Source organism: Marmota flaviventris, chromosome 12 (genome assembly GCF_047511675.1).
Source record: "Marmota flaviventris isolate mMarFla1 chromosome 12, mMarFla1.hap1, whole genome shotgun sequence".
NCBI lineage: Eukaryota > Metazoa > Chordata > Mammalia > Rodentia > Sciuridae > Marmota > Marmota flaviventris.
The window spans coordinates 74,577,765-74,648,397 of NC_092509.1; the positions used below are offsets into that span (position 1 = coordinate 74,577,765).

At 44.2% G+C, this 70,633-nt stretch overlaps 2 protein-coding genes and 3 long non-coding RNA genes across 10 annotated transcripts in view; 4 read left to right on the forward strand and 1 right to left on the reverse strand.

Moving 5' to 3' along the window:
- Window positions 1-1,279: 1,279 nt before the first annotated feature.
- C12H1orf116 (chromosome 12 C1orf116 homolog) lies at window positions 1,280-13,106 on the forward strand. 3 transcript variants are annotated; one of them, XM_027934658.2, is made up of 4 exons: window positions 1,280-1,336; window positions 6,649-6,834; window positions 9,356-9,533; window positions 10,717-13,106. In XM_027934658.2, the coding sequence occupies exons 2-4, from the start codon at window positions 6,730-6,732 to the stop codon at window positions 12,240-12,242; spliced, it is 1,809 nt and encodes a 602-aa protein (XP_027790459.1). In that variant the 5' UTR covers window positions 1,280-1,336; window positions 6,649-6,729; the 3' UTR covers window positions 12,243-13,106. The 3 variants fall into 3 exon arrangements, with proteins under 3 accessions (XP_027790459.1, XP_027790458.1, XP_027790460.1); XM_027934657.2 differs by having other exon boundaries at window positions 1,296-1,461; XM_027934659.2 differs by lacking the exon at window positions 1,280-1,336 and adding an exon at window positions 4,342-4,421.
- On the reverse strand, window positions 5,658-32,137 carry LOC114092137 (uncharacterized). 2 transcript variants are annotated; one of them, XR_003582631.2, is made up of 6 exons: window positions 32,069-32,137; window positions 30,652-30,809; window positions 19,341-19,469; window positions 18,872-18,985; window positions 17,802-17,903; window positions 5,658-5,914 (listed from the first exon to the last, which is right to left on the reverse strand). It is a non-coding gene; the product is annotated as an uncharacterized lncRNA (long non-coding RNA). The 2 variants fall into 2 exon arrangements; XR_003582632.2 differs by lacking the exon at window positions 5,658-5,914 and having other exon boundaries at window positions 16,872-17,903.
- LOC114092138 (uncharacterized) lies at window positions 17,044-22,817 on the forward strand. Of its 3 annotated transcripts, none has more exons than XR_011703985.1 (3): window positions 17,044-17,132; window positions 20,980-21,094; window positions 22,650-22,817. It is a non-coding gene; the product is annotated as an uncharacterized lncRNA (long non-coding RNA). The 3 variants fall into 3 exon arrangements; XR_003582635.2 differs by lacking the exon at window positions 22,650-22,817 and adding an exon at window positions 22,059-22,292; XR_003582634.2 differs by lacking the exon at window positions 22,650-22,817 and having other exon boundaries at window positions 20,980-21,108.
- Window positions 32,138-35,677: 3,540 nt separating the features above from the next.
- Window positions 35,678-36,138, forward strand: LOC117794767 (uncharacterized). Its single transcript, XR_004618634.2, has 2 exons — window positions 35,678-35,842; window positions 35,962-36,138. It is a non-coding gene; the product is annotated as an uncharacterized lncRNA (long non-coding RNA).
- A 26,924-nt stretch (window positions 36,139-63,062) lies between these two features.
- Fcamr (Fc alpha and mu receptor) overlaps window positions 63,063-70,633 on the forward strand; it is an 8,512-nt gene continuing 941 nt past the window's right edge. The window contains exons 1-5 of the mRNA XM_071619772.1: window positions 63,063-63,188; window positions 64,544-64,687; window positions 67,086-67,424; window positions 68,564-69,277; window positions 69,322-70,006. Coding sequence (XP_071475873.1) covers window positions 63,155-63,188; window positions 64,544-64,687; window positions 67,086-67,424; window positions 68,564-69,277; window positions 69,322-70,006 — 1,916 coding nt within the window. The 5' untranslated portion in view covers window positions 63,063-63,154. The remainder of the gene's footprint in view (window positions 63,189-64,543; window positions 64,688-67,085; window positions 67,425-68,563; window positions 69,278-69,321; window positions 70,007-70,633) is intronic.

Below are 70,633 nucleotides of genomic sequence, written 5' to 3' on the forward strand. Positions count from 1 at the left end.
TTATGTTTACCACTTGGGTTTTCTCCAAAATAGAGACAGATTGGCACCATACTGATAAATAGCAACCCTGAGGTCATATTGCCTGAATTAAAATCCCTGCTCCAACACTTCTTAGCAACATGGCCTTGGGCAAGTTATTTAACCTCCCTGTGAAATCTACATAGTAATAAATAGTGCCTACCTTTTGAGGTTGAAACAAAAATTAAAAGAAATTATTCATGAGAATACTTTGCATGATATTTAGCATACAAGAGCTGACAATTATCATGTGCATCAATCTTAATTTTTCTTCCAGCCCTTGTAATGCTAGTAAGCAAAATACCTTAAAAACTGATGGGTATTTGAGATGACCTACACCTAGGAAAGATCAGCTCTGGGCAAAAACCACATCTGGGAGAGTGGCCTCCACACCTGGAGGAAGAGTTCCTCCTGAAAGCAGTGGATTCTCCTAGCTACTCTCTTCACCCTACAGGTGCCAAAAACCTGCCCATGAAGTGAGACAGGAGTTGCTAAACTGGTTAGTAGCTTAGTTTGTTTTTATTTAATATCCATTTCCATCTTCCGTGAGCAGCCCAAAGAAACCAGGGACCCAAATAACAGAGTTCCAGTTCTCTCCTCTTAAGCTGCCAGGACACTTTTTCATCAGCACAGGGACCTCAAGGGAGAAAAATGGTTCCATTTCCCCCAGAAAGAAAGGAGGCCAAGGGGGTTGTTGGCAAGTGTGGGGGCATTGGTGGCTCAACTACAGCATCCCTGCTCAGTGGACCTGGAGTTGCTAACTTTATGGGCTGCTAGGAAAAGGCTTGAGACAAAAGTGATCATGAGCAGTTCTGAAAGCTAGTAGCAAAACTAGTCATTAAGAGTTTTATCCTGAAGAATTCAGGGGAATACTTCTCCAGGTGAAAGTTGGGAGGAAGGACAGGAAACCAAGAGTTAAACAGGACCACAGAAAGCACACTGGCCAGGGGGACGGCCCGTGTTTCTTTATATCAAGATTAAAAGTTATAGTTCTTCAGCCTCCCTGCCAACTCTCTTTTCTCTACTTTCCTCCATGCTTAGCTCAAACTGACTCCAGCTCCTCCACCTTCCAGACCTCCCCCGCCCTTTTTTCTTTTTAATGACTCTTTACTGGCTCTAAATGTTAGGGGGATGGGAGGGAGCAAGGGACAGCAGGATGCGATTGGCTAAGTGAGACCAGCGCCGCCCTGATCAGTTCCCACCCACACCCTCCCTGGAGAAACAGCTGGAATGAGAAGTAGGGAGAGAAGCTAGGATTGGCTGAGAGTCAGCGGCTGGGTGTGGTGAGGCAGCAAGGATGAAGCATTTACCTGTGTAGGTAAGTCAGGAGGAGGTCAAAAGAAGAAAACAGTAGGAGGCAGGGAAGCAGTGTCTGTCTCCATCTCTGCCCTTTGAAATAAAAGGGTATCCTTTCCTCCCTTCAGCCCCCCCGACCCAGTGAAGGTGAGTGACTCACTAACCAACTTTGCTTATTCTGCAGCAAGAGGAGGGGTTTCAGGAGAAGTCAGAGCTACATGGTTTCTGGGAGAAGTGGGGTGCCTCTCCACACCCCAACTAAAGGATTCCTCCTGTGTTCAATTCTCTGAGTCCAGCCTGGGATCAGAGCAGGATAGTAGCTGAGATTTAAGTATTTAGACCAGGACCAGGAAAGCCTTTTCATTTATTTAGGTTGGGTAAGCATATTGTACAAATAAGAAAAGAAAATAGACTTGTTTTGGAAATTTCCATCTCTGAGCAATTGAGATTGAGGTGTGATTTTGAAAGAGAAAAGTTTGAGCAGAAGAAGTTTAAACGGGGTTCACTTGGGTGAGTAGAGTGCCTTGGTTTTCCATTGCATTTCTAACTGGAAACTCTCCCATGGCTTTACCAACTCAGTGTCTATCTGTATTTAAATAAAGGGTGCAGTGTGTATATGTTCGATCATAGAGGTTGATAATGGAGTTCTTGCTGGACAGGTGTGTAAGGTATGGACTGTGCTAGGTTGTTTGTAAGGACTCGTGATATCAGAAAAACCTTAAAATGTGCTACCAGTTCATCTTTGGAAAACCCACCAATAATCTAGCTACAGAGTAAAGTTTATTTGGGTTCAACTCATTACTTTTCCAACTTTTCCTATTAGTAGATATAGACACTGGCAAACGGAAAGCTACTGGGCTGTGCCGGGGCCGCGCCCACATTGATATTTCACGGCTGCATGTTGAGTCTGGTCAGAGTTCCAAGTGGGGCTCAGGCCAAGTGTGGCAAAGTCCATAAAGAGGAGAACTAGACTAGGGCAGTGGTTTTGCATTATGTTCCTTCAGGTGTCCCAGGTGGCCCTTGTGTGGCAGGGGTACCTGCTTAAGGAAGCTGGCTGTAGAAGAAGAGTCCGAGTAGCAAGTCAGCGTTCCATTTTCCACGTTAGGGGTTAACACTTTGGTCCCTAACTTTGCCTCTTTTCCTCCTGTGCAGTGGAAAGACCTCAGGGACAGGATCCCAGGGCCTGGTGCACACAGTACTCAAAGGGGTTTCAAGGGGTCAATGGAACTTTAGATGTTAGCTTCCCCCATACCACAGAAAGAGCCCACAACACCAGCTGCCTGAGGACTGCCTGTGATGGGGAACTTGTCAGCAGAGAAGGTCACCTGCTGTGTCTAATAAGGCCCTTCTGCACAAAGGGTATTTCTATCCATCTTTTCCCGTATATCACTGGTGAAAAAGAGATTCTAATGTTTCCTGGCACTCACAGAAACGTGTCCTCGTGCTTGTAGAGAGGGAGACAACACAGTGCAAATTTCAGTCTTCCTAGAATATTTCTTAGGAAGTTCTCCAGCCCAAGGCACATTTCTAGGTAGTCAGCAAAAACCTCTCTGACTACTGAGAAGAGAGGCTGAGCTCTTGGAGGATATGGGGTGGGGTTCATGGAAGGGGCTGATAAGCGGGGTTTGGGTCTGTTCAGAAAGTCTCTTCCAGTGAACTTAGACTGGGACTGGAGCCCTCTCTCTCCGCACAGGCTTCAGATGCCAGAGTGCCACATGCAGTTTATTTACTCTTGTCCAAGACTTGGCTAGTTTCAGTGGAGTGGTTAATATTTAATGTGCCTTCGGATGGGTGGCTCTGACTATAGGCTGTGCATATTTCCCAGCCCATTCCCCCCTCCTCTTAAGTCCCCCAAAGAGGTCAAGGGTGAAAAGACACTACACTCTCACCTTGACTGCTGTGCTTGTTTCTCAGGTTTCTTATCTGGCAGAAATACCTCCAGTTTCGATGGCTACCCTGATATAGCCCTCAAGTTTCAAGGTTATGGAGTTGGTAGAAGGAAATGCTGTATGTGGGTTGGGCAAAGCCAGTGAGGGGGGACGGAAAGATGGGAAGAATACTGCTCAAACTCTTTGGGTCAGAAAGCTCGGTATAGAGATGAGGTGTCAGCACCTGTGGGCTCACTCAGCTTGGTTTCAAGTTCACATCATCTCTGCAGAGATTGATTAATACGGTGCCCAATGACATGATCTTCCCTGGCATTTAGCGTCATTTCTTTGCACATCCCCCTGCCCACCCCCACCCCCTGAAGAATGTAGGTTTGGGTGAGTGCTCTCTGAACCTGGACAGTCATTAAAGGTGTGTGGCTGGGATGACTGAAGTTCATCTACATGATTTCTCACATGCCTGTTTCTTTGAGGTGCTAACTTCACGAAGAAACCCTCCCCGTACTGGAGATTAAACTCAGGGGCTGAGCTACATCCCCAACCTTTTAAAATATATTTTATTTTGAGACAGGGTCTCACTAAATTTCTCAGGGACTGGCTTTGACTTGCAATTCTCTTGCCTCAGCCTTCTGAGTCTCTAGGATTGCAGGAGTGTGCCACCACACCCATCTAGTGTCATTTCTTTACTCCGGAAATATGTATCTGCTGCTAGGTCAATAAACTGTCCTGGAAATATAGGTCTGAACCAGAAAATGCATAGGGTTTAAGATATGAAATAAATGAAGAGATGCCAATCCTGTCTTTAGTATTCAGTCAGGAGTGATCAATGACCCCTCTTTAGGTGCAAATCCTCTGGCAACTTGGCTGTCCCTGAGAGCCCTCTGGAGGGGCCCAGATCCATAGCTGTCTTGAATATGTAGCTCTGGGTTTTTTACCATTTTTCTTGGTAAGAGATAGTGGGAGGAGCCCCAGGTTTCACACCTGTGAAATGAAGAAAATGTCACCAACTGTCTCAGTTACCAGGTTATTCTGAAGGTCTAATGAGCACATCTGGGAGCACTTTGGAGTAGCGTGCCAAGTTCTTGCTGAGCAAGACTATTCCTACTCTTCAGGGTCTGCAGTGTGAGCGCGAAAGGCCTCCCTGGGAAGAAGGAAACCTGGTGACCCACTGCAAAGCCTGAAGCATACTTGGAAGATCAAGGGTAGCAATTTTCTCTGAAAGTAAGAGGCAGCATCTGCTCACTCATTCAGAGAGAAAATTACATTAATTATAGTGAATCACCTTAAATATTTATTGCCCCAATTTTACATATAAAAAAACTGAAGCCCCAAACCAGACCCTTGGATCAACACTGACTTCTTAAAAACAATGCTTTTGTCTTATTCTGTTTTATACCCCCGCTGCCTATTAGGTGCTCATAAATATTAATTTAACTTAAAACATTGCCCAAATTCCACTAAGCCATATATTCTCTGTGATATAAAATATTTAAGAATAATTTTACAGGAGTAGATTAGAAGCCAAGGAGAAACCTCCCAACAGTTCAACCCAACAGACACCAGGACACATGGCAAGCATTTTTTGAGTGCCTCCTATGTGCCTAAAGCGTATGAGAGATGGGTTCCCTTTGCTGTAACAGCCTCAACCCTGAAGAATGTAGGTATGGGTGAGTGCTCTCTGAACCTGGACAGTCATTAATGGTGTGTGGCTGGGATGACTGAACTTCATCCACATGATTTCTCACATGCCTTTTTCTTTGAGGTTCTAACCTCACAAAGAAACCCTAAAAGCCATCTCTACCATCTAAATGTTAATTTATCATTGGGTTTCCTGGGTGTCTCTGACTCTCTGTTCCCCTCCTTATCTTCTGAGAGAGACTGTGGACCTTTATGAACCCCAGGTGTCTGGCTCTTTGGGGATCTTCCCTCTTCTTTCTACAGTGTTCTGCCCCTCCCTCCCTTCCAAGAGTAGCTCCATGCAGCCTTATACTTGCCAGCTCTCACGGGTTAGAAGGCTGATTCACCCAACCCTGCCCAAACCTCACACTGGTACTGGAAGCTACTACTGGTAGAAGTCAAAGGGATATCTGCCTGGCTTCCAAATCCTGAGTCCTCACATCTCCTAGAGAATACATTTTTCTAAGGTGCTTTATCTAGTATCTTGGGAAAAGTAGACGAGGTCATTAAAATAGAGCATGGTTTTATGGGCAAAATATGGATCCCGAATTGGATAAACTTTATTGTAATTCTAAGTTCTCCCCCAACTTCTTGTTGGACCTTGAAACTGTTCTTTGATCACAATTGCTTTAGAATTTAATTTAACAAGACAGTCACCCTTGGCCTGCCCGATTCTATTTCCCACAAGCACTGACTTCAGTAGGAAAACAACACTGGGACCTTTAGTAGGAAAACAACACTGACTTCCTTTGATACTACTATTGTCACAATGAACTTGAATTTTTTTTCCCCTAAGGAGCTGAAGTCAAGATGAAGCTATATAGAACTTTTCTCTTGTTCCTCTGACAGCTAGGGAATTTTATTGGGAATATATACAATGATGGAGGAGGAGATGCACAGGAGGGAAATTAGGTTTGTGTCAATCACCGCAGGTGCCAAGCTCATTTCTCAGAGGCTAGAGAGATGATGATAGCCATCATAGCGGTGGCTGTAATGACGCTGATGAAGTTGACCTTGACAGCAGTTGACAGCAGGCCCTGCAATTCACAAAGTGTTTTACAGGGAGTTTTTCATTACATTATATTCTCAAAGTGACTAAAAAGCAAGTTCAATTAAGGGCCCTGTTGTTTGTTTTTTTTTTCTCTCAAGTCTATATTTAAGCAGAACCCTTCTTTTCCAAGTTCTTACTTCCCTTGTTTCACTTTAATTTGGTCCTAGATGTATCTTGCCTTTTTCTTATTACAAGAACAATAGTAGTTATTTATTTTGTTCATTAAGTGTTTGAGTATTTACTACCAACTAAACTGTGCTCTTCTCTCATTTAATCCTTATGTTATTCAATGAGGTATTACAAATGTTATTACAAAGAGTAATTTGCTTCAGGTAAAATAACTCTAAATAGCTCAATTGGAATTTGAACCCAGGCCCAACTACCTCCACAGCCCAATCTATTAAACCTTGTAGTATTTATTGTTTATATTAAAGACAATGTAGGTGAAGCTCCCTGGTTAGGAGGAAAATGGTAACTCAGAAGTGATAGAAGCTGCTTTCTGACTAGACTGCCTCTCTACCACCTAAGTCTGTCCCTGTGCATGTTTTTGAGCCAGGTCCCACGTCCTTCCATGCAGGCTGCGGGCGTGGAGGCACGCCCTCCAAGGCCCCCTTCCTGTTCTCTGCTTGCTTGACGTCTTCGCAGCCATGCTGCCCTGGGGCCTGGGCAGAGCCTCGCAGAAGCCTTGGCTCACAGTGGCTTTGATTCTTCTCTTTTCAGGCCCAGCTTGGGACATTCTTCGCTTCTCTTCGCTTCCCCTCTGGGAGTCCCTTTCACCATCCCTGCACCTTGCTTCGGGCGATGCCCGAGAGGGAGCTGTGGCCAGCAAGGCCTGGCTCGGAACCCGTGACCTGCATCCGCAGCTGCGACAGCATGATGAGCGCCACCTCCACCCGCTCGGGATCTGTATGTACTCTCGCGTCTGCTGGCTGGCCCGCTCTCTGCACCCCTGCTCCGCCCTGCCTGTCCTGCCCTGCCACCCTCCTTGCCACCGCACCTTCTCTTTCATCTTCCTTGTCAGCGAGTGAATCACCACATCGCTGGGTGCTTTCTGCCTGAGTCACCCTTGGTTCTATAGAGCACGGGGTGGGACAGCCTCAGAGAATGATAGGATCAATGAGAACCCCGTCTAGTCCCCAGCTTTCTTTAGGTTGAGGAGTTCAACTGCGGAGTTCCTAGCAGGCCTAGGAACCAAGGTCATGGTGGAAACTAGAACACAGATCCTTGCAGCACATGGGTTCATGAAGTTGTCTGCAACAAAGGGCATTACTTCAGTCTTCTAGGAAGATGGAAAAGAGTGGAGGGCTGGGCCTGTAGCTCAGAGGCAGGGCCTTTGCCTAGCATCTGTGGGGCCCTGGGTTCTATCCTCAGCACCACACAAAAATAAGCAAATAAAATGAGGGCATTCAGTCCATCTACAACTACAAAAAAGTTTTAAAAAATCTTAAAAAAAAAAAAAAAAAAAAAAAGAATGGAGTAATTGGGAGTCTTAATTTTTATAGCCAGAGCGATCTGGGTTCTCTAGTTATGTGACCTCAAGCAAATTACTTAATTTTCCTAAGCCCCAGTCTCCTCAGTTTTAAAATGGGAATAATATTAACACCTAACTCACTGGAGTCTTAGAGGAAGTAAATTAGCATTTAGCATTTAGCACTTGTCTCTGTGTAGAAAAGCCCATCTAGGAGAGACTGAGACACTTTGAAAATCACCGTTCAGCTATTTGTGAGTGGCATGTAACAAATTATAATTTGGGGAAGCATGAATTTAAATCTCAGTTGTAAGGCTTGTGTGAAAGTGTCCATCTGCCCTACATCCAAATGTAAGCATCCCTTTCTTGTTCATTGTCACATGCATAATAACCCAGAGAATTTAGATTGTATTGCTTCATATTTTATAGAGGTCTTTGAAAATGTAAAGATAATAAGTATCTCTACAGAATGCCAAGGATGTTTAATATAGTTAATGGGTTTTAATATGTAAAATGGAGCAGATAAAGCAACACAAAGACACACACACACACACACACACACACACAATGCAAACAACCTATGCAAGATTTTTTTGTGATCCCAGAGGATGGGGACAGGGAGATATCATCCTGTTCCTGATAGACTGAAGCCAGTATGAGTAGTTGTCACATTCCATTGGACACAGAATGTGTCAGGGATTCCAGGTTTTCAGAGTGAATCACCCACAAAGGAGAAATTAAGAGTTGTCTTATCCCGGCAAGGCTATTTTAGAAGAAAAAGACAGTAAAGAAGATCTTTGTTCCAGTAACTTCAAGGGCTATATTTGGGGCTTCCCTTGACATGCAGGCCCCAGATGGTCATCAGACAGATGACTTTAAGGGCAGAGGCAACTGGAAGGGTTATTTAATCATCCTGTCTTCCCTGCAGGTTATTTTTAGGGTAATCTTAAAATCTTCCTTGGCCATCTGAGGGGATCTGAGAATATACAACTCTGAGATGTCCCAAATTCCAGGAGGACAGATGGAGAGGCCAAGAAAAGTCTTAGGACATTTCCACTTGTCCTTTTGGTTTTTTCCTTTAACCTCCTTGTTTGAAGAGCAACTAGTTCATCAAACTTCCTGGTTTAGTACAGCATGGGTAGAACCATCAGAGATGGCATAGTATCATCCTCCAAATATCCCTATGTGCTTTCTCACAACATAAATGATCCATTTTATGTCTATTTAGTTGCTTTCCCTTCCTACCTAATCAACAAGTTTCTCCACCCTCCCTGATTAAGTTAATATTTGGTTAAGAAATGCATACTTATTTGAATATTAGCCAGAGCCAAATGCCATTAAGAAAGTAAACTTATAAGGGGGAAAGAATCCAACATGGAACATATTTCAAAGTCAAGTGTAAAGTATTTAGTAAGCTTATCTGTGGCTAGTCATGCCACTGTTCCCCTTGGCCTGGCAGCCAGTACTTGGCTGCATTTCCTGTTTGTCTTCATATTGTCCTTGACATACCAGATCAAGTATGCAGAAGTATTTTAAAAAGTTAAAAGTAATACCATTCGAGTTTCAGGTCAAATCATTTCATTGTGCATATAATCTAGAGTTAAATCAGAGAAACTGAAATACTTGACAAAGGTCACACAGAATTGAAATCAGAACTTGAACTGCTTCTGATCTGTGCCCAGAAGCATTCCACCCAGGACCAAGCAAAAGAAAGCACCCTTGCCATCAGCCTGCCCAGCCACCAGATCTGGGTGCTGCAGGGGCCCCAGCCTGGCAATGTCTATCCTCCCTGGTGCCTGAAAATGTAGGAAACAACTCCATTGAGTTTGCAGAGTTGCACCAGCCACCAGCAAGAGCATCTAGCTCCTCAGCCTTCTTTCCCCACAGCAGGGTGGTTCTCAGTCCCCACCAGTTTCTCCAGTGATAGCTCCCTCTCACACTCCCTCTCCCCTTCTGCAGAGTGACAGTAGCTACGACTTCCTGTCCGCAGAAGAGAAAGAGTGTCTGCTATTCCTGGAGGAGACCATTGGCTCATTGGACACTGAGGCCGACGGTGGACTCTCCACGGAGGAGTCTGAGCCAGCCACAACTCCCCGAGGTTTCCGGACACTGCCTGTCATACAGCCGGTTCCCCAGAGTAAGCCCATCCAATTGAGGGAGCACTTGTACCAACACCCAGAGAATCAGTGCCTCTTGGTCACTTCCCAGCTCCCCTGGCCTCTGTTCCCAGGCAGGAGGAACTCTGCACTTCTCACCACTCTCTTGGCCAGAATAAAGCCTTGTCCCTAGAGGGAAGGAGGGACTGCTGACAAGCCAGTCCTTTATGTCTTTCTGTGAAGTATCAGAGGCTGGGAGGGGAAGGGGTTTGGCTAGCTACTATCCTTTTGTGGCAAAATTCTAAAGAGATATGACCCCCAGGTGGAGGAGGGAATTCAGGGAAGGCTGGGTGGTTGGCTCTAGACAGACTGAGTCATTCCAGGGAGCTAATCTGGACGACCCAGAGGACAGGGCCATAGGAGATAAGAAGAGGGAAGGACTCCCCAGCTGCAGTTGGTGGTACCTAGAGGCCCTTCTTGAAGAGGGCGGCATTCAGGCTCAGTAGAAGAGGACAGGACAGGAAGGCACATAAGCATGGGTCATATGTCCCAGAGTTTAGGGACTTTACTCTCAATGACAGTCCCATTGGATTCAGGGTTACAATTATTTATTAATTTATTTATCGAATATTTATCGACAATGTGTTACACCCTCCCTGTAGATAGAGTAATAAATGGGCTGTGCCCCTTGCAGCACCTGAGGCACCTGCTGAGCTTGCAAGAAGGAAAGAGGTCATGTCACTCTGGTGCAGGACACTGTGCTATTATAGAATTGGCCAGGGGCTCATAGAAGGTGAAAGCAGAAGACAGACTGGTCAGATCAAGAGCAAATCACTTGTTCAAATATTTCCATTGGGCTCAGTTACCCAGGAGCCCCAAGATGACTAGAGAGAACCGATTCTAAATCCAACCTTGATTTTGATGCTTTTGAAGAAGGTTGGAGGAGCCTAAGTAAAGGATATGGAGCAATCAGGGGTCAGCCTCTCCCCAGCCATCATGAAAAAATAATCCTCAGTCAAAAGGAATCTGCCGTTATTGATCTATTAGACTAGATGATTTCCAGACAAGAGTGGTGCCCTTTAAAAGCAAAAAAAATAAAATAAAATAAAAAACGAAACCCATTCCTTGCTTAGTTGGAGAGCAGAGTTCAAGTATTTGTTTTCCCCTCTGTAGTAGGGTTCTCACCTCTTTCCACTCTCTACCTGTTCTCCCTGACCCTTGCAGGAAACTCAGAGAAGACAATCATTCAGCAAGGACCAGAGCCAAGGAAGGTGACTCATTCCTCCTCATTCCGTCCCCCTGAGCCTTACAGCTTGGGCTTCAAGTCTGGCTCCTACAGCCTCCCCAGAAATATCCACATTGGCGGAAACCAGAACCTCAGGAAAAGCACCACCCAGACTAATAGCCACTTCCCTGGAGAATCTGAGGGACTCATAGCTAAACCTGAGAAAAAGCAGGCCAGCCAGAGCAGGGAGCCTGGCCAGGCACAAGCTAATCCCCTGGGGACTGCCCTTGACCTGGACGTGGTACTCATCCCCCCACCTGCAGCTTTCCAGGACGCCCAGCCAGAGCAGGGTAGGAAACACAGCCTGCCCAAGGGGCCAGGAGAGCCTAGGCCCCAACTCCACCCACCATTCAGCCCCCTGGAGAGAGTGGAGGGGGATTCAGAGGCCATGTCCCACCCAGCCAGTGGGAAAGGTTCCACAGGGGCCTCAGGAAAGCCACAGCCTCCTCCTGCTGAGTTGTCTTGGAATGCCAGAGCTGAAGATGCTTCCCTCCCACCAGGGGCTGATCCAAATCCCAGAATGGCTCCCCTCACAGCCCCGAAGCCCCGGAAGCTGCCACCCAACATTGTTCTGAAGAGCAGCCGAAGCAGCTTCCACAGCGATCCCCAGAACAGGCTGTCCCGACACCATGAGGCTGGAGAATCTGGCCTGGTGTCCTCTTCACTGCAGGACCAAAGGAAAGCACGTAGAGAAGCACTGGAGAAGCTGGGGCTACCCCAGGACCCAGAGGAGCCCAGCCTCCCTTTGAGTAGGCCCACCAGCTCCATCAGACTCAAGGAGGCTCAGGGCCCCGATCCTTCTCCAGCCCCAGCTCCAGCTCCTATAGCTGCAATTGCTCCTGCTGCAGAGAAGATTCCAGCTCAGGGACCTTCCCCAATGAAGCCTCCAGCATCAGCTCTAGCTCAGGGGCCCTATCCAGGCAAGGTTTGGATTCCCACCCAGGAACCCTCTCTTGGGAAAGTTGCAGCTACCAAATCCACACCAATCCCTATCCCTAAGGCCCCAAAGGCAAATAGTGGCTTAACTCAGCCAAAGCCAGACTCAGGACTGACTCTCCAGGAAAGCAACATCCCTGGCCTGAGACAGATGAACTTCAAGTCCAACACTCTGGAGCGTTCGGGTGTGGGACTGAGCAGCTACCTCTCTGCTGAGAAAAACCCGAGTCCCAAAACCAGCACTTCCCTGGGAAAGGGTTCCTTCTTGGACAAGATCTCACCCAGTGTCTTGCGTAATTCTCGGCCCCGCCCTGCCTCCCTGGGCACTGGGAAGGACTTTGCAGGTATCCAGGTGGGCAAGCTGGCTGACCTGGATCAGGGCCAGAGCTCCAAGAGGCTGTCCTACCAAGGACAGAGCCGTGACAAGCTTCCTCGACCCCCTTGTGTCAGTGTCAAGATTTCCCCAAAGGGCGTCTCTGATGAACATAGGAGGGAGGCCTTGAAGAAGCTGGGGCTGCTGAAGGAGTAGGCCACCAGTGCCACCAAGATTAAACCAAGAGGAGAGACTGTGGGCTCCACTTAGGAGCCCTTGTGACCTCACGGCTTAGGGCTGGGGCAGCCATGGGCTCCTCTCACCGGTTCTGCGCTCTTGGAGGCGAATGGGAAGGAGAGACTTTTGTTCAAGCATGTGTTGAATTCAGAGTGGTTGTGCCATTGACCATCTCTACAGATCATTCTGAAGAAGAAATAGACAAGGGCGTGGGGCATGTGCATGTGTATTTGGGGGAGCTGTACATATCACTGACACTCTTTATGTAACACAAAAAGGCATTGTTCAGAGTTCTGCTCTTGTTGAAAATTTTCTTACAATGGAGAAGGGAGGCCAGAAAAGTCAAATGAGATGATGGATATGCAAGTGATCTGAAAGAAGAGTTAAGAAGGGGCTGGGGATATAGCTCAGTTGGCAGAGTGCTTGCCTCGCATGCACAAGGCCCTGGGTTCAATCCCAGCAGCACCACCACCCCCCAAAAAGAAGAGTTATAATCTACACATAAAGGTTCACATGAATGTGGGCCTCCTAGAATCCCTGCGGGAAATGAGACTGGTTCATACCTTGTTGGATCCCTCTCTCAGTTCAGGCCTTCTGGACAAGGCCTTGAGCCTAGAGAAGTTGGTTTGTTATCTCTTCACCCACTGCCTTCTTAGTGTCACCAGTCCCACTGGAGGACCCCTCCCTGTGACTAAACCTCTTAGTTCACTGATAGCAGGACAGCTCTTGTCAGTCTTGAAGGCAGGATAAGAGGCCACACACTCATACCTCTGCCTGCACTGGTGAGAGTTCTTGTCAGTGGGCTTGAGAAATTCGATAATAAACTGTGCTGTGGTTCCATGACTCTGGTATTACGATGCTTCCTGCTCTCTTGCTCTTTATCTCACTCTGCACATGACCGACTAGAGGGCTGGTCAATACTGAGGTGGAAGCCCCAGCCCAGAGGTTTTATAAATACCACAGAACTATTTCAGATCTATGTTATTGTAGATCATTTTCAAATGTCCACAGTTCCAAGGATAAGAAATCAGCACAACACATAGAAAATTGGAGCTGAGAGGAATCTTAAGAAGAACTCCTATCCAACCCTGCTGGGGAAGGGCAGAGACTCATTCATGGTCACTCTGCATTTGGTAAACAGCTGAGTCAAGGACCTGGGGCTCCTGATTCCCATTCTCTGCTGCCTCCCTTAACCATGCTCTTGTACTTCCACATACCACCTTAAAAGTCCATAATCACTGTCAAAGCCTGATCCCTAAGATCTTCAAGACCCTAGTGTCTTCTGAAGCAACCAGGACTAAATGTTCAGGATATTTAGTGTTGTAGTTTTTATTCCACCTTCAGAAAGTGGTTATATAATAGCTCATTCTTAACCAGAACACCTCTTCCTGCAGATTCTCTGACCAAGCCGTACAATTTGAGCAAATGCCAAAAGAGGGTAATATGAGCAGGTGGTGTGGACTTGTGAGTACAAGCTTGATTAGACATGGCTAGACATGACCCTCACTTCCCCTTAGGAAACACGTCTTATGCCTATGACTTGGTTGGAGTTCAGCATGACCAGGTGTGAGGGGTAGATAAAGGGACTGTTGTTGGAAAGGTGCCCTGCAGCTCTGCTGAACATTTCTGGCCCGTGTCCTCAAAGACCCATCACTGTCAAACTCAGAATTTCTGAACATGATGAGAAGGTTAGGGTAAGGATAACAGATGGCTCCGCCCTGCCCTGGTATGTGGGGTGTGGGTGTGGCAGTTTCTATGTACACTTCTCACACACACTCACACCCAAAAGCCTGGTGCCTCATTCCTAGCCCTGAGTGAGGACCCATTCTGTCACAGCTGATGGGGACTCCCACACTAGCCAAGCTATATCTTATTACAGACTCCCATAAGGAGAGAGAGCCACCTTCTAGAGAAATGATTGGACATACTGGATTATTTTGAGCTGCTTCGTGTGTAAGTTTCAAGACACGACCTGAGGAATGATAGCTTTCTTCCTTATTCATTAATTACCTTGATTAATAGGGAAACATGAGACTAGCCATCAACTGAGACTTGGTGGGAATCCAGAGCCCTGGCATCAACACAATGCTAACCCACACTGGTTGGTCAGGACTACTACCTGTTTAGTTTCCACCCCTGGGAAATGAAACTTCTCTCCCAGACAAATCAGAGTTACAAACAGCCTGTACTCTGCCCATCAGCATCCTCATCCTAGTGGTGAGCTGGCTTCCCCAGTTTCATAATCTGAAAGACTCTTTTACCTGGTTATTTAAGGATACCATGCTCCTTACGTCCTTGTCCTTCAAAAAGTATATTCTGTTTTAAGGAAAGTCTTTGGAATTCAGGAATAAAATAATAAATCTAAATGAAGTCATCTCATTTTGAAGAGGAAAAAGGAGACCCAGTGAGGATGGATCTACCTCCCTGAGGGTGATACTAGACCCACCTGAGGTGAGACCTGAGGTAATTGGGTCTGTTCTCTTATGCTCGTATAGGATTTCTCTTCACTCAGCTTGGACTGGTTTGGTGGAAGGTGAGAATGGGTTTTGTTATTTTTTTTCAAAGGATTTTGGGAGGAAATTTGTAAAGACCATCAATTTGATCTTAAAAGCCAAAGTGATAGCTCTTGACCTTGGATTTCTTGGATTTCTGCTTTGCAGCACTATAGTCTTGCTGCTATTAGGCACAAACTATTCACAGAATAAAGAAGTGATCACTCTTCAGCCTGGTGCAGTGAGATCTGTGTTTTCAGAGGTGTTATCAGCTCCTCCTCAGAGTCACCACTCCTGTGCTAATTTGGGAATTCTGCATTCTGACTCCAGGGTGGTGGCAAGGCTGACCTACAGGCCATCTTGCACTGAAGTTGGGACAGAGCCACTCACCTTTTACCTGCCTTCTTCCACAGAGGGAAGTGTGGTCTGGCAGAGTTCATCCTGTAATCTGGAGGGAGCAGGTGTGCAAACATTGCTGATTGTTTCATGGAAGGAAGGGCGGGTAAAAGATAGGAAAGTAGGTCCTAATTGATGTTCTAGGTTTAAGCTGGAGGAGAAGGTTGAAGAGTCTACAGAATGCACAAGTATGTGAGATGAACCCCTCTCTCTTTGGATCCCTGGTTGCCTATGTAGGCAAAGAAGGATAACACTATGCAAATATGAAACTACATCTCTTAGATTAGTGGAAGTGGAGACCAACGGGTGAGAAGGAGGAATCCTGAACGTATTTATCAGAAACTAAGAAGGAATACTCTTTTCCTCATGTGAATGACTATAAAGCGTACAACTCTAGACTCAAAGTCAACCTCCATCATGGGCCAATCAGGAGCCCTGGGAGTGATACTTTAACTTTTGAACTTCAGAATTCTCATCTGTGAAATGGACGAAATACCACTGTTCTTTAAAGATTGTTGGGATGGAAAGGTGATATAAAATATGTCAAGCTCAGTACTTGGCACTTGGCTCCATAATTATAGTACTATCTTCAGGGACTTAGTCTTTCCTTCTCAAAGGGAGCAAACAGAGAGAGGGTTGGAAGCCAAGTATACACCCAATTCTGCTCTGAGAAGAAATAGAAGAAAGCTTGCTGCCTATAAAAGTCCAAAGTAACAACTAGTCTTTGGCACACCCTGCAGGTGACTCAACTTCACCCACGCCACGTTTCCGGAATTTGAATCTGATGTTTGTATCTTGGTGAGGATGAGCCCACTGCTTCCGTTTCTGAATTCTCAAACCCAGTTTCCCCTCAATTGTGTCTCATGCTTCTTATGAGCATATAGTTTGGTTCTTCAAGTTTTCCCTAACTTCCTTTTTGCTACGTGGTTCATGGAGCTATATGCTCTTCTATAGTTATTTATTTTTAGGAAAGAGGGGGGAAAACTTACATAACAAGTGGGAACTTTTGCTAAAAGCAGAAAGAGATAGAAACTCTAAAAAAGGTTTCAAGATTCCTGGAGAAATTTTTTTTTAACAAAAAATAGGGTAGACATCTTTCTGGATGAGGCATTATTTATCAGGATGTCAAAGCCCATGGGATGGCCTCTCCACATCCTTCCTGGTGTGGTGACCCTGTGAATTGCTTGAGTCATCACTACCATCACTGACACTTAGCACACCAGTAAGGTAAAAAAATGGTGACAGTCTGATTCCAGGCTGTTACTCTCTCTTGCTCATTACCTAGTTGAATTGTTGTCCCTGTTCACCACTTGCTCCGGATCCTGAGTTCAAAATTGTATGAAACACAATGGTATCCAGGCAGAGCTGCAGACCAGGTGAACTCTAGTAGATGATTTCATGTCACTCATAAAATGGGGGGGCTTGGAATGGACTATCTCCTAGATCCATGACATCCCTGGAATGTATGTTTCATGAGTCTAAATAAGTCGATTAGGAAGATCAACACCCTGCCCAAAATAACCACAACCTAAGTCTAAGAAAGCTTAGGTTTTATAATGCAACTCAAGCCCCCACTTAAAGAGAAAAATGGATGGATGGATGGATGGATGGATGGATGGATGGATGGACTGATGGTGTTATGGTTTGGATATGAGACAAAAGCTCACATGTGAGACAGTGCAAGAAGGCTCAGAGGAGAAATGATTGGACTGTAAGAGTCTTAACCCAATCAGTGATTTAATCCCCTGATAGGAATTAACTGAGTGGTAACTGAAGTGGGTAGGGTGTGGCTGGAGGAGGTGGGAATTGGGGTGTGGCTTTGGGTATATATTTGTATGTGGCGAGTGGATGCTCTCTCCGCTTTCTGATTATCATGATGTGAGCTGCTTCCCTCTTCCACATTGTTCTGCCATGATGTTCAGCCTCACCTTGAACCTAGAGGAATGGACTCCACTGTCTATGGATTGAGACTTCTGAAACTGTGAGCCCTTAAATAAACTTTTCCTCCTCTACAATTGTTCTGGTTGGGTCTTTTGGTCACAGTGGCAAAATAGCTGACTAAAATGTATGTATGTATGGATGGATGGATGGATGGATGGATGGATGGACAGATAAAAGGAGACAGGAGAAAGACTGAGAACTTGGAGTAGCCAAGAGCATAGGCTTGGGAGGCAGGTTTCCAAGGTCTCTGTACCTTAGTTCCTTTCCCAGTTATTTCTTTGTTCTTCGTTTATATTCTTTTTCTGAATAGTTCAGGGAACTATATGCTGTTCAATGATTATGTTTATTATATTTTATTTCATTTTTTGGTACTGGCAATTGAACCCAGGGCCTTGTGCGTGCTAGAAAGGTGCTCTTCCACTGAGCTATGTCCCCAGCCCTTTTTATTTTATTTTGAGACAGGACCTCACTAAGTTGCTGAGGCTGGCTTCAAACTTGCAAACCTCCCTGAGAGCTGTAGTTACTACAGACCTATAGTGACATCTGACTATTTATTTTTTTAAATGGAGGAAAAATGAACTTAAATTATAACAGGATGAAACCCTATAAAGTAAGACAATATTAATACTTGTTTTAGTCAGTTTTGTCACTGTGACCAATTCATCTGACAAGAACAACTTAAAGGAGTAAAAGTGTATTTGGGGCTCACGGTTTCAGAGGTCTCAGTCCATAGACAGCCGACTCCATTCCTCCAGGCTCAAGGAGAGACAGAACAGTGAAGGAAGGGCCCAGTGAACGAAGGGTTCAGCTCCTGATAGGGTCAGGAAGGAGAGATAGAGAGGGAGAGATAGGTAGACAGATAGATAGATAGATAGATAGATAGATAGATGGATGAGAAGGGGTTATAGGGAAGATACACCCTTCCAAAGCATGCCCCCAATGACCTTCTTCCTCCAGCCATACCTCACCTGCCTAGGATTGCAACCCAGTCAGTCCATTCAAACTAGGATGAACTGATTAGGTTACAGCTCTCATAATCTAATCATTTCACCTCTGAATAGGCCTGCATTAACAGGAGCTTTGGGGGGAACACCTCATATCCTATATAAACACCCCATGCAGTTGTTCCAAGAATAGAAACAAAGTAGATAATCTATGTATAAAAACACTTAGCACACTGCTCAGTAATAATAGTTATTAATGTTGCTATCAACTACATATGTAATTTAGACTCCGACTCCCCACCCCCATATGAGGACTACATTAATCATAGCCTGCACCTAATTCCTCAAGCTGAAACAGTGGAGTGTTCCTCCAATTTGCAGACCCTCCTGCAGCCCACCTCCATCCAATTCTGTACTATCTACATCTGTGTGTGCTGCATTAGGACCTCCCCACAACAACCCCCTCACTATCCCTCCAGATTCAAAGCCCAGGCCTTTGACTGAGTCACTTGGGAAATGAAGTGACTTAACAGTAGTTTGTTGTTTTCTGAGTTTTTTACTGAAGGTTGGGATGGGGGATGCCAAGGGACCTGTCACAACGACATGGCTCCCCTACACTGCCCTTCCTTTCTTCTCTCTTTCCATGCCAACTTGTCCCACAACCAGGAAATCCTTCTCACCTTCACCCACACTTGAAACCCTTTATCATCTGAGCCTTGGCCCAAGAGACTTTTCCAAAAATTCCTCATACATGAATACAGTTGACTGAGTGGAAACAGCAGTACCTCCTCACTGTCATTCTTGAAAGGGGGCAGGGAGCTGTGACACAAATTACCTGTGGCGTCCACACCTCCTCCAGCTCCCATCATGCTCTTCCTGAATGGTTGGGCAGATTCTGAGAGGCCAGCTCCTTGGGTGTGGGAAGATCCTGTGCTTCTGACCCAGCTGCCTGGGAAGGAGCAACATCCAGTTGGTCCCCTGCCCTGCCAAGTGTCTGCTCTGTTCACTTCTGTCCAAGAAGAGGTCAGAATAGCTGCCCAGGTTTTGTCGCTGTTCTGCCTCATGGTGCTGGGACAGCCACCCGGGCTGTTGCACCCTCCTCTCCAGACCTAACGTCCAGAAGGCCAGAACAATGTTCTCTATTGGGGAAATTTCTCATCAAATCTTCCCTCTGTGCTCTATTCCTCAGCTGTCTGCTCGATGCACAAAAAGTGTCTCGTACCCTTAGTCCAAACACAGACCCCCGTGGGGGACCTGCATGGGTTCACCAAAGTAGTCAGTCCATCAAGTCATGTAAATGTTACCTCCGGACTTCTCCCAGTCTCTCTCTCTCTCCCAGATGATTGTTCTCTTCACATCACCTCAGCCTGCTTCCATTTCTCTCTCCACCCAGCAACCACAAGGATATTTGCATCTATAGTGCATTACCTTTCCTGTAAGAAAAGGGGATATGAGGAAAAAAATATGGGAGTAAACCAAAACCAAATGTGATCAGTTCCCTACAATGGGGGAGAAGGGAAGCAGTGGGAAGAAAGTGGGGGGTGGGGGTGGGCATAGAGAGAAGGGATCAGGGAGAACTACCTGTGTGTACCTTTTTATATGGTTCAAATCTGAAAGCCCTAGTAATGTTTTGCATACTCATTAAATAAGTAAATAAGCAAACAACTACCTGACATGTGCGTATAAGGAGAAGGGGAATCCAGAGACTAACAAATCAACCTGTGTTAAGAATGAATGTCATCAGCCGGACACCATTGGCATATGCCTGTAATCTCAGTGAATCTGGAGGCTGAAGCAGGAGGATCCCAAATTCAAGGCCAAACTCTGGCCAATCTAGCAAGACCCTATTTCAAAACAAAAACAAAAACAAAATAAGGACTGTGGATATAGCTCAATGCTAGAGCACTCCTGGGTTTAATCCTCAGTACTACAAAAAAGAATTAAAAAAAGAAAATAGTGAATGACATCATCATACCAAAGGGGGTGGGAAAGAAAAGAGCAAATTTAAGTAATTTGGAGGGGGAAAAAACATATTTTAAATACATGCTTTAAAAAAAAGACATTCTATTTCATGAGTGTTTCCACATGTACAGTTCAACAATTCTAAAACCACATTATGAGTATTACAAGAATAAGTAAGCAACTCTGTTATGGACAAAGAGAACTAGATTTATTACTCTAGGGGAAGAGAGTTATAAATTCAAAAGTGGAGACTGGACTGAACCCTCTAATACTGAATTGGAATCAGAGACATCTATATGAACTCAATGGTTAGTTAGGTAATAGACAGTTAGATGATTGATAGATAAACATGGACAAAGATACTGGTGTGTATGTATATCTGTACTTTTCTTTCCTAGCTCTGTCCTCTTTCTGAGAGAGTCTGGGGGTAACGAAACCCCAGAAGGAATGAGCATACCTGGTACACAGGCCTTGATTTTCAATAGCATTTTCTACAAAAAGAAACTAGAAGTCTTTGGAGAATTACGTGGCCAGCCCAGAAAAAGACAAGATAGGCCTGAAATATCTTGTGATACCTAAAAGTAAGAAAATACTCAAAAAATAATGACAACATTTCAAAAGGACATAAAAACCAACACAAAGTTCTCTTGGTCAAATAAGGGAGAAGCTGATCAATGAGATAACTGGCAGTTATGGATTATACTCCTTGGAATGAAAATAAATATTCATAGTTCCATACTGATGTAAATAAATAATTGAATAAATAACTAAATCAGGGAGAAGCAATAGTTATTCTGTACAAAACAATTCCAATAAAGGCAGAATGAATGACAGAGATAGAAGGATCACAGTTTGGCAAGCATCACAGTAATAATCATTGCAGGCAAGATTATGAATGGACATTGAAATGAACAGAAGAAAATATGATATGTTGGCATCGTCTCAAAATCTCTCTCTCTACAAAATTCTTATTTATTACAGAGGGAAAAATGGAACTTTTGTAATGAAACAAACCTGGCAGACACAGTTGGACCAAGTGACCAAAGTTAACATCGCCAATTACAACCCATATGGACATCATGTACCTCCTATTATAGTGTGTAAAATTGCTTCAGTGAATTTCTTTCCAAAACTGCACAGCCTGACCTTAAATATGAGGAAACAACAGATAAACACTAAGAGTTGGTTCTTTAAAAAATGGGGGTCTTAAAAGATAAAGAAAGCCTTGAGGAATAATCACACATTGGAGAGGACAGTTAAATGCAAAGTAGCATCCTGGGTTGGATCTTGCACCAGAAAAGGACATTCCAATTTAATTTTGATAAGTGTGACATGCAAGAATTTGGGAAAGATGGGTAAAGATTATGTGGGAACTCTTTGTACTATTTTGGCAACATTCAGTAAGTTCCAAAATTATTGCAAAATGAAAAGATTATTTTTTCCCCAAATCTGAATTCCCCACTGTTCTAAGGATATAGACAGGGAAAAAAAATTTTTTTCAGTGCTGGGTATAAAACCCAGTGCCTTGTGCATGCCAGTGAGCTGCACCAGCTGCAGACCAAAATATTAAGCATGGACTCCAACATTTCTAGATTCTGACAAAGGCAGCCCTAGTTCATCACTGTAGTATTCCACCTCTCCCCATCTGTGCAGTAGTTACTGCTTCAGTTCATAGAATTAATCTCTTCTCCAAAGAGCATTTGTGATAATTATGTCATTCACATGTGTTTTTCCATAAGCTACACTCCAGGGTTTTGGAGACCAGGTCTCATTGTATGCCACACACATTGCACAGTGCTCAGCATGCAGCAAGCACTCAATGAACACTTGTTGAATGAATGAGCGACTTAATGGGGTGCAGTGTGCCACAAATGTCCATCGTTTTTATAGCTCAAACAGAAGTTTTAAGCTATAGAAAGGACACTTCCTATTCACTGAGTCTCAGGTACACCTTTAAATTTTTTTTTTCATATGCCCAACTCATATTGGGACCTGCCTGTGGTCTTCTTGGTAGTTAGGTTTGGTAGAGCAAATGTACCAACAGCATTGTCTCTATCCAGGACCTGGGATTGTGTAAAGTAAGCTCCTCACAGGAGGTGGAGGACCTCCTTGCCCCAACTCTGCAGGACCACACTTTAGTGTCTTCAGAGGTAGAAGAGAACAGTTTAAGACATCTTAAGGAGGAAAAGAAAGAGAAGTTCTTGGAGAAGTCTGAACTCCAATTTCACAACCAAGTCTGATATCTCTCACAATGAAAAATAAACAATAAACAAACCAAACAAAAAAACTTAAAACCTTTCTTAACCCCATTTTCTTGAGAGCATGGTTGTTCAATAGATCTTTCTGCAAAGATAAGAACATGCTGAATCTGCTCTGCCCAGGTAAGTAGCCACTAGTTACCGGTAGCTATCAAGCCTTTGAAATGTGGCCAGTGTGATGAAGGAACTGAATTTTTAACTTTGCTTCATTTTGGTTCATTTAAGTTGTGGCTGGTGGTTGTGGTGCTGGACAATCCTGCTCTAGAGCTCTGGCCGTCTCTCTGTTCCTCTTCTGAAAATGTTCCTTGAAATAGTCACAACTTCTCCTTTCTCACCTCAACCTTATTTTTCCTCCTTCTTTGAAACATGCATCTATTCCCTCCATTCCCCCAGACTACGCTTTCAAAATCATCCGTGATGCCTATGCTAACAGATCCAATCGTCCTCTTTGCCCTCAGCAGTGTTTGACACAGTGGACAACTCCCCATTTTTGAGATGCTGACTCCTCTTGGCTCCTGGGTATTTGTGTGCTCCTTGTTCGTCTCATTTGCCAGCTTCTCCTCTTGGGCCCTGGGACTCCCTCCTGTGCCCCCTTCTCCCACCTGTCCCTCAAAGCACAATAAAGTTGTCCCAGCTTTGGGACTCCGCCTTGACTATTCCTTCTACTGAAATTCCCTTCCCATCATCTTTACCTAGTTAGCTCCTTCTCATCCTTCAAGTCTCAGACCTTCAGAGAGACCTTTCTGCATGCTCAATCTAAGGGAAATTCCACTTTTTCTTCACAGCATAAACCTTGAATTCTCTGCATGCACTCACCACTATCTAATCTCTTCTTGTTTATTGGTTTGCTTGTTTTATTTACTTTCTCTTTCCCTCAATCAAACTGCAAACTTCATGAGCGTAAGGACTTTGTCCATCTTGTGGAAGAGTTCTTGCACATAGCAAGCACTCAGCAAATATTTGCTTAATAAATATATGAAAGGACTCTTATGAAATACAGGAGAGAGATGTTTTGAAAGCTAAGGGGGAAAGGGCTTTGCAGAAGAGGACAGAGGGACATGATCAACAGTTTCAAATACTGAAGGCACATCAAATATGATGACTTAAATATATCCATGGAATTTGGGAATTAAGGGGTCACTAGTAATCTCAGTAAAAGCAATCTCAGTGGAGGATTAAATGTGGAAACCTAACTTTAGCAGACTGTGGAGTCGATAGTAGCGGAGACAGTGAGTATAACTTTAAACTTAGCTAGAAAGGGACCAAACAAGTAAAGGATATTGACAAAAGATAACTAAGGGCCCAGGAGGGGTTTTTATCATTTGCTTTAGGATGGAATAAGATTTGAGCATGATCATATGCTAGGAGCCAAGTGAACAAAAATGAATTCTTGGGAAAAGGGTCAGCACCTTCTCCTTGAGGCCAGGAGAGAAGAGGAAACATGTGGTAGGGGTTGGGGACAACCTTTTGGGTGGAGGGTGCTTCCTCTTAATGGATCGCATTTTTCTCTTAATTTGGAGACTGAGAGCAAGGGAGGTAGGGTCAGGGTGTGGAGCTTGATAAGATAAAAGGTTTAGAATAGTCATGGTGGTTAGGGATAAGAAATAGTTAATTTGGAACGATGACCGCCCCCCCCCCAGCAAAAAATGGATGTTGATACTGAAGTCCCAAATGAGATCAGAGGCCACCTGTATGTTTTTCAGGATTTAGAAGATACAAGCAAAGGAAGGTCAGGTGCATTCATGTCTAAGGGAGTCCTTGTTATCTCCATCTCTGGTACTTTGACTGAGGCCCCCTCACTCAACATTTATAGCTACCAAATCGTAACATCCCCAGAAGAAAAAAATTGTTCCCAGAAATTCCCTCATTTTCTATATAACTAATAGAAATCCACAGCTCTTTCAGCCCTCCTTGCTCATTTCCAGAACCTTTCAGCATCCTGACAGTACCTGAAGGAGATGTCAGTACTTGAAGGATACTCAAAGACAAGTTTTAGATGTACCCTCAAAGCACTGAGGAGTGTCCTATGCTGATGGGGTAGAAAAGCCATGCTGTGGAAAGGGTCTGGGGTCAGGAAGTGCTATCCCTGCCTCCAGTGTCACCCCAGGCCCTTGCCATGGGGTTGGAGGCTGTGGACATACGTTTCAACTGGGGCAGGAGGTGGAAGGAGTACCAAGAGAAATGCTGAGGATGTGACGAAGTTGCTAGTAGTCATGGCGGGGTGTGGAGGAAGGAGCTGCTTGGAGTGCGGGGCGTGGAGGGCCTCCCTCTGGGCTAGCTCCTTTCTAGGTGAAATCAGTGCCAAATGACTCTGAGCCTGCGCAGGAGAACACAGGCTGGGAGTTGGGGATGTGGGGCGGGGCGGTGGGGAGAAGAGAGTATTAACTCAGTTCAAAAACCCTTTGCCCTTACCAGAATAGGCAATACCATTAAGGCTTGGAGCAATCCAACGAAGCTTGTTTTGTACCAGCTGCTGTAGTCAAGACAAACTTGAAGGTTTGGATGTTGGTCTAGTGCTGATTATGTCCAGTCCCAAGAGAGAGAGAGGGAGAGAGGGAGAGAACTCCTTCCCAGCGCTGGGAGACCCCCCACCCCAATACCTTCTTTAGGCACTCTCCCTTTTTTTTTTTTTTTTCCTGATTTAGTATCTCCTCCACACAGGCCTTTCAAACACTATCCTTAGGAGAGGTGTGGCTAGAATCAGTGTTTGACAAACATTTAAAGAACAGGGTGTGTTGTACTCTGACTTTGAGTAGAATGAACAGAGCTCCTGAGCAAATGGGGGAGACACAGATATGTCCTTGGAAAGTAACCTGACCCGGAGACGGGAGCCCACATGGGAAAAGTGCCCCGGGAAGCTGAGGAGGGCGAATGAGAACAATCCAGGGTGCTTAGTCCAGGGTGCTTAGTCGCTGGAGGGATGAGGGATGGAGTGTTGATGGGGCTGAGCAAAGGAAGGTCAACTCCCTTTTGAAGAATAAAGAGATCAACTTGAGTAGCAAGGGAAAAGATTTCTTTAATTGGCTTCATTCTAGAAGAGAAGAAGCAAGAGATGTAAAAACTCCTCATGCCTTAGACAGGAAGCCCTGAGCAAACGCATCCTATGGGTCTGTCCTTAGAGGTGGACCCCCTTTCTTCTTTCTGCACCAATGCATTCAGAGGGCACAAACTGAAACTGGAGGCTCTTTGAGGCCTCCCACCTCTGGAAGGGTCTGGGCAGGAAGGAACAACAAGCGAATGTTTAACTCAGGAGACAAAAGGCCCTTTGACAGGACCCTGACCTTGGCACACTCTTCCTGTCTTGCATATGAGCTTGGATTCCATTCAGGGAAAGCAAGGGCAGGTAGCTGTGGTGAGGAAGGGACCCCTTATCCTGTTGAAAGAATGTGGTTGGAGAATGAGGGTGTTATTTAGATTTTCACCTCTTATCAGGATTTCTGTTAATGCCCTCAGATAAAGTCCTTTCAAACCCAGCAGTTTTGTACATGACTCTGAAAGAGGTGGGGCTGGGGCCAGGTGAGCTAGTGAAGAGAAAATAAGGACTTGCATGGACACTGGAGATCCAAACACATATGTAGGATCAAGAGCTTGCCTCAATTAGAGTTCCTGAGCCCATGATCTAGATAATTCTAGAATAGCAATTTTACAAGATTCCCAATTTTCTCTGAATAATCAGTTCCATGGTGGGCTTTAGTTCTTAAGCTAAAAGGTAGGAGAGAGGCTGAGCAGCTCACAGGAAAATGGTAGTGCTAGGAAAGATCAACTGGCTTGCTTGAGAGGTGGGGCACAGTATGCTGAGAATGAGGGGAGGAGACCTCCATGCAGGGTCTGGGGAGAGCTGGCAAGGGGCACAGCAATGAGGGGGCCAGCCCCAGTGTGGAGCCTGCAGGGTACACCTCACACTATTCAACAATCACCCTCCCTGAGGGCTCTGGAACCCTTCTGAAAGCTTCAGAGCGAGCTTCCCTTCCTTTTCGCTCCTGTTGTATGCACCTGCCCACCTAGGATATTCTTGGGTTAGACAGAACCCTGTCTCCAGGAGAGATCCACCTCCTCATAGGGAAGTCAGCAGGGCCAATTCTGGGCCCTTAACAGCAATGCTGCACCCAGAGTGTCATTAGAGCCCATGTGGAAGAAAATCCTCCAGAGCACAGTTAGCATACACCTATATTCCCTTCCAACTCAGTGAAGGAGAGATGTGCTACAGGACTTCAGCAGGAAATGGTCAGCCAAAAGTCACTTTGATTTAGGAACAGGTGTTCAAAAATGGTCTTTGGAAGGGGGAGAGAGTATGCTTGCCAATTAGCAGTCATTTGGGTGCCTTGGAGTTTACCAACAGGGGTGGAGAGGAAGCCTTAGAGCTAAAGTCGTGTATATCCGAGCAAGAACCGCTGGAAACAAAAGCATGCAAGGGCTGGAGTGGGAAATTCAAAGTGGAGTCATATAGGAACACATGGACTCGCCCCTTTCTTGGCTCTTTGGTGTTGGGACTTGCATGGCTCCCCTCCACTCTGGATGCAAAGAATCAAGGACTCTGGCCCTTGGGAATGAAGGAAGAAGAGGGTCAATGAGACCTGATACCTGGGGCAGGGAGAAGAAAATGAAGCATCAGCTGAGGAGGAGGAAGGGTTCCTTTTAGCCCTCTCCCTGACTGAAGAGGGAAGGGAGTAGGAGAGTGAGTGAACAGAGGGGTGAAGGGAATAAACAGGGGCTCCACAAGGCTGGGCCAGAAGAGGGTTCTACTCTGGCTCAACCATGCTTTCAGCAGGATTTGAGGCTGGCAGGTAACTTCGTGTCCCCTATCCCGTAGGGCTGCATGTGAAGAAGGGACATGGCAGGTGCTCACAAGAGACTGCAGCCTGATGAGGAGACAAGATACAGGGGAGTGGGCAGATTGGGTTGGTGCCATGTGCCAGGGTTCTTGCCCATCTCAGAAAGAAGATGACAGCCTTGTGTTGCTGAGGAGAGGAAAGGCCTCGCAGAAGGCCAAGAGACCACTTGGCTCTTAAAGTTGTGCCCAGTTCCAGTCCTCTGGGCTACTGTCAGCCATTGGACCAGAGGGACAGTGGTAAACACAGGAGGCATAGGGAAAGAAAGACCCCAGGCCAGCAAGGTGAGCAATCCCAGATCCTCACTTGACTCCTCTACTGGTCTGCTGGGGTGCCACCATCCCCCCATGCCTGCCTCCACCTATCCTGCCCTCCATGGGGATCAGAGCAGGTATAAAGTACCTGTTTCTTCCTTGGTTTAGCTGAGCCAAGGCTGGAATTATTTCTAGAGAGTTTTTGTAGAAAATTATAAGAATGCAAAATCAAAGACAGGAGTCATGAAACAGAAAGTCTTTGAAGCTCAAATTCCTTATCCAAGTCCAGCCAGAGATTGGCTTGGCTGGCAGGAGTCCCAGTTAGTACTTCTGCAGCTTTGTCATAGAAAACCAGGAAACTGCGTTCATTATTCTTTGATTCTCCTTTCCTCCAGCTTCCAGCATGGTGCTAGACACCTTATAGCTTAGTAAGTGCATGTTGGATGATCATGTACCTGTGCATATTCAATTCCTAGTATATGAGAGGGAGTAGTGATTTTACTCATAAGCACTTGTCCAAACCCTGGTTATCCCAGGGATGGTCCAGATTTTTCACCATCTCCTTCCAATTCTCACCCTTAGGGAGCAGAGAACATCCCAAACAAATTGAGCGAAACACAGCTGAGCTGAGTGATGGGAAAGAGTCAAGGGTGTTTAGAATGCTCGTGTGTGTGTGTGTGTGTGTGTGTGTGTGTGTGTGTGTACCCGCGCGCATGCTGGGGATTGAACCCAGGGGCACTTGTACACTGAGCCACATCCCCAGCCTTATTTTTATTTTTAACTTTGAGACAGGATCTCACTAAATTGCTTAGGGCCTCACTAAATTGCTGAGGCTGGCTTTGAACTAGCAATCTTCATGTCTCAGTCTCCAAGAGCTGCTGATAGGTATGTGCCACCATGCCGGGCTGTTTCATTTTTACTAAATTAAAACTGTCCTCTCTGGGCCATGGTGGTGTCCCTTTAGACCTTCCTCTGGCCTCTTCTGTGCATTCTGCTATTCGGTCTCTCCACCAACCCTCAGTGCTTCAACTTCTCTGCCTCTTCTCTCTCTGTTTCTTTGAATCATGGGCCTGATCCTTTTCCTGGGACCCTTTCCACAGTGGCCACTCTGGCTCTGGTCTCCAGGGGACTGACAGTCCCACCAAAGTGTCAAGGCTGAGCAGCTGTGCACAAGTAAGGCAGTGAGCTAAAGGTATAAAACTGGGAGCAGTGGTACACATCTGTAATCCCAGTGACTCAGGAGGCTGAGGCAGGAGGATTGCAAGACCAGCCTAGGTAACTTAAAGAAACCCTGTCTTAAAAATTAAAAAAATAAGTAAATAAATAAAAGTGCTGCAGATGTAGCTCAGTGGTAAAGCACCCTGAGCTACATGAACCCTGGTTTCAATCCCCAATATTGACCCCCACAAAATATATGAAAGACCCCAGCAAGCATGTCTGTAGGGAGAGATATCCCCCAAGGACACTTCTGCCTTAGGCTACTGGAGTGGATCTGGTACATGCTAATATGCTGTGGTCATTTTGTTTTGTAAGAATCGTAAACCCACTTGAGCAAGACCCTGGCACTTAAAATTTCTTTAGAAGCTTTAGCACAAATAAATGAAAATACTCAGCCCCACTAATGAATTTTTTGTGTGTGAAAAGTAAATTATAACATATAAGATACATCACATTTTAAAGTTAACTCACAAGGAAAGCGGTTTTGTTTCTTTTTTCTTCTTTTTACAATGGAATCTGATGAGCCACACCCATAATTTGGGACATAACCATGCCACAGATAGTGAATTCAGTGAAGGAGGGAAATGGGCTGAGGAAATTGTGAAGGGAGCATATTAATACGTCTTGATTTTTGGATGTAGGCAATTCACTTTTTGCCAAAAAAAACACAGTAGATTTATTTGACTTCCTCTTTTGATATCCAGTGAAGAGGAAAAGTTAAAGGAAGGGTGTTTTAAAGATTGGATTAAGAATTGCTCTGCATGGTGACGTAAATTGAGTACATGCTTGGCCTGGAAGTTAATAAATGAGCAAGGAATGAACTGGAAATGATAAAATCAGAGAGAGAGGAATGGTTAATGAATATCACGAGTGCAGTTGCTCAGCCAGAGTGTCCTATGATCCTGGCTGAAGAAAGACCCCCACCAGCTCTGCTCCTCCATCAGACTGGTCAACCTACCCACCATCATCCTGCTCTCTGATGACAACCATCTTTTCCCCAGCCCAGCATTTATCCATAATCAAACATGACCAGTCATAGTCTCAAAATGCAGAAGATGAGATTTAAAATTTTATTTTTACAGATGAGGAAGCTGATGCCCCCCAAATTAAATGACTGACCCAAAATCCCAAAGTGGTACTTCCAGGACTAGCACCCCACTTGCCTGACTCCATCTAGACCATTCCCTGGCTCTTACTGCATCTCCTGAGACTTTGCTTTAGATTCAGCACTCCATGTGGCTCCACACCAGACACTTCTCCTGGGATTGCCCATTTACTGTTGCCTACCTTGTTAGAGGTCTTGTTAGAGTGGTGCCCACTTCGGCATGCCCACCAGACCCCAGAGATGGGCACACTCAGCTTAGCTCCAAATACTCTCTTTCTTTACTCAAAACCACTATGCTCAGACCTCTATGCTGCTTCAATCACCTCCTAACTAAGCTCCCTTTTGGATACACCTGGTAATATTGGGAAAACTTGCTGGAGTTGGAGGTAAAACACGTAAGCATTAGTTCTGGTTCCTGTCTGGGTAAGTAACCCTGAGCAAATAACTTCATTTCTTTAAACTCCAGATTTTTAGGTGCTAAACGGGAATAATAATACATGCAATTTGATGTTGATAAGAAGAATGAATGAGGTATCTTTTAGAAAGGCCTGTTACATAGACAGCAATGATTGCTTTTTTCCTTATCTTACCATTCTTCTTCCCTCTTCTCTCTGCCCTGCCTTTCTCTCTTCTTTCCTCTTTCCTAGGGTTCATCGTGCACCATACGCCCAGACTGATCTTCCCTGAACAATTACTCTCACACTAGAATGCTCCCTTGATTGCAAATCTCAAATGCTTCTCCATTGCCAAATCCAGTGGCTTCTCTGTGTGCCACGCAGGGCCCTCAGCTCCTGCAGCACCTCTGTGCTTCCTCTCCTGCTATTCAGGAACATGCTTGGTCTGGTGGTGGGACACCCACTAACACTGATTCCCCCTTTCTGCTCTCTGCTCTCCTCTTCCTGCAATGCTTTTTCCCACCTCTGCATCCCCAGAGGCTTCCCTGACCATTATGTGGTTTTTTTCCTTCTCTGATTTCCAGGTTCACTTACTGTTCATATCAATTTCCTTGGCATGAAATCAGAGGCCACCATGTCTTCAGGTTGTTTCCTTTGTGTCCATCTTTTTCTTGTCAACTCTTCTGTCTATTCCTTGAAGGCAGACCAAGCTCTCTTACCTCTCTGAGTTCCCACCAGGCCAGCAGAGGTGACTGGAACACAGGATGAGATTGGAACCCATGACTTCAGGTCTAAATCCTTGACCCAACACCTAGGAGCTATATGACTCGTGTTTCTCAGCTGTAAAAGCAATCACTTAACTTCTTCATTAGAAGGTTGCTTTTGTTCATTGAATAAATACTTATTGAGTACTACTAAATGTCAGGCCTGTGCTTTACGACACACATGAGCTCATCTGATCCTACTAATCCCGACGTGATGATTTTGTCCTGGAATGCCAAACTCTAGCATGAAGTTTGAGGAAACTAAACTAAACAAATTAAAAACTTATATGAAGCTGCACCATGCTGGACACATAGAGGTGCCTTGGCTGAATCTGAGTATTCGGTCTTCAATAAATACTTTCTAAATTGAATCTGACTGACTCACTCATATACAGTAATGAAAATATTATAGTGAGTAGAACTACAATATGCTTGTCCTCCAGGAGAGAGTTCAGTCCAGCAAATGGATGTGGTAGATGCTAAATAAATAGCAATCATTTTTAATCATATTGCAATTAATTACAATCAAGGGAAAGTAAGGAATATTATGAGCATCTATCAGGAGACCTAGTCTGGGGTACCGTGTCAGGATAGGCAGCTCTGAAAAAGACCTAAAGAAGCTGAATAATACAGTGGGGAAAGAGAGGGGAAGCTTCGGGGAGTGGGGTGTAAAAGTCCAAGGTGAGAAAGCACAGGGACTTTTCAGGAACTTGGGCTCAACTTGGCCTGCAGTGGGGGAGGCGAGGTGGGGCTGAAAGTGGGCTGCACCTACAACATTGCTGGCCATGCTGAGGAAGCTGAAGTTGATGCACAGTGTGTGTGGGGGGGGGCACTGGGGACCTTAGGCCAAAGAAGTGACAAGATCAGGTTTGTATTTCTAGAAGCTCACTCTGGCTACTGTTGAAAGAACAGCTGAAAGAGCAAGGGTGGACTCAGGAGAAGAGGATGGAGTTAAAGAAAACTGGTATCTGGAACTCCCCCAGTGAAGACCCCACAGCGCCCACGGCCTGAAAGCTGACTTCAGGGGCCTGCGCTCAGCACAGTGCAAGTGCCCTCCATCCTGAGTTCCCCTCCTCCCAGCTCAAGGCTGTCCCAACCCACTGCCTCCCGTCCTACCCACACTCTTCCTTCTAGTGGGACAGTGAGGGGTGGGGGAGCAACCTCCACCCCATTCTGAAGTGCAGGCTAAGCCACAAACTGGTTTGAACCTGTCTGTTCAGGGATGGTTCCAAGGCAAAAAGACTCACCCGGCCTGGCTCAGAGTGGCCTCTCCACATTCTTGCCCATAATCACCCTTAGGAGGCCAGAGCAGAGGCAGGGCCCTCCTCCACCCTTCCAGCCCAGACAGCTGGCAGCAGCCCAACCTCTGCTTACCTCACTGTGCTCAAGCATGGCTACATTCTCTGGTTTGGGCTGGGTAGCTTCTGGAGGAGAGATTAATAGGTAGGTTAAAGCTACAGATGTGGAAATAGGAACCAGTTTCCAGTTCCTCTAGTTCCACCCACGAAGACCCAAGGGTCTAAACTCTGGGCACATCCGCAGCTCAAACACCCCAGAGTCCAATGGCTCCTCAACATTCACCACAATATTCTTTGCTGGTGTGAGGAACAGCAGTGGCTCTCTGTCGGGGTCAAGAGACTTGGGGACACCTTGACTCAGTCACCTCCATGGGCAAACACACAACTTCTCTGGGCTTTGGTTTGTTCAACTGCGAACTGCTATTGTGTGCGCCTCAGGGGAGAGAAGACAAGGTGAACATTCTTAGAAAAGCCAAAAATAAATACCAACTGATAAGGGTATTTGTAACAATGTTCATTGAATAAAATAGCAAACATCTTGCTAAATTGCTGAGGCAGGCCTCAAACTTGCAATCCTCCTGCGTCAGCCTTCGAAGTTGCTGGGATTACAGATGTGTGCCATCCAAGCCTGGCAACTTATCTTTATTTTAAATGTAAAACCTAACTTCTAATTGAAAATGACAGATTTGATAAATACATTTCTCCTCTCCCTTAATAGACCCCTCTAAGTTTAATGATGTGATGATAGCTTATGTCCATAGTCACTTATCCAGGGATGTGATAGCACTGAGAACCCTCAATTAGAGTTCAGAAAAACAGTCTCCAACAAGCAGGACCCCAGTTTCCCACCCCCATTTTGTCTTCCTGCCCCCAACCCCAAAGTAGTAGAGGCTGGGACAGAAGCTCAGCTCCTCTGGAAGTTAAGCTGCACTCAGTTAGGGACTTTGCGCTGCTCCTAAGGACTCTGCCACCCTCTTTCTCAGCTGAGACACACTTGTTCTGAAGCTCCACGTCAGTAAAAGAGCAGGTGTTTCAAAGGGAAGTGGGTAGAGGTGATTAGCAGGTCAAAAATGGCAGTTGCAACTGCCCCAATTAACACTAAAACCACTGCCTAAAATGAAGAAGATTCCTAGAAGGATTCAGCGCTCAGAGTCCAGGTGAAAGGAGAGTACAAAAGTATATGTGCCTTCTGGGTCCCATGATCTCTTGTTCAAGGCCTCCTCTCTGCCCAGGATTCTCATTGAAATATTCCACCTTGTAAGAAAAGTCGTAGGAAGAAGAAGAAGAAGGAGAAGGAGAAGGAGAAGGAGAAGAAGAATCTAACAAAGACCACCAGCACAAACCTGTTGTGTGACAAATTTGGATTAATTGACTCAGTGAGGGAGGGCACTCTAGAGGAACAGTGGAATGGCGTTAATAGGAGAAAGGAGGCACAGTGTAGGGCATGCCTGTAATCCCAGTGACTTGGGAGGCTGAGACAGGAGGATCTCAAGTTCAAGTCTGGCCTCAGAAAATTAGTGAGACCTTGTCTCAAAATAAATAAATAGGGTTGGGGTAAATCACCCCTGGGTTAAATTTGAAGAAGGAGGAGGAGGAAGAGGTGGCAAAACATCTTTTGTAAGCCTTGGGTTCCTGCTGTAGGGTTTTAAGAAGAGTCTTCAGAAAAGTTGGGGTCAATGCTGAGTTGGTGGCTGTTTCTGACACAGAGTTAGGACATGTGAATCATTGGATGCTCTTATGGAGGAGGGCAATTGGGCAGTTGGCTATCCCCACTGATAGGAACATTTAAGCAAAATAGGTCTGGGAGCATCATTGGGAAGAAGTAGGAGACATTCAGAGAGGAAGCATTCATAGCGGCTGCCTGACTTTGGAGAAAAAAAAATCATTCCTGTTAAATACAGTTGGTTTTATCCGTGTCTATCCTTCTCCTGAGGAAGAGCAAGGCTGCTTTTAAATTTTCATTCTGAGTTAATGTTTGCTCTTCAGTTTGGTCTAGGTTTTGTACTCTTTCACCCACCACCATTGCTGAGAAGATCTTCAGGTTGGATGGCTCTTTCTTCCCAATATATATTCCACTCAATGCTTACGGACATAGCTCCTAGATTCAGACTGACTGCATTCACATCCTGATTCCACGAAGTGCTTATCTTTGAGATCTCAGGCAGGTTATTTACCATTCTGTGTCTCAATTTCTTTATCTATAAAATAGAAAAATATAAGAGCACTTGTCTCAGAGGGTTGTTGTGAAGATTAACAAAATAATACATGCAATGGTCTTAGAACAGTGACTAACCCTCAGTTAATATTCAATAAACATTAGTTCTTGTTCTTATTACTTTTATTTATGTATGCATGTATTTATTTATTGTTTGGTACTGGGATGCTTTACCACTGAACTACATCTTCAGTCCTTTTTTATTTTTTAATTTTGAGACAGGGTCTCCTAAATTGCTGAGGGTCTTGCTAAGTTGCTGAGGCTGGCCTCAAACTTGCAATCCTACTGTGCCAGCCTTCGAAGTTGCTGGGATTACAAGTGTGTGCCATACAAGACTGTACATCCAATGTAACTTAACTTCTAATTGAAAGTGACAGATTTGCTGAACACATTTCTCCTCTCCCTTAATAGATCCCTCTAAGTATTAATGAAGGATTAAAATGTACTAACTCCAGAAATAAAGAATCCAGTGGAAACGTTGTCAGCAGTTTGAAGATGTCAACAAATATGTGGAAGAAAGGAAGCAGATGGAGGGGTGACAACTGATGAAAAATGGGAGCCAAAAAAAAAAGAAATTTATAAAAAAGGGATTTTATTTTTAGAAGTTAGAAAATGTAAACAAATGAGCATGTATATATACAGATAGAGAGCTAGGTTCTCTTTATGTACATAGAGGTAACCACTTTACCCCAAAGATGGTATTAATTGCTCCCTCGCTTTTCTTTATATTCATTCACACATGCAGCTGTCCCTCAGCAATGAAATGCATCATTTGTCTTTTTCTATTTTTGAGTTTTATACAAATGAAATCACACTTCACGTATTCTTCTGTGGCGTTTGTTATCAACATTACACTTATTTTCAAATAACAGTTTTATTAAGATAGAATTCACACAGCACAATGGTTTTTCGTATATTTGCAAAGCTGTGCAACCATCACCAGCATTTAATACCAGAACATTCTCATTACCCAAACAGAAGCACTTTCACCACACTCCTTTATGTCATTCCCCAATCTCTGCTTATCCTCATCCCTGGCAACCACTAATCTACTTTCTGTGTCTTTGGACTTGCCTCTTCTTCATAAAAATGGAATCATATGATACAGAGCCTTTCCTATGTTTCACTTAACATGTTTTCAAGGTCCATCCATATTGACCATGTATCAGAACTTTATTCATTTTTATGGCTGACTAATATTTTGTTGTATGGATATGCTACATATTTGTTTATTCATTCTTCTGCTATTGAACATTTGCATTATTTTCACTTTTGAATAATACTTCTTTGGATATTCATGTGCAGTTTCTTGCATATGTATGTTTTGATCCTCTTGAAGAATACCCAGGAGTGGAATTGCCAAGCCATATGATAACTCTACATTTAACTTTTTGTGAACCTGTGGACATGTTTTCCAAAGTGGCTGCACAACTTACATTTCCAGTCAGCAACACAGGAGGCTGCCAGCAGTGTTTTTATATCCATTCATGTTGATGCCTGTGACCAAGGTAAGTCCATTTTATTCACATATCCCACTTTTCAAATACATCCTACCATTGATGGGCATTTGGGTTAGTTCCAGTTTTTGCTGTTATCCATGATGCTTCTATGAACATTTCTTCTGCAGGCATCTGCTATATGTGATCAAGAGCTCCTTCAGAGGACAGTCAGCCCTCCACATCTGAAGATGTCTACATCTGCAGATTCAACCAAATACAGATTGAATTTTTTAAATCCAGAAAACCAATTTGCCCCCACCAAACACTATACTAAATTCATGCAAATAAAGTGATACATAAATGCATTCTGCCAGAGCCTCCTGCCACCTCCCAGATGCTCAATCTCCAGCACCTATGGATAATTGTTTGCCTGTATCTACTTCATGTACTCTGTGTCAGGCCTATGATAGTTGGGTCTTTACTAAACATGCACAGATTTTTTCCCCTTATTATTCTCTAAGCAATACTATAGCAAGTATATTCATAGCATGTACATTTTATTCTGTATTGTAAGTAATTTACACAGGATTTAAAGTACATAGGAGGATGTGTGTGGGAAATATGTAATTTTATAAATCTAAAAGTGTGCCATTTTAAATAAGAGACTTTGGGCATCCATTTTGGATACTTAGGGAGGATAGAATATGCCCAGAGGTAGAATTGCTGTATCATAAGGTATGCACATGTTCAATCTTATTAGATAATGCTAAATTGTTTTCCAAAGTCTCGTTCTAATAACCACTTCTATCCTCAGCGTTTAAGAGTTCTTGCTTTTCTACATCATCTCCAAGTATAGACATTATCATATTTTTAAAAACCTTGCCTAATTCAATGAGCATGCAATATTCTCTCGTTGTGGGTTTTAACCTGGCATTTGAACTGTTTACTCATACCATTGAGCCTCTTTTCCCATGTTTCTGGTCCATTTGGCAAACCATACCCAACATAAAATAAAAAGGGCTGAGGATGTGGCTCAGTAGTAAAGTACAGGAAAGAAAGGAAAAGAAAGAAAGAAAGAAAGGAAGGAAGGAAGGAAGGAAGGAAGGAAGGAAGGAAGGAAGGAAGGAAGGAAGGAAGGAAGGAAAAGAAAGAAAGAAAGAGTAAGAGAGGGAGGGAGGAAGGAAGGAAAGAAGGAAGAAAGGAAGGAAGGAAGGGTAAGAGGGGGAGGGAGGGAGGGAAGGAGAGTAAGGGATGGAGGGAAAGAGGGTAAGAGAGGGAGGGAGGGAGAGAGGAAGGGAAGAAGGAAGGAAGAAAGGAAATAAGAAAGGAAAGAAGGGAGGGAGGGAGGGAGGGAAAAAGGCATGTTTTTGTTATTGATTTTTAAACTTAATTATTTTATGACCAGATAATAAGTTCTGCTTGACCTTCATTCCTTAAAGTGTATAAAAATTTGATTTATGTCTTACAACGGTGGTCAATTCTTGAAAAATGTTTGTGTATTAAAACAAAAAAAAGTTTTCTTTTGTTGAATGTAGTTGTTAATATATATCCACTAGCTCAATCCTTTTATTTGTTTTATTCATAAAGGTAGTTTTAGAAATGCATAGACTGAGCTGGTGGGACAAACCTATAATCCCAGCAGCTGAGGAGGCTAAGGTGGGGATCATGAGTTCAAAGCCAGCCTCAAAAAACTTAGGGAGGCCCTAACAATTTAGCAAGACACTGCTTCAAAATAAAATATTGTGACTCAGTGGTTAAGTGCCCCAAGTACCAAAAAAAAAATAAAATAAAATAAATAATAAAAGAAAGAAAAAGAAATACACATACTGGAGAAATTTACTATTAAGCCTCCATTGGTTAATGACTCATTAATGTGTTTCAGCAAATATAGGAGAAAGGCAACGCAGAGGAGAACAGTGGCCAGGGAACAGTGTCTACATCACTCAGGGAAATGGTGACACCCGCCCCCCAACCCCCACCGCGTTTGGCACCTATGCAGCAGGTCTCATGAATAAACAATCCCTTCAGATGGGGACATTCCAGGGCTCCAGGCCAGAAAATGCCAGGATTCCAACCACCTAACACCATCCTTAAGACTTTGGGAAAATAAGATCCAAGGTGATTCACTGTCTGCTGATCTGTCAAAGTCAGGGTTCATTAGAGTTGGGGGCCTTGAGTTTATTGGGGGCATCCAGAGCACATGACTCAGGCTGCTTGGGTTTGCCCCTGTCGAGAGATTTTTATGGACTCTGAGGAACCTGGCTATAGCCACTTGGTCTCTATCAAGAGCAGAGATCACAAAGACAGGTGCTGTCCTCTCTAACCTTGTCAAGAATGGTCTCTAATGTTAACCCAGCTGAGGTTTACAGAAAGAGCCATTGGAATGATGGGAGAAAATATTCCAACTTATATTATCTCATTCTTTTTATTTCTTTGTGTGTGCATTATAATGTACATAATAAATTAGTAAAGTAGGAAATGTATATATATGTATGTGTATATGTATAAACAAACATAATGGGCATGCATATGCAGATATTTTTAACAGATGAAGTTATAATTATGAATACTTCAGACCCCTGATAAACACGAGCTATGCAGGGAGAGACACTTGGATAGCCTCCCAAAGTCAGAACAATACGATAGCCATGTCACTGCTCAGTGACTGTGTGACAGATGCTATGCAAGATGTTTTTAATTGATTATTTCAGTGAATCATCAAAACAACCTTTCAAGTAAATATTATTTTTTTCATTGAATAGGTGAGAAAACTGACGCTAAGAGAAATTCAGCAACTTGTTCAAAGTCCTACAAAGGTGACAGACCCAGAATTTCAACCCAAATTATAAGTTGCCACAGTTCGTGTTCTTTTCCATTAGCCAAATGTTCCCTTTGCTAATTGCAAAACTGCCATTTGTTAAGGGTTGAATTGTGTATCCCTAAAATTAATATAGTGAAGTCCTAACACCCAGTACCTTGGAATGTGACCTTATTTGGAAATAGGGTTGTTTCAGTTGTAGTTAGTTAAAATGAGGTCATACTGGAGTAGGACCCTGTCCCATATGACTGGTGCCCTTATAAGAAGAACTCCCATTGAAGAGACAGATATACCCACAGGGAGAATGACATTTGAAGATGGAACTCAGCTGACACAAGCCAAGATACTACCAGAAGCCAGAGGGAAAACCTAGAACATATCCTCCCCTGGTACCATAAGAGGAAACAGGGTCTTGCTTACACCTTGATTTTGGACTTGTACTCTCCATAACTGTAACAATATATTTCTTTCTTTCTTTTTCTTTTCTTTCTTTTTTTTTTTTTTTTTTTTTGGTACCAGAGATTGAATCCAGGGATCAAGAGGTGCTTAACCACTGAGCCACATCTCCAGCCCTTTTTATTTTTTTATTTTGAGACAGGGTTGCTTAGGGCCTTGCCAAATTGCTGAGGCTGGCTTTGAACTTGTAATCCTCCTACCTCAGCCTCCCAAGTCGCTGGGATTTCCATTTTTTAAACTGCCCAACTGGGGATACTTTATTATGTTAACCTCAGCAAAATAACAGACCAGTTATTACTGTACTTGTAGATGAGATTAAACTGAAATGGGTTTTAACTTCTTATCACTGTATTTTTAACTACATGTGTCTTGTTAGATTTTCTTAGTCTTCTTTCCACACGCCCTAAGTATATTAGTAATTCTTCTTAAATACTCACAAAATGAAGGTTAGTGTTAGTGAGATTAAATAAGTGATTAGAAGTGAACTATTTTATTCATCAAATTTTATAAAACAATCCGAAACTATAAAATGGGGTAGCTAACAGCCATTTCTCCAGAATCTGGAGATGTGGGACCATGTGTCTTCTAACGCTTAGAAAAACCTCCCTTCCAGGGCCCAGAAGCAAACTCCACAGCTAACATTGTACGTTGGCTCAAGAGGGAGTGAGAAATCTTGCTCATCACTATTCAGTACATTGGATAAGAAGATAATGTTGTTATGTAGAGAAATCCCAATTTCTGTTTAAACATGGTAGATTAGATACAATATTTTATCTCTACTTTGTGTCAAAGCCCCTTTGAACTGATAAAGTTCTGTTTTTATTTTTAAAGGAAAAATCGACAAGAACAAAGGAAACAGAAAAAGAGATCAGGGCAGACAAGAGATGGTGGAAAATGCTGGAAGATGAAAAGCAAGTGGGAGGGGGATACTGACCCAGAGGGCAGAGAACAAGGAAGCCCAGACCTGCAAAGAGAGAAAGCCTGTGGGAAGCCAGCTTTTGTGCTGCTGAAGCACATGGGATGTGTGCTACTCAGAAGATGGAGGTGAGGAGTACACCTAAAATTAAGACCACCAGTTACAAGTCTGTGTAGAGAAAGAATTTCCCCTCTTTCACCTCAGGAGGAAAAGGTCTTCTACTGACCAAAATTTGTGAGAGATGAACTCTAATCTCAAAACTCAGAAACGTCAGCCACATCTCATAACTGGAGATTAACAGGTGTTTTCCATTGAATGGTGCACCCTCCAGCCTCTATCTCCACCTGTTCTAAAAATGCTAGTTCAGAGGTGCATCCCCCTCCACCACTGCCAGAGAGGCAAATGGAAAATTCTCTGGGGAAACAATCACTCAAGAAAAAAATGACTGCTGCTAGTAAGTTTGGGTGTTTCCTCCAATGAAATGGCTGGTGGCTACCTTAAAAAAAAATGGTGAAGCCCCAGATAGGTACAGTCCTATCATCAGTGGATAGGTGCCTCAGTGTTAAATATGAGCACACACTAGGAGTACTACACATTTGAGGAAATTCTCTAAAATGAAAGCCAGGCAGCAAAATGAGCAATCAGGAAGAAGGAATTCAGAGGAAGTGATGCAGAAAACAGAAGAAAACAAACAAATTTAAAAAATACATACCATTGACAAGCTCAGATATTGTAACCCTGAATCAAACATATAATGTTACATATTTAAAAGGAAGATTTAGAGAACACCAGAAAGTACTAATAAAATACAGTCTAATAGAAGAAATTTGTAAAGATGTACTATGTGATGTATAATATTACAATGTGTATAAAAATGAAGTTATGGGAATATCTCCTTATTTGACTCTGATGTTTCTGCCTCCCTTTTCCATCTTATAAGGACCCTTGTGACGCTGAGGCATCCAGATGATCCAGGGTAATACTCCCAACCTGAGATCCTTGTCTTAATGGCATCTGGAAAGTTCTTTTTGCCAGGTAAAGAAATATACTCACAGGTTCTAGGGATAGGGTGCTGTTGTAGTTTGGGTGTGAGATGTCCCCCAGCAACTCATGTGTGAGACAATGCCAGAAGGTTCAGAGAAGAAATGATTGGGTTACAAGAGCCTTAACCTAATCAGTGAAATAATCACCTAATAAGATTAATTCAGTGGTAACTGAATGTGGGTAGGGTGTGGCTAGAGGAGGTAGGGCATTGGGGCTATGGTTTTGAGGTGTATATTTTATACCTGATAAGTGAAGCCTCTCTCTCTGCTTTCTGATTATCACGTGAGCTGATTCCCTCTAATACACCCTTCCGCCATGATGTTCAGCCTCACCTGAAGCCCCAAGGAATGGAGCCTGCTGTGTATGGACTGAGACTTCTGAAACTATGAGCTCCCAAGTAAACTTTTACTCCTCTACAATTGTTCTAGTTGGGTATTTTAGTCACAGTAGTGAAGAAGCTGACTAAAACAGCGCCAGACATTTCTTTTGCAAGTGAGACCATTATTCTGCCTATGACAGAAATCCTTTGGGGTGAGATTTTCAATGACTCCAATCTGTTTCTCCCTCCTGAATGGGCCACCTCTACCTCTGATCCACAGGAAACTCATATGTTCAGCCTGGGTAGAGCCTGAGGTCCAGGCCTTGGCAGGGCTACACTAACATTCCTGGGCTTGCTCCACTCCCAGGGCAGCTGACCAGCCTGCCTCACCTCTGCTGACTCCAGGGGCAGGAGTCAGACATTGTCTAACTGCAGGGAACACACACAGTCCATATGGTCAATGGAAGCCCGTCCCACCAGACTTGAGGCAAGGGGTAAGCACCACCCACTCCTGTGGAGGTCTAGGGAGGTCAGTTGCTGCACAGTTCTGTACAAGAAAATCTGGTCCCATCTTCCCCACAGAACTAGAGCAGCCTCAACAGGAGGTCGTCTCACTGGTTCTCCTCATGGAATTTTCCAGATCTTCATCTCCTCTCACTCTGAAAGCATTTCTTATATCTTGGTGATCCAGTGGAAACAGCCAACTTAGTCTCTGTTATAAATATAAAAAATGGGGCTAGGGATATGTAGCTCAGTTGGTAGAGTGCTTGCCTCACATGCCCAAGGTCCTGGGTTCAATCCTCAGCATCCCCCCCCCCCAAAAAAAAAAAAAAAAGCTAGGGAGGCTGAGACAGGAGGATCATGAGTTCCAAGCCAGCCTCGGCAACAGTGAGGCACTAAACAACTCAGTGAGACCCTGTCTCTAAATAAAATACATAATAGGGCTGGGGGTGTGGCTCAAAGGTCGAGAGCCCCTCAGTCAATCCCTAGTATAAAAAAGAAAAAAATAGAAAATTTGCAGAAAACCTTGAAAGGCAAGTCATAGAAGAATAAATAGAATTCAAATGAAAAGAAGATGCCATCTTCACCAATGAAATTTGAAAGTTCCACGGTTTGAGAATATCCTATGAGGGTCTGCACAGAACTTTTCTATACTGCAGAGGAAAGTATGAATTTGGGGGATGGCAGCTTTTTAATATGCATAAAAGCCTTTAAAATATATACCCAGGCAGTCATTGGAAGGTGTATAAACATGAATAAAAATATTTACAGAATGATAATTTATATTAACAAAAGTGGCTTATTAACCAAGAAGGGACAAGTTAAATAATTTCTAGTTCCTGGATATGGTGTGTGTGATGCTTTGTAACTACCTGAAGTTATGTTAAAGAAGATCATTGAAATCAATAAATAAAGCTTGATGTGTTGGCAAATGAAACATATGGGTAAAAAAAACTGCTTTCATATTGGTCTAATTTTGTGGAAAGATATGTAACCGGACAAACCTTGAGGTGTTCTAATTAGTGTCTCTAAGTGATGGGGTTAGGAATAAATGTTACTTTTTTTTTCTTTTACTTTCAAGTATTTTTAAATATAACTGTGAAACTGTATTATACTTTTTATAATAAAATCTATTATACTTTTTATGTATTATACTTTTTATAATAAAATCTATGATGATAGTTTGCTCCTATCTCTGCACAGCTGTCTTTGGGAACTGGTTTTGACGTAGTGGGGCTGGTTGAGAGTGGTACTAGGGAGCTCTCTCCTTTAAAAGGCCAGCAGGAAAGTTGCCCAACAAGGACAGAGAGAGAAGAAATTCCAGGTTAAGACAAGTAAAGGCAGGGTGAGCAGCCGGATGGGACAGGTCTTGCAGCTAGTGCTCTATTAATAGAAGACATGCCTGACCCTTAGGGGGCCCCAGGCAGCAAACTTTGGCTCTGTTCCCACATAGACTAGGAGACAGGAGAGGATATTTTGTTCAAGATGCAGAGGACTGGTTAGGGAGAGAGAAATTGTATGAAATAATAACAAAGGTAGGCACTAATCCATTTAAATAATATAATACTGGCTGGATTAGAAATGTGGTAAGAGTGGTACAGGGTACATAATCTGAGTTCTGAGAGTTTGTTGAGAAACAGGTAGGATGAAAAACATGAATGAATAGATTGGTTCTAACCAAAAACCACCCCAAGGTGTGCCTCATGGTTATTAAGGCACCTTAGGTTGTTATTATGTGTTTGAGGAAGGAAGTCAGGAAGGAAAGAAGAGGGGGAAAGGCATGGTCTGAGTTAGTGGTTTTGAAAGTGTGGACCCCTAGACCCACAGCACTGCATCACCTGGGAACTCATTACAGATGCAAATTCTCAGGCTCCTCCCCAGATCTACTGGCTGGGGTGGGGCCAGCAATCTATATTTTAACAAACTCTCTAAGAGATTCTGGTGTAGCTAAAGTTTGAGAACCACTGAGCCAAGCAAAAGGCAAAGAAGAAGCTGGCATGAGTTGGTTCTGGGTAAGTAAACTGGATTTACTGGAAGGAAGAAGCCATATTGAAACTGAGCATCGAGACCAGATCTCCTACCTGACTCCCTATTTACCTCATCTGACTCTTATCTTCCACAGTAATCAAGTGAAGTATGTTTTCTTTCATTAAGAAAAGTTTGGTGGTCAGTAATAGGTTCTTGGGCAGCTACCTGCTCTATCCTGTCCATTGCATAATATGTTAGGAACGGCACATGGGAAAACCAATCAGTAACAAGAAAAGCCTGAGGAAATAATGATCTTTGTTCTTGAGAGTTGCAGAACTGAAAAAGTATCTCTTGATTAAGCAACAAGGTCAGACGTGCAATCATTTGACCACAAGCCTCTACCTGTTGAGGAGGGTATAAATAGTCCTAAAAAAAAAAAAAATCAGCTAAAAAGCTGATGGCTCTTTAGGATGGAAATCCCTGCCCTCTTCCTATCATCATAACTCATCATCATAATGAAGTGATTTCTCTTTTTCTACTACTGCCTTGCCTCTCAGTTAATTGCACCTCATATGGTACAGACTGAGCCTGTGCAAAATATAAGCATCAGGGATTGATGGAGCCCTGGTGGGAAATCAGGGGTCAGGGAGGCTCTATATTATTGGAGGCAAAATTGATTCTTTTCTCACAAACAACATGACTCATATTTACATATAGCTAACATAAATGAAATGTGCTTAAGAAAAAGAAAATCACACTCTTTTGACTAACACATCAATTAGCTTTATATTCTCCCTATTCTGTGATTTTATCCATATGCATAGAAAATGCTCACACATTTATAATGAAGTTTAATGGGTTTTGTTTGTTTGTTTTAGCATTTTGTAGTAGACTAACCTTTTGATACCTTAATCAGTGAGTTTACATTTTGATTTTGATTTGTGCTGTTGTATATTATATCCTAGTGAAACCAGATTTTCTGCTGTTATGATTATAGTAAGTCAATCAGCTTCACAACAGGCTATGCCTTCTAGTGTCACCACATAGCAGCAAACTGTCATCATATCTTTTCCAGGTTCTTGTGCAAACTCGAAAGAATGAAATTCACAGACAACGGAGAGTGAATGTGAAAGAGTAAGTTTATCCAAGTGAAAAGAAATGGCTCTCGCCAAGCAAGAGGGATCCTGATGAAGGGTTGCCACTTAAATGTACTAATCTAGAAGTTTTTATGGCTGCTGGGTAGGGATGTTGTTCAATATTTAGGCTGACCAGGTATTGGAAAAACTGCTAAGGTTATCGGTAAGGCCTGCAATGTTCTGATTGCTTGTGTTCTTTTAGTTGGTAAGTTTGGAATTTTCTGTAGCCTTCACTCAGATCCATCCTGTTTTCCCTTTTTCCAAATCTCTTGGACAAAGGAAGCTTTTCCCACCTCTCTAGGACAAAGGAATCAGCTAGAATGTTTGGAATGTTTCTACAGACCAATTCATTTCTATGGTATAGCCTGTACTTTTCTTCTTACTTAGAGAAGACTTTTTGGGGCCCATCGCTTTATTTATCAGCCTATGTTTTACTATTGATCATCCTGCCTATTCACTGGCTCTTCCTACACAGGCTCTAAAGGGTTGTTATAGCAGAATGAATTTATCAAATAATGGGCCATGAATTTTAATAGTTGAAGTTCGGGTCAAAGACAAATCCATTAGAAAGTACATGAATAGTCAGACCCAGTCTTCTTTACCCCAAAGACTTGATAAAGTGTGCGGAGCTAGGGCAGGGCTGCAGAGAATCAGAAGGAAGCTGGGTGTCCTGTGTCTGCTCCACCCATATTCCCAGATCCTTGTGGATGAGACTGGAACCACCTTCATGGAAGGAGCTTAGGGAAGTGGCAAGTGTCACTAGCGTCATGTGGGAGCACAGAAACTACAGGACCAACTAGGATAGGCAGACCCAAGACAACCTCTCAGAGCTCCTGTGGCCCCAGTGGTTTCATGATACAAAGTAGCAAAGACAGAGGCTGTCTTGCAAATTTTTTTTTGTACTGGAGATCAAACCCAAGGGTGGGGGCTGGGATTGTGGCTCAGCGGTAAAATGCTCGCCTAGCACCGGCGGGACCGGGGTTCCATCCTCAGCACCACATAAAAATAAAGACATTGTGGGCTGGGGATGTGGCTCAAGCGCCCGGCGCTCGCCTGGCATGCGCGGGGTGCTGGGTTCGATCCTCAGCACCACATACAAATAAAATAAAGATGGTGTGTCCACCAAAAACTAAAAAATAAATATTAAAAAAAATTCTCTCTCTCTCTCTTAAAAAAATAAAGGCATTGTGTTGTGTCCATCTACACCTAAAAAAAAATAAATATTTAAAAAAACCCAAGGGTGCTATACCACTGAGCTATATCCTTAGTCCCCAGTCCTTTTTTATGTTTATTTGGAGACAGGATCTCACTAAGGTGCTTAGGGCCTCACTAAGTTGCTGATGCTGACCTAGAGCTGGTGATCTTCCTGTTTCTGCAAGGATCTTCAAGTCACTGGGCCTGCACATCTTTTGTATTAGAAAACCGAAGACAACCCAGTCCTACCTGAATCAATAACCAAAACAGAAGTCAATGGACATCCTGCGATGCCAGCTAGAGCACACAAGCCCAGGGAAAAGCAAGCAAGTGGGGGCAAAGGAGGTGGCAATAGGATAGAATTGCTGATATTACCCAGAGTGAGCATAATATGGACAGCAATGGGCATAATATTGGGCATAAAGGGTACTTGAAAAGAAAAGTTAAGCTTTACTATAGAAAATTGAATGTGTAGTCTAAGATTCATACTTGTTATAATCATATAAGGTTTATTCGTGTCTTATATAACACTTGACAATTATTATTTTAATTGATTTATCCCCATCAAGTGAGTAGTCATTCTATTATTAAAATTAAGAATGTTTCCCCCCGAATGTTTTCTCTGATATAAGGTGACTGACTCATAGTGGGGTAGGGAGGGGGAGCATGGGAGGAACAGATGAACTCTAGATAGGGTAGGATAGGGGTGGGAGGGGAAGGGAGGGGGCAGGGGATTAGCAAGGATGGTGGAATGTGATAGACATCACTATCCAAAGTACATGTATGAAGACAAGAATTGGTGTGAACATACTTTATAAACAACCAGAGATATGAAAAATTGTGCTCTATATGTGTAATAAGAAATGTAGTGCATTCCACTGTCATTTATTTTAAAAAAAAATTTAAAGAATATTTCCATTTTCATATAATAAAAATGCTGCAACAAAATAATTTCTCTGCAATATTTATTTGCCACATATAATTATGTCAGAATTGGGTCTAAGCATCATGATTTCAGAGGTGAAAAAGAAAATATAATGTCCCATTGTCCAATGGAGAGTCAGACATGTAAACTGACCATCACAATGCAACTTATGGCCTAGAATAAGCCCCAGATAGTAAGATTCCTAGGTTATATTACTTACTTAAGGTATCAATTTAATCTGCAATGAATGAAAGTTTCTGTTATGTAACATGTAATTTTCTCTCTGTTTCTCTCTCTCTCTCTCTTTCTCTCTCTCTCTCTCTCTGTACTAGGATTGAACCCAGGACCTCACACATGCTAGGCAAATGCTCTACTACTGAGCTACATCTCCAGCCCTTCCTATTTTTATTTCAAGGCAGGGTCTTGCTAAGTTGTCTAGGGTGGCCCTGAATTTGTGACCCTCCTGCCTCAGCCTCCCCAGTAGCTGGGATTACAGATGTGGTGATTATACTCAGCACCCTGACCCTTATGTGTGCTGGAAATATTCTCTAAGTCTTTTGTTTTCATTTTAATTTGTTTATATTGTTGGGGGAGCGGGTTTTTAAAAAGCATTTTATTTTCTCTTCCGGTTTTCTTTCTTTAAGGATTTTTTTAAACTGAAAAATATTAGCAGCAAGTAAAAGTGAGTATTTTTTTTTTACTTGCTGCTAATATTTTTTAGTGTTTTGATTTTTCTTCAAAGGTTCAACTGGTTAATCCATATGGAACTTATTTTAGCTTCCAACTGGAGCAATTTATCTTCTAAACTGCTAGCAAAGACTATTTTTTCCTTATTATTTGATGACATGTATCGAACACAAAATTCTCACTGTTTTTTAATGATTTTTTAAAATAAATGACATCAAAATGCATTATAATTCATATTACACATATATAGCACAATTTTTCATATCTCTGGTTGTTTATAAAGTATGTCCACACCAATTTGTGTCTTCATACATGTACTTTGGATAATGATGTCCATCACGTTCCACCATCCTTGATAACCCCTGACCCCTCCCTTCCCCTCCCACCCCTCTGCCCTATCTAGAGTTCGTCCATTCCTCCCATGCTCCCCCTCCCTACCCCACTATGATTCAGTCTCCTTATATCAGAGAAAACATTTGGCATTTGTTTTTTGGAATTGGCTAACTTCACTTAGCATTATCTTCTCCAATTCCATCCATTTACCAGCAAATGCCATGATTTTATTCTCTTTTATTGCTGAGTAATATAGAGCACTAATCTCTAGGGTATATAAAGAACTCAAAAAGCTAAACACCAAAAAAAACCCCCAAATAACTCAATCAATGAATGGGCCAAGGACCTGAACAGACAACTCTCAGAAGAGGATATACAATCAATTAACAAATATATGAAAAATATTCATCATCTCTAGCAATTAGAGAAATGCAAATCAAAACTACTCTAAGATTTCATCTCACTCCTGTCAGAATGGCAGCTATTATGAAGACAAACAACAGTAAGTGTTGGCGAGGATGTGGCGGGTGGCGGAGGGAGGTACACTCATACTTTGCTGGTGGAACTGCAAATTGGTGCAGCCAATCTGGAAAGCAATATGGAGATTCCTTGGAAAACTAAGAATGGAACCACTATTTAACCCAGCTATTCCTCTCCTCAGTCTATACCCAAAGAACTTAAAAACAGCATGCTACAGGGACACAGCCACATCAGTGCTTATAGCAGCACAATTCACAATAGCTAAACTGTGGAACCAACCTAGATGTCCTTTAGTAGATGAATTTATGGATTAAAAAAATGTGGTATATTTCACTGTTTTTTGAAACATTAACCTGATAATGTTTGAAATATTAACCTGGTAACTATTAGGCTGATTAATCTGTGATTCCCAATCATGAAATAAATGGAATCCATGGCTTTATGAGAAAGAAAGAGTCTTCAAGAACAAGGCAGCTACTATTTGGTTTTCTAGACTATGTTGAGAAAATTATCTTTTAGAAAATGCCAGGGGAGTTTCAGATAGTCAAAGCCTGGACAACTAATCATAGATTCAGATCATTGATCATTGATCATTGATCAGAGAATATCATGAAATTGAGAACCATGAAATCTTCACCACATATGGAAAAGTTCCTTCCAGGGCAAAGAGTAAGAGCTGAGTGAGGGGGGAGAAGAGGAAAAGTCAAGGATAACCTGCACTGTTCTGGGTGCCTTTCCCTCCCAGAATGGAACACTGGAAAGAGGAGAGGACATTGTGAACAACACAACCAACCGGATAGATTCTAGAGAGTGTGAGAATTTCAGAGCTGATATCCTTCACAACCTGGGCAGGCTTGAAGAAACTACAGGCCTTGCAAAGAAGGATTCTACATCCAACTCAATCCATGAAAAGGGAAGTAGCAGTGACTGAGTTATGTGCAGAGGGCAGCCTTCAAGTATCCATATGTCACATCATGTTGGGAGAAAACAATCTGGAGTTCTCTGAGGCCTTGTATTAGTCTGTTTCATCTTACTATAACAAAATACCTGAAGCTGGGGATTTAATAAAGAAAAAAGATTTATTTAGCTCACAGTTTTGGAGCGTAAAAGTCCAAACAGCATGGTGCCAGTCCTGGCAAGGTCCTCTTGGCTGCATCACTTCTTGACAGATGGACTCATGGTAAGAGCTTATGAGAGGAGAAGTCACATGATGGGACAGGAAGCCAGAGGCAAGGGAGGTGGCCAGTCTTTCTCTTTTTGACAACTTACTCTTGAGGAAACTAACTAGGCTCCCAAGAGAACTACTTAATCCCTTCCAAGGGCAGTGCGCCCACTTCCATGACCCAATTACCTTGCACTAAGCCCCACCTCTTAAAGGTTCCACCACCTCCTTGTACCACCCCACATTGGCCAATTCCCCCAACACATGAACTCTTGGAACAAACCACAACTAATTCATAGCATATCTCATGGAGATGGGCAACAGCTGAGCAATTAAAAAATAACTGGGTACCAAATAATCAAACCCAGAGGAACTCTGGTCACCAGAGGCAATGGCAAGGACCATGGTGTGGGTGGCAGATGCCAAGATGAGGCCCATGGGCCAGCTGTACCACCATCACCATGCAGGAAGAGGACCAACTCAGCAGAGGTTAGGAAGGACCAGATATATCTGAGCATTTCTACTGCACCAGACACCATGAAAGGATGTACGAGAGATTTCTTGAAGCTGTTAATAATATGAGCTTTGATTTAACAGCTTTATTAAAAAGAGATCAGGAAAAAATGGAAGAGATTACATTTCCATTAATTGGCAGATTGATATACCTTACCAGTATCATCTCATCCCCACTATGAACAGAAATCCGTATCCAGACTAAGAAGCAATTATAAAACAAATATTTTACTTTTATTTTTCCATATGTAAATAATATGTCAATTTTGAAACACGCATACACACAGAGGCCCTTTCTGGACTTTTTGATCCTTTATTGATTTAAAATGCACCTTTAAAGTCAGAAAAAACTTTAAGTGTGTTTGGACCTGTCAAGTACATAGGCAACGTAGAAAGTTTTTTTTTTTCTTTAATGTGCATTGTTGCGATTTCCTTATTCTTTGTGCCAAAGGAGTTCAAAACTCTTTAATGTGTTGTTAACTTTGAGGCACAAGATGGCCAGTGTAGATCTCACAGGAAACTTGGTTCTGAGAACAAATGTAGGCCAGTGGGACAAACCGGAAACTGCCAGAATTCCCTTGGGAAAATCTTTGCCCATCCTCTTGCTCCCCTGCACAACTTAGGGGTGACAATATAGCACCTGGAACACTCATGATTTACACCTGCTGTCCCAACACAATGATCAGAAATGCTCTCCTTTACCCCTATTCTTGCTAAGGTGACTCTGATCACTCTAGCCATGAGTCTTTTGGGCACATGGTGGCAGTAGATGCACACACTTGACAACATACTGCAGCTTGTGGGCTCTGCCATATTCTGTGGCAGAGAAAGTAGCACATGCATTAACCTGGACAGGGCTCAAAATAGAGCAATAATCTAATAAAAGGAGGGTATGTAGTATGCAAGGATTTATGAGGGACTATCTTGTCCAGCCCCTACCATGGAGAAGGCTGCACCACCTCTCTTAGCAGCTGTGAGAGATGCCTTCCTCAGGCATCTTCCTTCTCACAGCTTGTGAAGCTAGAGTTCTGTTTTTCAAGCAATTCCTGGAGCAAGGAGAATGCCCTCCCCACCAGCAGTTTCTGAGATCCTTTGAGACACAGAGACTCTCGTCCTTGTCCCAAGTGTGCAGACTGCTTGGGGATCTTTAACTGACCCCAGGAAAAGGTGTTTGCTTTCCTGATGGTAATGATTAGCTGTTCTCTGTTTCTGTCCCTGGGTTGAAATGTGCCAAAAAGATAGGTTGAAGTCCTAAACCTCTCCTTATTTGGAAGGAGAGTCATTGTCGATGTAAGATGAGGTCATAGCCTCTAGGAGCATGAAAAAATAAAAGCCAATGTGCCTTCTCTGTCCATTTCTTCGCTGATATAGTAAGCTAGGAGGACAAGCATTGAGAAGGCATCTTTGGAACAGTAAATGAGCCAAACAGAGCAGTGGAAGAATTCTTAGCTCATTATAGTAGTTTTAGCTGGGCTATAAGTACACATTCTGAGACACCACATGGGATCACTCTAAACCTTATCCCCAACCCTGTCAACATGGTTGCTGGGGCTTTTCCTAAGTCCAGGAAAAGAACTGTTCTCACCATCCCCCAAGCCAGTCTCAATTAAAATTCTTCCTTCCTCAACTCCTTCTCTACTATATTCCTTCCCGTAACATTAGAGGGTGCTTCCAGACTGTCATTATCCAAAACTTCAGTTGGATTCTGTCCCAGCCCAATCCGCAGCTGGCAGGGTGGGGCAGTTGGCCAGACATGGAGCACAGCCCTTTGGCCAGGGAGATGGTCTTCTCACCATCAGAATGGCCAACCACCCTTAAGGCTACTAGCACATCCCCTATATCAGATAGTCTGGACCACTTTTTAGAGCCTCGTTCTTTTCTTTCCTCATAATTACCAACACTTACAAATCACTTGACATTTGCATACACCTGTCTCTATGCTGATTCATTTAATGTCCCTTTCCCCACCAGACTTTCATCTCCATGAAGGAAGGGACATATTTGTTTTCTTCGAAATCCATTCCCAACACCCAGCATAGAGCTAGCACATAGAACTTCCTTTTTTCCCCTAATTATTTTTTGCTATTTAAATATATTTTATTACTGCATTATAATTATACATAATGGTGAGATTTGTTGTTACATATTCATATGTGCATACAATATAACAATGGAATTTGGTTGATTTTGATCAAGAACTTCTTGATCAATACTTGAGGACTACTAAATCAATCCCCCAATCTCTTCTCATCCCCTAACCTGCTGCCTACTCTGGCCCCAACATCATGGGAACATCACCCTGACCTTGTGCTACCTGTCATTAATCATGCCAATCTCAGCACTTTGATTATTGTCACAATTCCTGACAGGTTTTCATTTTTCCTAATGTGTTTCTTCCAGTTCTTAATGTCTACTGCCCATACCTGCTCAAAAAACCTATCATCCACAGGCTCAATTCTCAAGTGCTTTTAAGACTTACTAACAAATAAATTCATCTAGAAGGGAAGGGAACAACTCAGTGACTGGGGGTTGGAACTTCCCTGAGACTCCAGAATTCTTATCCATGTGGTGGGGACAATAATATCAACTTATGGAGTTATTGCAATGCTTAAGTGAGATCATGGCAGACATAGAGAAGCACCAAAAATAGACACACTGCTGAAGGATGGCCATTTGTAGATATAACACTTAAGACTGTAGTCCAAAGGATTGAGGAATGTTCAGGTAAGTAAACAGCAGCTTCTACTATTATTCGAAGAAAGAGTAGATCTAATCCCTCATTTCTCCTTTCAGATGGTGTAAGTATTGCCAACAGGTAGAAATTAAAATGAGTTTGCTGTTTCCTAAAAATTAAAAGAATTTGAAAATGGAGTTGACTTTGTGTCCCTTGTCACTGGCGGTAACCCAACTGAAGCTGAACATCATTTTACAAGAATTCTTTGAAGATATTTTGCCTTGAATAGAGATTCAAATTAGCTAACTTCTAATTAAGTTCCCCGAATTTTATGATTCTATGAAAATTTATGATTTTGAGAATTCTCTTCAGACTTTTCTGGCCCATGAATTCACATTCTCTTGAGGCTTTATTTTTGGAAATATTTAAGTGCTATATTGATATTCCAGTTTTCTCATTCATTCATGATTAGGTGGTTGAAAAAAGAAATCTGGGGTTAATGAAGGGTTAGGTTAAGTATCTCTGAAGATAATTTTCCTTTTCAAACTGAGTAATTTTGTCAGCATAGAGCTTAAAGATAATAGTGTGTACAAACAACATTTCTTTAAAACTTATATCAGCTAAAATCAGGATGCAATTTCTCATCATTATGGAGCCTTCTCATTGCAGCCAAACTGGAGATTAAATACATTTACTTGTTTCAGTATTTGGTAAGAAAATGGTCCCCGGAATCCTACTAATTATTGGCTCTGGTGGGATTTCAATAAATTGAGCTAGTCACATGACAACCTCTCTGTAAGTGTAAGTTGGCTCTGCCTTTTTTAGTTCATGGACATATTCAGTCTGAAGACCAAAGAGTATGGAGACATTTGAGGGAACGGGGGTGGGGACGATGGAACTCTGGAACTTGGCAGGACATCAGGATGGATGATGCTCTGAATTTTGAACTTCCATAGTCTTTCAAACCTTCTGAGCCTGCAAAATTTTCCTTCTTTGCCCTGGGAAGAGCCAGTCTCTCTTCAACTCCTGCATTCCAGCCTTGCTTGAAGACAACAAAGAGGCTTCTCCCCTCCAACTCTGCTTTCAGTAAATAGACGTATAAGTAGGGTAAAGACGTTGCATAGCCCAGTCAAGTATGTGCTATGTCTGATGATTGATGATGAAAGAAAGGGAGGAGAGATCCCAAATGAGCAGATGGTCTCTGCCAGCATATTTTAGCAGTATCCGAGGAGTTCACGTGGGACTGGATCCTGCAGGTGCTGGATTAAAGGGGCCAGAACATAAGATTAGGGAGTTCATTAATTAGGTAGTACTCTCCAAAAAACCCAGGATTTAACATCTGGTAAGGACCTTAGGAGGTGACGTGACTTTGCTGTTCAAATGGCTCCTAGAAGCATGAAACAATCGAAGACCCAGTCTAGATGAAGTTGAAATGCCAGTATTATCCTAGTAGGCAGTAGAGGGAAAAATGAAAGAGCTCAGGGAAGTGGGTGTGGTGGAGCGATGTACTATAAACCTGGAAGTCCTACCAGATAGCTCTTTCCATGAGATGGCCCAGAGAACAAATCATTTTAAGAAAAATGAGATCCTGAGAAGGACACCAGCATCACTGAAAAGATGAGTTGGGGCTCCCCTGTATAAGCCAGGACTATGGCAGGAGAGGTAGCTAGAGAATCTGGCTTAGTGGTACCAATGGTGATGATAGACCCAGCACCAAAGAAGCCAGGTGGTGACACTTAACTGCAGACACCAGGTAGATGTAGTTATTAAGGTGAGCACCAGGGTTGAAGTGGCAGCCAAGGTGGCCTGACTCACAGGTTATTGTGATTTAAGAAACATAGTGTGCTAGAGGCAAGGTAGATACTCGACTAATTTGTACTATTAGACGATTCAAGGATGGATGACTAGGAGTCATCCACTAAGCCCTACCTTAATATTGAAGGTATAGGTGGTAGATAAAGATGCTATATGGAGCTATGACAAACGCCTAGGGAGACAAGTAACCCCAATAAAATATCATGATCACTTGATCATTTCCTGGGCCTGAAACAGGTTTTAGACTCAGACTCAGCCAGGTCCTGGGAAGGAGCAACCCCACAGCAAATAGAAACAGTAAACAGTAAAGGTTCCATCAGTTCTTCATTTATTTGGATAACTGTACACTGAGAAAAATGGACTTCCAAATATTCCAGGGACTACTGGACACAAGGTCCAAGCTGACATGATGCCCAGAGAAGCAAATCATCATCATAGTTCCTTGTTCTAACTAGCTGGGGACATGGGAACCAGTAACAAAAAAAAAGTCCAGCTCACACCCAGTGGTTAGTTCTCCAGTCTCTGAATGTATGATTGGGGTTGATATAATCATCAGTTGGATCATTGGGTGCTAGGCCTGTGAGTTAAGATCTATGATAGTGGGGCCAAGTGAAGCCTTTGAACTTCTCCATCTCTAGCCAAGGTAGGCAATATACAACAATATTGGCTGAGATAATTCTGGATATAATACCACCCTTAAGGATCATTCTTACATCTAAAGGATGTAAGAATGACAGTTTCCATAATGTTTCCATTTAATGCAATAGCTGGCCCCTGCAGAAAACAAGTGCACCCTGAACAATGACAGTAAATGACCACAAACTCAACCAAATAGTAGCCCCAGTTCCAGCCACTGCGTCTATCTATCCGCTCTGAGCAGATTGACATGGCTTCCGGTGCATAGGATGCATTCCCTGCTATTCTTTTTGGAGAAGAGGATTAGAGCCCACTTGCATTCATAGAGATGAATAACAATATACATTTGCAGTTCCATCCTAAGTCTATGAAACTCCCCTGTCCTGTTACAAATAGTCCAAAAGAATCTAAATCAGTTAGACAGCCTGAAGAATGTGACATTGATCTATTATCTGATGATATTATGCTACTTAGGCCACATGAGCAAGAACTGGCTAACATATTGGAGGCATACTTGAGCCTTCATAAGCTGCATGTGGCTCAGAGGATGGGAGGCAAACCTACAACGAATAGTTTTAGGGGTCCTATACTCAAGGGCCTGATAGGAAATTTTCTCCAAGGTAAAAGACAAAACATCCCATCTATACCTTCTACTACAATGAAAGAAGCAACATACCTAGTAGACCTCTTTGATTCAGGACACAGCAGAATCCACACATGGGAACACTAATTTGGCCTATGCAGCTAGTGAAATGAAAGGCTTCTACCTCAGAATGATACTAGAGCAGGAAAAGGCTTAGTAGCAGATCCCAGTTGAGCCTTAAGCAGTCACTTATTATTGAAGCTATACACGGTGGATAAAGATGTTATGTGGAGCTACAGCAGCCCCAGAGAGAGAATCACAGCCTAGTTCCCTGGTCCTCTGTGGTTCTTTTGCAAGGCCATGCCATTTGCAGAGGAGAATCGTATGCCTTTTGCAAAACAACTCTTGGTATGAAACTGGGTCCAACAAAAACACAATACCTGCGCCCAGGACATGATGGGCATCTGAAGCTGCCCATCATGAGTTGAGAGCTAGTATACCTACTAAGAGTTAGGATAACCAGGCCTGGCAGCAATACATCATATTTTAAGGGTTACATCTGAGACGAAGTACGAAGACCTGAGAGCACAAGCAGGCTGCATGAGCAAGTAGCCCAGACTCCCATGACTACCACAGTGACAAATTGTCCCTCCTTTGTGTCATAAGGGCCACTAGGAGGACACTTTCTAACAGAGTAGATGGTAGAAGAGGAAAAACCCCAAGCTTAATCCATAGGTTAGCTGTTTTGGTACACAGGTTCAGGTTGAAATGGAACAGTAAGAGTGGCCTTGAAGGACTGTGGCAAGCCAGAGGGGTTCCTTCCAATGGACAGAGGTTTGGACAGTGTACCTAGTGATCTGGTTTGTGAGAGGGGGAAAATAGCCTAATGTTAGAATATGCACAGAAGTCTGCATGGAGCAAGAGTGAAAGACTGGGGTAGAAGCACATGAGTGGACAAGGAAGTGGGCAAGATGGGTGAAGGTCTTTGTAGCATATTGCAGTGACTTTTCAGAGACTCCACTGCAGAAGAGACACTAGACTCCCAAGTAGGCAGAGTGGCTTGGCCATCTGACATCAGCTGGCTTTAGCCATTGGCCACCCTGGTGCTGGCACAAAGGACATATTAGGGAAGGAGTCACAGTCAGAGAAATGGAGGCTGTACATGGGCCCAACTAACTGACCAAGGCCACGTTAGCTACTGTTTGTGTTTGTTTGCTTGAGGTGCTAGGGATGGAACCCAGGGCCTCGGGCCTGCTAGGCCAGCGCTCTACCACTGAGCCACTCCAGCTTAAAGCCACAGTGGCTCTCAAATATCTGCCAACAACAGAGATGAACACTGGATCCCCCACATAGTCCATTCTTCCAGGAGACCAACAAGTTAATTATTGGTAAATTAACTATTTTGTGCCCTTTCCATGCAGCAAGGGCCATAGTCATTATCACAGGGTAAGATCTATTCTAAATAGCATATAATCCCAACCAGTAAGAAACATGTTCACTTCAATCCCCAGAATCAAGTCACTCCAGAAAGATTATGCCAAGAGCTATTGACCACGCTTTCCTACAACGATCCATTAGCAACATGCTGACATGAGCTACAGCTAAGGATTTTGGCTATTACACCCACATCTAAAAAATGATCTCCCAGGGTTCTTTGCACTTTGCCAGCAGTCTGCACAAGAATGTAACCTGTCTCAGCACTCTCTAACTGCCTTTGGAATGCCTCCTGTGTTTGGGGGTTGAATATTGCTGGATCACAAGCTTTGCAATCAGCTAAATGATGGTTGAGGTTGTAAAAACCAGCTAAATGCCATTATAAAATGATTATTTGTGCTATACAAATACTTTTTATGTCTGTTGTCATTTGGAGGAGTGACAAGTTTCATAGTTCAACTTCCTTTGTGGATTTCTCAGTAAGTGATCAAGGACTGCAGTGATGTGAGCCTTTTGTAAACGCTGTGTTCTTTAACACTTAGTGTTCTGACCAGAATACTTGAAGGCCAAGTGCAACCAGAAGGGAAGATGTGTTAACCGGCAGACAACAAGAATAGAAAAAAAAAGCTGGCACAGGGGGTATGTGGAGCAGAAAACTTAGCAATAATGTGACTTCCCAGGAAGAGGAACAAACGGGGTAAGCCCCATGAGTGCACAAACACCTCTGTTCATTGCTCTCCACATACATTAGAAAACACGCTTCAGAGGGAGATCAAAGGGATTGTTTTATAGCACAAGTAGCTTTCCTTGCTTGAGCTAGCTTTTTGTTTGCTGATTTTTTACTCTGGTGGGTGTGTTTAGCAAATACAATCCTTTACTAATATTAGGATTGAGGGGTTGGAAGTTGGAGGGATGAATAGAGAATGGATAAAGTTCTTCCCAGATTTGGCATTTGGTCAAAGTGCTATTGAGCCTGATTCAAAGTCTGGGTCCTAAGTTCAGAAGGCCACAGTATCATAAACCAATGGAAAAGCCCCTGGTGGCTTTGTACTGGGCAAGACAATTCGGATACATCCCCAGAAGAGGCAACCAGTGAGTCAGTGAGTTTTCTCCCATAGAGTTTCACAGAAGGAACATCATGGCTCAGGGATGTTGCTGTGAAAGAAGTCCAGTGTATTACAACTTACTGAGCTTTACTGTAATTTACGTCTCTAGTGATAATAAAAAAAAAAGTCTTCAAAGTTTTGAAAAGTAGATAAAATAGAAAAACATATGCTTAAGAATACAAAATGAAAGAAAGAGAGAATCAAAATCCTAAATAGGCAAAAACCTCCAAAAGATTTTTTTTGAAGGTTTGATCACTGTAAGACACCTGTTTCCTCTTGCTATAAACTAAGTTAATAATATTATCAGTTTATGTTTTCTGAGAATTTACTACTTGCTAGGCACTTTGAGTTACATGGATTGCATTTATGTCACATAATATCTTTATGAGGTAGATATTATTATTTCCTGCTTAACAGATTAAGCAAGATTTAAAGAGAATAAGTAACCTGACCCTATCACTTTCCAATATAAACTTGGCAAGAAGGTAAAGTAACTCCAGAGTCTGTGAGATCCAAAATGGTATGATACTGCTCCCTGAGGAACTGAGAGGGGAAAATATAGACAGGCATTAGCTACCTGTGTACCACCTGCTTGAGAGTATCATTAAATTCTGGAGATGAGCCTCTGAAGACAGGGTTAGCATGTGGTTCTTTAGGTTGTGCGCTGCTCAAGGGTATCGTTTCTGAAGGGAGGCCTTTCACATTTTAGATGTAGTCTAACATATGTGGGGTTGAAGATCTGGGACTCTAAGACTGGAGCTGTTGATCAAGGCCTGAGATAGCAGTCACAGCACACACATATGCACAAAACTGCCTTAGCTCAGTCATATTCTGAGTATTCCTTAAAGTTGTCTCTTTTCTTCTCCAATAGCTTTCAGTGACTCCATTCCTACCTATTTTCAAGCCCGGAATGGGGAGTGCACGGAGAATATGTTCCGCCATTGACAGTTATAATCATGTACTATCTGAATCAATTTTCAGGGAAGAGAGGGCCTTTTTCATTGGCCCAGGGATATTAGGGGTCCTGGTGAGGGTCTTTAACTACAATCCACAGCACCTCCAATCCTTGAAGTCCCCTATCTGTCGAGTTCTTGGGCTGTGCCAGTTCAAGGCCAACAGAGTTAGGAAGATCATATCTTTTACAAAGAAAAGAACCCCATAAACTGTTTTCCAGAGGGGAATACTGGGTGTTTTTTAGGTGTGTCATCCATTTGGATAAGCCACACTTGCCCTTGTCCTCTTCCTAAGAAGACTGTCTCCTTTACTGCATTGGGTTTTTTTTTGTCCAAGACGTGGATTAATAACCCCCAGGCCATGGGGTCGAACGGCAGTCAGTGACCAAACTGCCCACATGGCTTCTCCCCGGGAATCGGAGGGGCCAGGTCAGCTGGAGGGCACAGCTGCCAGACGGCAGGGGAATTCCTCTACTGAGTTTTAAAGTGTCCCTCGTCTCCCACTGGGTTGTCACAGCACTCTGGAGATCCTGAGCGGGTCAGATAAAAAGTCTGGGACCCCATGCTGGAGGGGACACAGAGAAGAGAGAATGCAGATCCGGGCGGTTTCCTTGAAGCTCCCATTACCAGCCCTGGAAAAGTTGTGCAGGAATAAGTAAGGACAGCAAGGACCCGAACTGGCCTTGATGTGAGTGGCCGAGGTGAGTGGCAGAGCTGTCCCGTGTACCCCAGTCTTCTGGCACCAGCTCTAGCTTCTGCCAACACACCGTACTGCCTTCTCTTTCTCCAGGTATAAAGAAACACCTAGAAGACCTGCAAACGCCAACGCTTCCTACAGCTACAAAGAAAAGTCCAAGCAAATCTTGCTTCTGTACTGAGATGGATGGAAAAGCCCCAAGGAAGCCTAGAGAACAAAAGGTGAGATGAGATTTTCTCCTGGAGATGGGGGTCTTGCCCTGAACGGGGGTATCACACATACCCCCAAGTGCCTTTCCCAGAGCAGCAGATGGGCTCCTTCCAGCATCTCCCTCCTACTCTTCTGCTAGGCCCCAGCAGAGCACATGGTTCCTTAAAAACCTGTGGGAAATACACCAGTAAGCATTAGAAACAAGCAGCATGGGGATCATAGAGGCAAAACTCTTCTTTTATAGTTGCAAGGAATGCAGCATTAGTCAAGGTCAAGACCAAGGTCATTGCATCAGCCTCAGCCAGAACAGAACCTCCTGAATCCGGGTCCTGTGCTCTTCCCTGTGTACCACACTAGCCCTGCCCTTCTTGTCTGCTTGGGGTTGGGGTAGAAAAGAAGTAGGGCTCAGGAGTAGTCGGGAACCAGGAAGGCAATCACCAGCCTGAGCAGGAGATGAAGTGGCCTTGTTGCCCAGTAGGAGGACCATAGGGTTCCCCCAGGGGGCCTTAACCCCCCAAAGCACAGTGAGCCTTCAGGCCAGGCCACTGAACTGGAGCTCCCTGTTCAGGAAGAAGGGATTCCTGAAGGTCATTGGTGGGGAAGGTAACTTGGAAGCATTCCGTTGAATGATATCCTCCCTGGCCCCAATCAAGGCTGATAACCTTCTGGAGCCATTTTATCTCACACTGTGCTTCCTCATTGCCCCAAGGAGGCAGATTTCACCCCTGAAGCCCAGAGATTGCTGCACCATGGGCTTCAGGGGAACTGGGCACCACAGGGCAGAGACTTTGGCCTCAGTGTGTGCTGTGTTAGGACTTAGCACTAAAGAAAAACTAGCCCAGGGGAGTCTAGGTGCCGTCCCCAGAGATAGCCTGGACTTGGTGAATATTAATCAAATTAAGGATTAGGTGCAGGTGCACCCTGGGAGGGCAGGAAGCTGGGTGAGGCAGGGAGAGGCTAGGACTGCCATGGCGGGACCTGAGATAGGGGACTCACTGAAGGCAAGGGTCTGGGGTGTGAGGAGCCTGGAGGCTTTTCAGAATCTGGCCTCTCTTGGGGCAGCCAATAGGGCAGCCAAAGGCCTTGGTGAAGGTGACTGGGAGGCCACGCAGGTGACAAGCTGCAGCTACAGGCCCACCCTATAGGCTCTGTCTAGGCTTTTCTCTTCTTCTCTCCGCTGTTTTTCCTTCTCCTTTCACCTCCTACCCTTCCTCTCCTCTTCCCCTTTTTCCTCTTCTTTTTTCTTTTCCTTCCTTTCCCTTTTCTCCTCCCTTCAATTGCCCCCTGCATAGCCTTTGTCCCAAACTGGCCAATGGCTTCATGTGGTTAGTCTAGTTGGGGGTCAAACCATTGGCTGTGAATATCTTTTTTCTTTTTTAAAGATTTTGAATTTTTTTTTTATTTAGTTGTAGATGACACAGTACCTTTATTTTATTTATTTATTTTTATGTGGTGCTGAGGATAGAACCCAGTGCCTCACACATGCTAGGCAAGCCCTCTTCCACTGAGCCACAACCCCAGCCCAAGAGCACCTTCTCAATATCAGTGAAGTACGTGTTAAAGCAGAAAGACAGGGGCCAACTATAGGTCCCAGGAACTGCAGGCAGTAGACAGGATTTAAAAAGCAGATTTTTAATTAATCAAATGTATCCACAAATACCCTGGAGAATATAAAAGAAGTATAATGTAAAATCTCTCTTTTCAATCTGCAAGCAGTAGAAGGCCATTGAGTGGTAGCCTTTATAGTGCCATTAAGAGTGGTGGATCCTTGGGCTGGGGATGTGGCTCAAGCGGTAGTGCGCTCGCCTGGCATGCGTGCGGCCGGGGTTCGATCCTCAGTACCACATACAAACAAAGATGTTGTGTCCGCCAAAAACTAAAAAATAAATATTAAAAAAAAAAAAGAGTTGTGGATCCTTGTGCACAAGAGCTGTGCACTGCACACCTACCTGTGCCCAATCGTGTTTCAGAGCCTGAAGGTAGAGGAATGAGATAGCCCTGCTCCCAGGTGCTCCTCAGGCAATGGGAGAGACCAGAACAGGGAGATCCCTGTAGACCAGGGGGCAGAGAGGGTCTTCTAGAAGCTGTGAAGGAGAAATACAGTGGCACCCTAGTGCCGATAGCAGCTTGGCCTGAGGTTTAACCTTTAGCTCCTTCTTACTGTATGTACACTAGCAGTGAAGGAGACTATCCCTGAAGGAACCAATTCCCCTTCTGCAAGGAAGAATGCAAGAGCCAAGGGGAATTCTCTACACCCCAGGTGCAGCGCCCGCCACCTACCCGCACTCCTAGCTATGTTGCACAATGACCCCACACAGATTCTCTCATTCCCATGAGAAGGGGTGACTCTGTCCTCCCACTCCTGAGCATGCATATTTGTGGGGGCCATGGAGCCCTGAGACTACCTTTTCCAAGGCCCTGCCATTCAACTAAGGTCCAACTTCAAGCATGCGCCCTTTCCACTCTACGTGCTCCATCCAAATTCACAGCTAGGCATCAGCAAGTGGGTGTTGGAGCTGGTCTCCTAGAGCAGAGTTCTGTCTCTTCTGAATACACAGAGCTAAAGGTAAGGGACACTTTACTGTGGTGCCAGTGACCCATGTGCGTGCTCAGGAGTGTGAGGACAGAGTCAATCAGGACAGTCCTTGTCTTGCTCTTGGATATACCTACCCCAGCCCCTTCTCTGAGCCAACAGAGGTCCCAAAGGCAGGAGGTGCTCATCCCCTGGGCTGCTCACCCAGCTTCCCATTTGCCTCCCCTCAGGCCTCTTTCCATTTACAGTGTTTTTTTGCAGGTCATCCACCAGGGGGCAGGATGGAAAATGCCCCTCCTCCTTGTACTGTGCCTGCTACAAGGTGAGTCCCAAACACAGTCCAGATTAAGGGCTTAACCAGACCCGAGCCTTTCAGGCTGCAGAGATTCTTGGAGGGCAGCGCAGTGGATTTCTGCACAGTTGAGGCACATCCATGGCTTTCTGTCCTGGGGCCTTGGGCCATGCAGTGGAGCCCGGGAGTGGTCAGATCTGGGCTGGGGAAATGAGAGAGGTGAGCGCTCCTGTGGCAGAACTTGGGACATTTGCTCTGCTACTCATTGTTCTGGTACTCTGCTCTCTTTCCTTTGAGCTGGTGACCCAAAGTGAGCTCCACTTTCAAGATAAAAGTTCCAGGGTGTACACAAGAAAGAAATATAGCGAGGCTTCTTTACCACTCATTCTATAAACTCCAAAGTGCAGGGCCCAGCACTAAGGACATAAAAATGAAGACACTTCCCTCCTCTTAAAGGCTCAGAGTCTACAAAGAAACTACGTCTGAATAAAAGTCATCTCGTATTCATTTACTTACTTGTTTTACTCTTACTTGTGAAGGTCTGACTACGTGCCAGGCACTGGGGACAGAGAAATGAGAGACGGGATCCCTGCCCTACAGGTCCCTGCAGGCTCATGTGGTGAGGCTGACCAGCTTTATGTCGGGTTCAGATAATAAATGTCCCTATCTCCTCCAGTGGCATCTGGATTTTATGGTAATGGGGAGCCACTGAGGACTACAGCATGTGCCTAGAATGTCTACTACCTAAAATCTACTTCCAAGTGGAAGCTTAGAAATTAATTAGTAAATGAATGGAAATGCTATGATAATACCAAAAAGGATAAACCATGTCTGGCTTACCAACAAATCAAAGTATTAATGAATCCAAGGCAGCCCATATTTGACTAGGTATTCTCTGTATTATATAATCACACCACCTCCTTATTTTAATATCCCACTGTCTCCTTTAATTTTTTTCAATAAAAGAAGGCTTCCACTGCCCCCAACCAAGCAGCCTCATGATTTTTCTGCTAACATAGTGAAAAGTTAGAAATTAGTTGCTAAGTGTCAAGTGTTCTAGTTGTCATCATTTTTAGTGTCCAGCTAAATATTTTGATCAGTGCCTTAATCTGTGTTCAGAGATTTACTCTTTATCCGCCCCCCCCACAGCAAAGCCCTGCAGACCAGAAATGGGGTATGGTTGCTGCCTTCCTCTCTTCCCTGACACTTGGGATCCCAGTGGGGTCAGAGCAATGGGAGAGAGGAGAGGCATGAGGACTGCTAGGTCCTAATTGATGGGATTGCCAAGTCGGGGTTCAGAGCTGGCTGCTCTTCCCACCTCTTCCTTTTGTGGGTGACTTTGTGGACACTTGGAGCTGATGGTTCAGCTCCCTCCCTTTGCCCAGGTTCTTCTTTGGCCCCTTCACACAGAGGACCCCATCTCAGATGGCTGCAGGACAACTTTCTCCCCTCTGGCACCCACCTCTGCATCATGGAAACATTCTTGTCTTCCTCACCCCTCTGCTGGCAGGAGGAGAGTTCCTTGGCAGGTACAGCCCCTCCTCTCCCTTTGTACTGCCATAGACCTTTCTAACACCAAGTCTGGCTCAAGTCCCTTCAACTGCAGGCCCCACTCAGCCCTCCCTAAGAGAGGCAATAGCAACAGGTAATGATGGGTGGGTGAGAGCCAGGAGCACCCACCCGCACCAAGGGCAAAGAATTGGTGTCAGAGCCGTCAGGTGGTAGCACATAGATCCTAAAGTGCTAGCCCATTCTTTAATTCTCACAGGTGATATTCTCACAGATAACTAATATAAAATTCCCCAAATAACCCCTTAATCATAATATAAAACCAAGAGCTACTGATCAGTATGCTACCACATGAGTTCTTAAGGTATTGGTTCTTTACTTCACTCTGCTGATTAATGGAACCTTGCTCCTCTCAAATGTGCCACATGGAGATCAGGAGAATTCCTGAATGCTTTATCAAAGCATCATTGCTGGTCCTTGTTTGTAATTGTGAATAGTCTTACCTTTAATAATAAGTTACCGTTTAATGTTGTCATCTGCAGCATGATTGGGTAGACTGTTTAGTAAAATTTACAGTGAGCATTAATATAATATAGCTTGTATGACCTCTACTCTTCTTGTGATTAGACCTAAGCACACATAACAGAGTCAGCTCATGTACAGGGACCCAGTACTTGGCTTAATTTATTGCTGTGACCATCTAGAAATTCTTAGTAACTTTCGAACAAGGGGTTTTGCAGTTTAATTTTGCACTGAGACCCACAAATTATTTAGCTGTTCCTGGCAATAGAATATTAAACAGAACTTTCTTGACTTCAGAGACCCTAAGGACATAGAGCAAATTGCCAGGTACCCACATGCTAAAGCAAGATGCTGAGCCTCCTTGCAGGACTGCAGAAACAGAACGTACACCTGCTTTCAGTGATAGCCCACCATACAGCCATCCAAGCCAAAGAACACTCCTCAGAGGGCAGAGGAGCTGTTTTGGAAAGAGTTGCCAGTGTGCTGGATCCCTTCCACCTGCTTGTCCCCAGTTTAAGCCAATTAAGAGAAGGAACTTCTAGAAATCCATCCATATGTCCCAGATTTCTTTTGACAGCAGGACAAAGGTGTGCTTACTGTGACCAAATGGGCCTCCATTGAAAGGTCCACCCAGAGGACACTGTGACCACAAAAGGAGGGGCAGATGGTCAAAAGTCATAGGGTGGTTGCCAGTATCCAAAAAAAGGTTAGCAGAGGAAAAGCTGGTCTCACAAGGAGGGATCAACCACCAAAGCCACCAAAAATATATCTGAGTGGCAAAAGAAAAAGAGAGAGAGAGAGAGAGAAAGAGACTGTTTCAGACATTTGCCATGTGCAGAAAGCACCAAGGGCAGATGATTCCTGTCTCTTTCACCTGTCCTCTCTGTTCTGTGCCCAACCATGGAGAGGCCACAGAGAGCAGGTTTGAACAGAGGAAGGAGGGAGCAAAACAAGGGACCCCAATTTGTCCCCCTCCTCCATGGTAGGCCTCTAAGTCCCGTTGGAAGAAAGGAAAACTTTGACTTCATGAGACTGGCATTGCAGTCTTTTATTGTACTGGGCTGGATATGTCATTTCACACTAGACTGGACTTTTATTACCCAAGAGAGAAAATTAAAGCTACTAGACAATGACTACTATGCCTGAAATTTTATCAAGGAGTAAAGAAATCCACAGAGATAGTACAAAGAGGCAGTGAGAGAAAGAATAAACTTTGTTTCTGCTAGCACCTTATCAAATTAAAGTCACTCAGCAACCGTTACATTGTGGTTTGCCTAGGAATTCCCTTTAGGCTTAATGCCAAAGGCGACCTTCACAGTACACTCTTCTGTCCTTTCACAGTGGCACTTGGTCATTCCTGCTTGTGCAGAGAAATAGCCAGTGTGAAAAATTCTGCAGGTGTAATCCAGAGAGGTACCCACCAAGCAGAGCAGGATTCCTGTGTTTCAGGGCACACTCTCCTTTTAGAGAAAAAGCACACTAATATTTTCTCACCATTTCATATCTTTGCATTGCGTGCAAATGGGACCCCTGTGTCAGGTGCTGCCCCAGCCCTCTTAGATGAGCTTAGATGGCATCTTTTCAAACATCTGTCCTGGAGCGCATGGAATGAACCCAGGTGGACTGGTTAAGGAGATCTAGCATGTGATCAGTGTTAGCTAAGCAGTGAGTAAGATTCTTACTGTGTTTTCATCTTCCAGCTGGGGCCTTGAGTACAGATGCATTCCACATCTTGGGGTGACTCCTGCTTCCCCAATGGCTAAGTTCTTCCATTTCTGTACTGATTCGGCTCCACTTTCACTGTGATCTATTTTAGTAGCATTTGGGCTTAAAATTCCCCCAACAGTGACTCTCCCCACCCTCTTCCTCCCCTTTGATTTTTTTCTCTGCCTGCAGCTGCAAATACATTGAAGGGCCCGAAGCTGGTAGCTGGGAAACCTGGGGGAGCTGTCACCATCCAGTGCCATTACACCCCCTCATCAGCCAACAGGCACCAGAGGAAGTACTGGTGCCGTCTGCAGCTGCCAACGAGGATCTGCCACACAATTGTGTCCAGCAACCACTACACTCACCGTGACTACCAGGGTCGTGTGACTCTAGCAGACTTCCCACAGAGCAGCTTGTTTGTGGTGAGGCTGTCCCAACTGTCCCTGCATGATGTGGGACAGTACCGTTGTGGCATTGGAGACGGAAACAACAGGCTGTTCTTGAACATGAATCTGACGGTCTCTGCAGGTATGAGCCATGACTGATGAGCCTCATGTGGTGAAGGCTGAGCTAGGAAGGAGCAAGAGAAGACCCAGGCACAGCGAGCGAGGCTTAAACCTTTGGAAAACGCTGAGGAAAGATTGGGCAGGTCAAGACTCTCAGAGGTAGCCTTTCATTTCAGAAGGAACTTGCCTTCAGAAAGAAGGTAGATAGCTGAGCGCGGTGGTACACACCTGTATCCCAGAAGCTTAGGAGGCTAAGGCAGGAGGATCGCGAGTTCAAAGCCAACCTCAGCAACTTAGCAAGGCTCTAAGAAACTTAGCAAGAACCTGTCTCTAAATAAAATACAAAAAAGGGCTGGGGATGTGGCTCACCCCTGCGTTCAACAACAATAATAATAATAAAAAAAGGTAAATATTAGGAAAAACCTTCCAATCGAATGCACATGAGCTCTCCCTCCTTATCCCTGACCCCTGCCCCAATGCTGTGGAACATGTATATGGAGATGGTTCTGAGCAGGCAGTGAATTAGAAAATGTGGCTTCTTGGGGTCCTGAGACTTCTGTGTTCAGACATGCAAAAGGGGCCAGCACTACACAGGAACTGTGACAGGCAGGACAGAAGAACTGGGACTGGGCTCTCCTGTGACAGGAGAACCTCTCAGCAGGCATTTGACAGCTCCCAAGCCCAGACCTCTGTGGCAGGTTCCAGAGTGAGAGGGAGGACCTCGAGACCATGAGAGCCACTCTGTGCTGGAGGCCGCAGGTCAGGAGCGCCAGCAAGGAGAGCAGATGGGGTTCCTGGGCAGCTGCTCTCCACCCATCTGCTGTGCCTGGCTGCTCTGCAGGAGCCTGTGTTTCTTTTTTCCTTTTCTGAAGAGCAGTACCTAATGGGCTGTGCACCTCTGCGGTAAGGGCAGCACCTGGAATGTGGACAGCTAGACAGAGAATATGTGTGCCTGGGAGAAGGAGCTAGGAATTTGCAAGGGTCTGGAGGATACATCTGGGATTCCCACCTCTCTATTGTATCCAACATATGGGTCAAAGACTTCACCTCTGAGTGAGGCTGCATGCTGTTTAGCAAATATTTTAAACCCAGTGATCTTTGCTAAATCTAGTTGGTGCCCTGGATAGCCTCCCCATGTGTCCCTCTCTGCTGTTCACACAGGTCCTTCCGAAACCATCCCCACAGCCACTTCAGCTGCTGGTGAGCTAGTCACGACATCCTTTGAGACAGGATCTCCAGCATCCAACAGATGGACCCCAGGAGCCACCCATACTCTAGGACAGGGGACAGAATGGGACAGAGTTACTTCAACTTCCGGAACCAGCAAAATCACAGCTCCAGCAAAGGGAAGACAAACCCCTGCTACAGCCTGGGAAGAAGCTCTGGAGACAGGCAGTGGGGCAGAGGGGTCCATCAAGGCAACAGTCCCTGCTCCAGAGAGTCCAGCTTCAAAACCCAGAAGTGTGTTCAAAACAACAGAAAGTGTTCAGGAGTGGGGCACCTATAGCTTAGTCACGAACACACCTAGGGCCAGCGAGAGTGGGAAGGAGAGGACTACTGAGGCTAATAGGGCAGGGCAGGAAACAGACAGGGTCAGGACGGAGCCAGATGCAGCCAGGAGAACCACAGGAACCATGAGGCTATCAGCCCCAGTCTCAGAACAGCTGGCCCAGGAAACCCTCCGAGAAGCAACACCTGTTTCTAGGCAACAAGCCCTGGGCTCCACTGAAGGAGCAACCCCACCTACAGGCATGTGGACCTTGGACACCACAAGCACAGAGGCAGCACCTGTGGAAGGAAGCACTTATGGAGACCTACACAGCACTGTGGGATACAGGGGTCCCCAAGCAATGCCAAGTCAGACTCCAGCAACGGGTCCCCAAGCAACACCAAGTCAGACCCCTGCAATACCAACTCAGGCCCCAGTAACAGGTCTCCAAACAATGCTAAGTCGGACCCCAGTAACAGGTCCCCAAGCAACGCCAAGTCAGACCCCAGTAACAGGTCCCCAAGCAACGCCAAGTCAGACCCCAGTAACAGGTCCCCAAGCAACGCCAAGTCAGGTCCCTGCAATGCCAACTCAGGCCCCAGTAACAGGTCCCCAAGCAACACCAAGTCAGACCCCTGCAACAGGTCCCCAAGCTACGCCAAGTCAGACCCCTGCAACAGGTCCCCAAGCTACGCCAAGTCAGACCTCAGTAACAGGTCCCCAAGCAACGCCAAGTCAGGTCCCTGCAATGCCAACTCAGGCCCCAGTAACAGGTCCCCAAGCAACACCAAGTCAGACCCCTGCAACAGGTCCCCAAGCTACGCCAAGTCAGACCCCTGCAACAGGTCCCCAAGCAACGCCAAGTCAGACCCCAGTAACAGGTCCCCAAGCAACGCCAAGTCAGACCCCTGCAACAGGTCCCCAAGCAACGCCAAGTCAGACCCCTGCAACAGGTCCCCAAGCAACGCCAAGTCAGACCCCTGCAACAGGTCCCCAAGCAACGCCAAGTCAGACCCCTGCAACAGGTCCCCAAGCTACGCCAAGTCAGACCCCTGCAACAGGTCCCCAAGCAACGCCAAGTCAGACCCCAGCACTAGGCTCCCAAGCAACACCAAGTCAGGCTCCAGCAACAGGCCCCCTAAAGCCCCCTGGCATGGAGTCCTCCATGAAGAGGTGAGCCCCAGGCCCCTCCTCTGATTTTGACCCCATGTCTCCCGATCCTGGCATGCCCCTCTCCCTCTTCTTTCTTCTCTCCCTTTCATACCTGCAAGACAGTAAAGGGCAGGGGACAGTAAAGGGCAGGGGACAGAAGCATCAACACCCTCCCCCACTCAGGGTCCTTGCAAGACCCTGGTGAGGGGCTACCTGAATATGTTCCCATGGCTTGCAGGCAAAATCTAAATGTTAGAACATTCTATCGAATGTTTAGGTTGGAAACTTCTAGAACTTTTTTTTTTTTTTTTTTAAGATGAGGAACAGGAGTTCCAGAGAGGGGAAGTGACCTGCCAAAGCCACAAGGAAAGATTGTGGCAGAGCCAAATGCCAAGCCTAGAGTCCTTCCTCCCAATTGCCCCATTTCTCACTAGGGAACACAGTGCAGCCACACACAGGAGGGTGGAATTCGGCAAAGGATTTGGGGTTTGAGACTTAAAGGCAGCAACCCCATCTCTGCTCCTAACCAGCCATGGGAACTGGGCCCACCAGCCAGCCTTGTTTTCTATATCTGTAAAATGAGGGGCGTG

Excerpts from the sequence above, each read along its gene's own strand:
- C12H1orf116 (XM_027934658.2), top strand. The coding sequence starts at position 6,730 with ATGCCCGAGAGGGAGCTGTGGCCAGCAAGGCCTGGCTCGGAACCCGTG. Across the intron at positions 6,835-9,355 it reads CCTCCACCCGCTCGGGATCT|AGTGACAGTAGCTACGACTT; the intron begins GTATGTACTCTC and ends CCCCTTCTGCAG. Across the intron at positions 9,534-10,716 it reads CATACAGCCGGTTCCCCAGA|GAAACTCAGAGAAGACAATC; the intron begins GTAAGCCCATCC and ends TGACCCTTGCAG.